The sequence below is a fragment of the Arctopsyche grandis genome, chromosome 6, assembly GCF_051622035.1.
Source record: "Arctopsyche grandis isolate Sample6627 chromosome 6, ASM5162203v2, whole genome shotgun sequence".
In the NCBI taxonomy this organism is placed as follows: Eukaryota; Metazoa; Arthropoda; class Insecta; order Trichoptera; family Hydropsychidae; genus Arctopsyche; species Arctopsyche grandis.
In genome coordinates this window covers 4,350,407-4,406,601 of record NC_135360.1, presented here as the reverse complement: position 1 = coordinate 4,406,601, position 56,195 = coordinate 4,350,407, and the positions used below count along the sequence as shown (strand labels likewise).

Genomic DNA, 56,195 nt, shown 5'->3' with positions numbered 1-56,195 from the left:
GTACAGTACAAATGCATGCTATTTTTGTCATCCACATGGGCTTCGGGGCTGCAGACCTCCCAGTACAGTACAAATGCATGCTATTTTTGCCATCCACGTGGGCTGCGGGGCTGCAGACCTCCCAGTATAGTACATATCCAAGCTATTTTTGTTTTCATTCGATCACCGGATTGGTTAACGAGCTACTACAGCCTGAATAATCTCTGCAGCCCCCCCCCACTACGAAATCTCACGAGCCACCACTGGTGGTATGGGACGTCATGTGTCCTTGGTTTGCAGTGGGGGGGGGGGCTGCAGAGATTAATTAGGTAGTAGTAGCTCGTTAACCAAACCGGTGATCGAATGAAAACAAAAAATAGCATACACGTGTACTATACTGGGAGGTCTGCAGCCTGCAGCCCATGTGGACGACAAAAATTGCATGAATTTGTACTGTACTGGGAGGCTGCAGCCCGCAGTCCATGTGGACGAGCTGCCACTGCATACCACTCAGTGTGTTTTCGCCCTAAGAGCTTCGAAGACCGATACGGAAGCGTCGGCCATAAATCTAAAGCTTTGTCCCATATAGAGTGTCGGCAATGCGCTCTAAAACATGCAATATTTTACATTATTGTCTCGGTCGATGAATTTTAAACGTGGGCAGGTTTCGAAAAATAAAAAAACAAACGAAATAAAACAATTTAAATTAAATTATAATTCATACATAAGTGTGAAACAAATAAAAATGAAACGAAAAAAAATCAAAACACACAATGGAATGAATCTCAAATGTAGATTTGTGATTCGGTGAAAATTATTTCACCGTCGCACGCACAAAAGGCGAAGGAAAATATAAATATATATATATAAACATATTTACAAATACAATATCTATTTTATACATAATACTTGAAAGTTTTCCTATATAGTGTTCGCAGTTCAAAAAACACCTTCGTTGTACGACAGAATCGAACGAAATGTATAATAATTCGCAACGGAGCAGCGTTTATGATGCGAACAATTTCACATTATATTATATAATCATTTTGTGCAAATCTCTAAATATGAACAAAAAAAGTATTCTAAACAACGGATACGAAATGCAAAACTCCGTGTGTTTAACAATAACCAACCAACCAACCATACATACATACATACATGCACGTCGAAGCTATAAATTTAAATAATAACTATGTTTTTTGATTTGTTCAAATGCACCCAACGACAGTATAAAAACAGAACAACAACCAGCCAGTATATAATAGCGTTTGAAAACAGAAACAAAATGGCGCAGCATTTGAATAAACAAAATGGCGCCTTCTTCTACCACCAACAAACGGCTCAAATTTTAAAATCAACGTAGACTGGCCGATCTCTACGCGCAGGCCATTGACGCAAAGTTACAGTTAGATATGTCAGTAGAGATTGTGTTAATAGATGACAGTTGAACACGCACTCGAGCTAAGTTGAAAGCATCATTAACGTTTGCTTAAGTCAACATGTGGTGTCGCTTGCACTGAGCAGACCGCGCGCGATTCTGTCAGCTTTGCCTGGCGAATATCGATGCCGCAGGTTATCTTAAGCATCTCTACTTACATCCTTCAATAACAAGTCGAAAATTAGCAGTCTCGGCATTTGAAAGTATAATACACACACACACTCACACAACATATATATGTATGTACACATACTGTACATCTATTATATTATTTTTTTAATGTTTTTTCTTCTTTTTTGAGAATACAGGTTTAATTAAGCACCATTTATTTCTACAATCTACGATGAACTGGGTGACCACCAAAGTCACAAACTTGTTTTCAATAATTCAGCCGATGTTAGTCAATGTATGTATATATAAAAAAATAGCGTATATTTTCATTTATCAATTAATAAAAAAATTTAATATTCAATAGACCTGCAATTATTGCGTGAACGCTCGGCGATTTATATCACAAAAATAATTAAACATTTTTTTTTCTATCTTCAAAACGTCGTAAAATATTATATATATATATATATAATAATAATAAACTTGAATTCGTTCTAACGGTGGTGTATTGTCTACGTCGACAAATCTTACTACTTTTTTTTTTTTTAATATATAATCACTATTTTGTTGAACAGGAAGGACGGATATCACACTTTTTTACTGCCGTTTGTTTGTAGCCAATCTGTTCTTACTAATAATTTCAACGATAAATAAATATATATATATATATTTATAATATTAATATGATACATATTGAAAATTTCATCTATTCGGCAGCGTTTATGGTGATAGTTTTCCCCTTGGGATCGTCGAACCGATCCATCGTCTTGATGTCCATCATCATTATAACGCCCCCGATGATTATGATGAGCAGCAGGAACACTATGAACAGCCCCGTCCAGATCGGCACGGTCATCGTTCCGACGCAGTCGTACGACGAAGCGAAGCGACCATTGGTAGTGGCGTTGAAGAACGGTTGAATCTGATCGAACAAACATCACATCGGTATATATTAGAAAACAATACACATTAGATCGATCACAATGATAAAACAGTCTCCTCGGTGTGATTACCTGAAGGGATGTGAATGAAACGGTGCCGTTTTCGCTACGGTAAACAGTATTCTGATGGCACGAGTATGAAAATCCGATCGGTGCGTACACATCTCTCGCAGACATCACCATCGAATCCCCATCTTTTGGCGTGTAGATTACACTCTCTGAAAAGTTTAAATAAATCGTCATGATCAATAATGAATAAATTTTAATTTCTCTAAATACACTACACAGTATATATCATTTATAATTTTGACCTGGGCGACGCCTGGTTTACGCTCAACATGTATGTATGTAGTCGGTGACTTTAAATGCCTTTGGTCACTAAATATAATAATAAATGGTCAGTAATTATAATAATCTAGTGTATATTTATCAACGGATGGTTTTAGAAGGGGTGCGATTTAACTGTACATTGAGAGGAATACTTTGGTATCTTAAAAAAAATGTTTGTGCATTCAAAATTTGCATTATTTTCGGTGCATTCAACAATCTTGTATTGTGCATCGCATACAATATGTTGGCATTATAAAGGGAACATTAAAAATAATATATGAAACGATCATTCTAAAAAATAGATTTTAGCATCAGAATACAAAATAGATGCAATGACCAAACCGAGCAAAATGGCAAACCCAAACTTCGTCACACGACAAAATCGATTCTGAAGTAAGAAGAGGTTTTGTAAAAAGTGGCAACGTTGCAGTCTTCCACTATTGACAACTGTAAAAATAATGAACGATGATGTCAGGTCTTAGAGTCGAAGCCAAGGTCGTAGGTGTCGAAGGTCGCAAGCCGAAGAGTAAAAAAGAAGGAATCCAGTAGAGACTTTGCCGATACAGTTCATCTATCATTTTAATGCACATTTCATCCGCTTTTTAAGTAGCAAATATTTTTTTCAATGATCAAAGCGAAGTTTGTAATGCAAATTTTATAAAACAAGTGCATATGTAAACATATTTCGAGATATACGATATTTATTATCTTTTCTTTATCTAAATATGAAGTATCAGTAGATAAAGTATTGTTTTGGCGACTAAATAGTTTGGTCAATTATTAAATACGGTTACGTGTATGTTGTCACTGACCAAGTCGTGTATATGGCTACTGACCAAGTCGTGTATATGGTTACCGATCGAGCATTGTATGTATGTAGTTACTAAGTATTGTATGTTGTTACTGACCAAATCGTGTATATGGCTACTGACCAAGTGGTGTATATGGCCACTGACCAAGTGGTGTATATGTTTACTGACCAATCATTGTATGTATATGGTTACTGAACAAGTATTGTATGTGGTTACTGAACAAGTCTTGTATGTGGTGACTGACCAAATCCTGTGTGTGTGATTACTGACCCAGTCATGTATGTGGTTACGGATCAAATCATGCGTGCGATTACTGACCAAGCCTTGTATATGGTTACTGACCATTTAGACAATGATCAGTTTGGTCAGTAAATAATCTTAAAATGCCCAATCTATACAATTATAAAATCGTTCCATCGTTTTCACCTATAATAAAAAAAACCCCAAATTTCGTCAGATGAAAAAGCGAAAGCAACCCGATATGAGGCATGTAAAAATTGTTTTATTGTGAATTGCACAATAGAACTAATTTAACATAAAAAACATACTAATCAATCGACATATACATAAATTGAATATTTACCGACCAATTTATACATTTATTAAAGTCAATTATCATACATACATAGGTATATATTTTTTTTAGTACTTTAATTGTATTAAATGTTATTTCATCGTAAAAAAAAAAAATCAGAAACAAATAGTATTCATCAACGAATTCATAAAAATTGTAAATAGGTTTTTGAGCTCTTTTCCTATTATGCCGTACATTAACATTAGAACAGTGGTTCTTAACCAGGGTTCGATCGAACCCCAGGGGTTCGGTGTGTCAATCTCAGGGGTTCGGCGGAAATTCAGCAGAGCCAGGTTCGACAGCAACTCTTCAGAACAACAACGCTCTCAACAAATGGTAATGTCTTAATTAAGCTCTTGAGATTTTCATACCGATTGTTACAACATATCTTTGCGAGCAATCCTTTTCGAGGATGCTGGACATGAAAACGAAGAAAAGGAACAGACTTTGTTGCGGAAATAACATGAGAGTGGCACTTGCCAATGTGAAGCCGCGCACTTCTAAACGGATCTCTGAAAGGCAACAGCAGAAGTCACACTGATTTGCAGTAAATATGCATTATGTTTTTGTGTGAAAATCATGTTTTAATGGTTTTGTTCTTTGAACACAGTGATGTTGATGCATGGTTCATTTTGTGCACCAGTAAAATATATACATATGTTTTGAATTTGAAGAAAATCATATTTTATTTTTCCAATTAAGAAGGGTTCGGTGAATGCGCATATGAAACTGGTGGGGTTCAGTACCTCCAACAAGGTTAAGAACCACTGCATTAGAATAATAAAATACTATGATTACTAACCAAATTAAATTAAATTATAAAATAGAGAATGATCAGTAGATCAGTAGCTATTAAAATATATATATATATATATATATAAGATGTATTGTGGACATACTTTCGTAATAATAAAAAGCATTTAAAAATCAAATCAACGAATTCTTTGAATTGTCAAAAGTTTTTCTTTGTTATGCTTTAGCCCTTTGCCCGTGGCAATAAATATAGCGAACAAGCCCTGTACGCGGCACCTTTTTCGCGAATTTGGCAATCGAGTTTCCGACCTTAAATACAGATTTTAATATTTTCTCAAGTAACCAGATATGTTAATTAACAAATAAAGTATTATTTTAAACAGTAAAATACATAATATATCTCGTAGTTTTGGCTTAATTGTCAAATAATCATTCTTCATACAATTGAGGCGTATCGTCGCCATTGTTCAACAGACGTGACGTCACATAAACGGGGTTTCAGTATGGTTCCACAAAAAACTAATTTTGACTGGTATATACTCATTTTAAGCAAATTGAATAGATGGCATTCAACTCTCAGTAATATATTCAACCAATTTTGAACCTTAAAACAATTGAAATAGGCGCATATAAGGCTCAAAATCCTGTGCAAAGTTCAGAAATTCTGTGAAAGACAGCCGCGCTACAGACTTGTCGCGCAAAGCTTCCATAGAAGACGGCTGCGGGTAAACGGTTAATTTGCCAAAATTTTTGTAGGTAACATAATTTTCGCCGAAGACTTTGTATCTTTATCCATCTAGATAAAAAATTCTATTACATAAATAAATGTACTGGTTTTATCTCACGACTTACCACCAGGACAGATACCAAAAAAAAACAGTACTCTCCTGGTTAAAATCAGTACGAATGGTCACCTTATTTTAATACTATGATTCTGTATGACGACAATCACATTGACAGATTTGGATCCACGACAGGCCGTGGACTTGATAAAATTCTCAAAAACTATTCAGTCCCAAAAACTTGAAGACTATTGTTTGTCTTACTTGGAAGCAGCACTGAACACTAAAAACTTCTTATTAATTGGAGAATTTGCTGAGCATTGTGGGTATTCGCAATTGCTTGAAAAAACGAAGACTTACACAATAGACAATTTTGTTGACGTAAATATTCAAGTTATATTATAAATTTTGAATATATATTTTTTTAATATTCATGAAATATTGTTTGCATTTTCGCGAATTTGGCAATCGAATTTTCGACCTTAAATACAGATTTTAATATTTACTCAAGTAACCAGATATGTTAATTAACACATAAAGTATTATTTTAAACAATAAAACACATAATATATCTCGTAGTTTTGGATTAATTGTCAAATAATCATTCTTCATAATTGTATGAAGACGTGACGTCACATAAACGAGGTTTCAGTATGGTTCCACAAAAAACTAGTTTTTGACTGGTATATATTCATTTTAAGCAAATTGAATAGATGGCATTCAACTCTCAGTAATATATTCAACCAATTTTGAACCTTAAGACAATTGAAATAGGCGCATATAAGACTCAAAATCCCGTGCAAAGTTCAGAAATTCTATGGAAGACAGCCGCGCTGCTACAGACTTGTCGCCCAAAGCTTCCATAGAAGACGGCCGCGGGCAAACCGTTGAAGATTTTAAATTGTACAAATTGATCAGTTAAGACGTTTAAGACGAAGCTTTTTGACCGACGGGAAGACAATACTGAAACAAAACACAGAAATTGCAATCGAAACCATCTCATGCAAAACACTCAACAATACTGACCCATCCACCAGTAGCCGTGTCTGCTCTCGACGACGAACGTAATACTGCCTTCTGTTTTGTCAAACGTCAAATTGTAATTCATGCCGCTCTCGGACAACGTCGGCAGTTCGTTCGTGATAGTGAAATTGACATCTTCCGTAGCCAAACTAATGGTGGGCGCGTAAAAGTACAATTTATCGCTGGAGTTGTAGAAACCGGAAATGGTGGCGGGTTCCTCGACGGCCTGCATGAGGTGACGCGACGAGTCGCGACGCACCCTCTCGGTGGGGATCTCCCACGAGGGATAGTGCGCCGTGTAAATGGCCAGCACGGAGGGGTGCTTCTCCAGCAGCTTGTCGAACATTTGGTTCATGAAGGCGTCGTGGCGGGCCAGCATGCGGAAGCGGTCCTCGCCCTCCTTGGCGTCCTCCAGCTCGATGAAGAGGAACTTGCCGGTGGCGGAGTGGATGTCGGCGGAGAGACCCTCGTCGGTGAGGCGCACGCGGTTCAGGTGGTCGGGGTGGGCGGTGGCGAGGTGGCGCAGCGCCGCGAGGGGCGAAGGCACGGCCGGCAGGTGCACGAGTCGGCCCGAGTCGATGCGCGTCCGCACCTGCGGGAAGGCCACGCGCCCCTCGGAGTCCCGGCCGCTCAGGTCCTCGGCGCTCAGCGTCTCCTCGACGAACACCACGGTGAGGTCGTGGCCGGCCGTCTCGGTGGCCGCCACTCGCTCCCACTGCTCGGGGGTGGTGTGTTGCAGGGGGCGCGCGCCCCCGCCCACCACGGCGGAGCCCCACATGAGCACGGGGACGCGCGAGGCCCCGGCCGCCGCCGCAGCCGCAGCCACCCCCAGAATGCACACACACAGCAAAGCGTTGGCCCCCATCCTAGTGACACTCGACACACACTGACTAGCGAGTCGTGCAATCACTTCACCTCGCAGATGTCATGTGAGACCGCCGTGCAGTCATATGACAACCAGGCTGGCCACCTTTCCTTTCCAACGAGCGATCACTTTCCAGCCAGGTCTCTTTTATTATTTATATTTATTCTTAGTTTCAAGTGATGGAGAGGTGATAGAAAGAGTAAAAAGATTCAAATACCTGGGTACCTGGCTGAATAAAGAGATGGATCTAAAGGGGGCTACAGACGCTCTGGAATATCGGGCGGTATGTCTTGCGGTAGACCGTGAGATATTTCTTTCGGTATATCTGAAATGGTTGGGGGCTACACACGCTCTAGTACGTCTCTCCGTTATGACGCGATGGAACGACTTTACGTAAATTCTCAGAAGTGATCGTGCGGTGCGAGCAGCGGCATTTATACTATATATAAAAACGGACTGTCGCTAAATATATTTGTATATATATGTATGTGACGGACGATCAACCATCAACCAGTATGGGGGAACCATTTTTTTTTTTTCATTTTTTTCATATTTTTCATTTTTTTTCAGTTTTTTCATATTTTTCATTTTCTTCATATTTTTCATTTTTTTCATTTTTGTGCTACGGGCGCCGGAGACGTCCGGTGCACTGGGGGTGAAGGCCCCGGGACGCCAGGGGCGCCGGGGTGAAGGCCCTGGGGTGCCGGAGGCATCGGGCACAGGGGCTCCGGAGGCGAAGCCCCCGGGGTGCCGAAGGCATCGGGGGTGCTGGGGGCGCCGGAGACGTTGGCGGCGCTGGGAGCGCCGGAGGCGTCAGCGCTGCTGGGGGCGAAGGCCCGATGCCTTCGCCACTGGAGGCGCTGGGGGCAAAGGCGTCGGGACGTCGGCGATGCACAAAACGTAATTCGTAATTCGTATTCACTTCGTAATTTGTCATTCGTAATTTCTAATTCGTGCATCAATTTCTTTCCGAAACCAGTCGATTCAATATCTTTAACTTTATTTTTAGTCGAGTTTCAATTTCTTTTCGAAACCACCCGTTGAAATTAACCGGCCCAACACTAGTTATAACAATAAAACTTATTATATTGCACCAAGGTCATTGGGCGCAATCCGACCCGGTCGCGGACATGAATGAAAATGATATAAAATGAAAGAGTATAAATTCACTTAATATTATATATGATTATTTTATTTAGAATCCATGGGAGAACAAAGTTTGAACCAAAAATATATTTATTTAAAATATCGAATACTACTATTAAATATAAGTTGTCGTTCTGTTAAATAGCTACTAAAGCAGCCATACTCAGATTTTTTTTCTTCCTGGTTTGTTTTGGTTTTTTCTCCACGGGTAGCTACCCTTCGACGCTTACAAAACTTTAGTAAGTAAAGGGTTGATGTACGTCCCGCGTGATGTTGATGTACGTACCCGGCAGGTATACGTTCGCTCCCTCTCTTTCACACGCAGGTATAGGGTCGCGTCTCGCTCGTTGCAATATTTTTTCGCTCGTTTTTCAATATTCCCACAACCCACAAGAAAGCGACATTTATCTATATATCCTCACAATTTCATTTTTTTCATCAAGGCATTAACAAGAAGAAGAAATTTTAAGTGAAATATCTTCGGATTGGATTTTTGATATACATATGCAAAGCCCGGTAAAATCCTAGTGTAGGAATACAATACAGCTTGTACGAGCTTTCAGCAAACTAAAGCAATCATCTATTCGCTCCAGATAAACAAACCTTGAGTTCAACGGAACAACCGAAATGGCATAAATCCTATTACCCCATAAAACACAAGGCACGCGACCACACAAAGGATACCCTTGAGTCTGGAAGAATCTTCGAGAACGAGATGACATCACCTCACCCATATCCAGACCACCGGTAAAGGCGATTCGACTCGCTCCAGATGAATACCCATCAAGCAACCTTGTGGCACACCCACACAAAGGAAACCCTTGAACCCGGTGGAATCCCCGAACAAGATGACATCACCGTGCCCATATATAAACCAGTACAGCAGTCACAGACAGCAGTTCAGTCAGGCTTTCCCCTAAAGCAGGCAACTAGCCCACTTCCCCGTGAATTTTCTGTACTGACAATAAACTTGTATATGCACTGAAGAAAATAAATTTCTGTTATCTACAAGAAGTTTCCATGGGCCGGGTTACGGTCACAACATAACCTCCTGTCCTATACTAGATTATCTAAATAATCATTATAAATGTTATATAATCACATCTGTAGTGCTGCTGGTCAGACTTGGATATTTGTCAGTCCAGGTCGATCGTTTCCTATCAGAGTTTGCCAAATTTTCATATTTGACAGGGCAGGAGATCGACACTAGCGATTTTCGTAGCGGCTGTTATCCTGGTAGTGATTCACATTTGAGAAGTAATGACTGAACCCAAAAATGTACGTACATACATATATAGTTAAAGAGGCTAGCTGAACTGTAAAACGAATCCGGAATTGGACCTGAAATCAGGATCCGGAACCGAAACTGAAAAAGAAATCCAGAACCAGAAATTGAAATTGGAATCGAAAACGCCAAACCTTACATATTTACATACAGGCAACCTTACTAAGTCTCTTTCGAATATATAAGATTTAAAAATATAATATAAGTAGGTACCATCTCAATATTCATTTCAAGGATCACATATCATAATACAATAAAACCTCGATTTAAAACTTCCCAAATGGGGGAGGCAAAAGTTGCCTACTTTGTTTGTATTTTATAAGACCTTTTGAAGTTTTTGATCGACAAGCTTAAGCATGTTGCAGTATCTGCTGACCTTAGCTTATAGTAATGAATAATCGATTTGATTACGAGTCATAGTATTTTATCAGATGACACATGTTCCTGGCCTGGTCACGTTTGGGGACGCGGAATTTCCCTTTCTCTCCCCCACCTCAAGCGAAATCCCTATTCAAATTAATACCACTACTTGGCTAAAATCTGATTTTTGAGTTATACGAGTACTGTTTGTTCCCCGAAACGCAAATGTTTCGCATGATTATAAGTATAAATGAAAAATATCATATACCAGCTTTTAGCAGTTATATCTTCAATAGTAGACGACTTATCAATGATTGTTATAGGAACGCTTTTACTCTTATTTTTAAAATGAAACAGATACGCGTGTATATTTCAGTAAACGGATCATTCCCCACAAAAAAATTGGTCAAAGGATTATTACCAGCGGATATTTATTAATTTTATTTTTGTTTTTTATCACTATTATTTCTATTTTTATTTATTATTGGTTAACTATCTCGCTTAAACAGTACCCGTGTGAGGAATAATCATAGGGCCCATATTTCAATACGCAGTAAGCAGCAAAATCTCAAGATGCTTCAAATTTAGAAAATGTATTAATGCATGTAGTTATTAAAGTAGCCGAGGCAGAGTTAGTATTGAAATGTGTATTTTTTGCGATATCATTTAATTCCAAATTTATAATAAAAAATTCAAATGTAAAAAAAAAGTTATTTTTTTGTTGTAAGCTAACATTAAAAGAAAATATTAAACATTAAAGTTTGACTTAAACGTAAAAACATTATATTATATTTAAAAACATGTTTCATTTATCACTCAGTAAATGCATCGGTACAAGATGCATATTAAAACCAGAACGTGACTTCGAAACGGATCCAATAATCGTCCATGCGTTTGTATCAGGGTCGTATTCTAGCACCGTTGAGCAAGTACCTCCTGAAATAGATGAAATATTATTACTTGCATAAAAAAAACACATTAATGATCCGACAAAAAAATCAAAAAACTCACCGACACAAACAATTTTTTCATTGTAGGCAACAGCCCTATGCCCATACCGTCCTTCGGGGAGACTAGCAACAACCGCCCAGGTTCGAGCCTTCAGGTCAAACCGTTCAACTGAGTTATGATGTGAATCATTAATACCACCAAAAGCATAGATATAACCTCCCAATGCAACAGCCTACAATGTGAGACAAACTAAATATTACGATATACATACCAGTAATAATTTTTAACGCAATATTCAAAACGCAATTTTGCCCAATGGTGACAAGAATGTAAAATGGCGATTATAAAGACATAATTTCAAAAAATAATTGGCAATACTTACAGAAAACTGGGATCTCTCATAAGCCATTGGTGGAGCAGCCGTCCATTTGTTATTTTTTATGTTGAATATCTCCATCGTATTTAGAAATCCGTTGCGTTTGCTTGACCCTCCAATTACATATATTTCATCATCTATTACAGCGATTTCGTGGCCACAACGTCCCTCCAACATAGGCGCCACAGATGTCCATGAGTTTGTATTGAAATCGTACCTTTGAAAAATCGTAAAAAATAGTTGTATGTACATAAAATAAAATATAAATATTGCGTAAAAACCAGACGATTAGAGGAATCATTCTTTTAATTGCTCTAGTATTTACTCCAGCTCTGCTCCATGCTCAGAGTGAAAAGTTTGCGTAGGAATTACACGCAAGCTTTAATGGTCGACAGCAAATCATCTTTTATCGTTTGCCTATCGCTTAAAATAATTTCAGTGCAGAAAATAATCGTTCAACACTCGCTTTAGTGGACATACTTGATGCAAATTTACAGACATACAACTTGAAATTGTTCCTAGTAAATATCCTGAAACATTGATTTTACTAGAGTCAACTTGTAGTCTCCACCCAGCAGTGTGCTGCTAAAATATTATTATCCGGCTCTCATTTTTTATTATTAGCTTTTATTCGTCGTGTATACTCGGGCCACCATTGACTCCACTGCTATCTACTCCGAGCTCTGCTACAACGCTCTATTAAAAAATCATCATAAATGTACACCAACCTCTCTACATTCTTTAGTGAGGATTCGCATTGTTGAGTGGATCCTCCTGTAATGAAAACTTGGTCATTCACAACAGCAGCTGCAGAACAGTGTCTTTCAACTACCATAAGTCGAAGTTCTGTCAATTCCTTTGTTGCAAAATCCAAACTGTACACCTATTTAATATAAATATTATACATATTATTATAACTATTGAAAACTAACACAGTAAAAATTACGACATATTTATAAACACATATAGTGGGTCAAATGCCAGAGAAGAGTTTGAGGAGACAATTTTTTTTATATTGTTAATATATTTTACCCAGCTTCCTTCAATATTTATAATATAAACAGCTTAAACATGGCGAATCTAATAGTAAATATTTATTTGTAACATAAACAGCTTAAACTTACAAAGTCTCTTTCGAAATTATATATAACCAGATTAACCAAAAGCCTTTTTTTAACCAGATTAACAAAAAAAATTTTGATAACTGTGAAGGTAAATTTTTGTGCGGCCACGACTCATTTTTATAGATGGCAATTATGTAAATACATACATGTGTATGAACATAGTCACAGAAAAATTAAATATGTGATCTATTGATCGTGAAAGCACAAATTTATACAAGTTTAATAATAAATTGAATAAACACCTTATTTGTAGGTTTATTATCATGAATACCGCCAAGAATTATCAGTTTTTCATCAAAAATAACTGTCGCAAAACTATTATAAACGTTATTCATATTCCAAAATGTCACCCATTTATCAAAAACTCCTCTACAAATTTCGATTTCATTGGCAATCTGAAATGCAAAGTTGAAAAATATACATTATTATATTTATGAAGGTATGAGAAAATTCAAAATTCCACCGCACGCCACTGCAATGCACATATAAGATAATTAAAAACATTAAAAAATATTTAAAAAAAAAAGCATAAACAAACTAAACTTACTTCTGATGAACCGTCTCCTCCCACAATTAGTATAGCTTGTGTACTCTTTCTATTTTTTGCATTTGGCAATGATAAACACGGTTTCTTTTTTGGAATCATATGCCATTCAAATAAATCCCACAATTGTTGCCAGCATACATAATTGTAACAAAGAGGTTTCACTTCATTTAAAATGAACTGAAATTTTATACAGTTTATCAATTAATTGCATGCCTTTTTTAAATTCATTGTGATGAGCACAAATTTAAAAATAATTATATCAAGATATATTTGAAAACATTAATAGTACACAAATAATTAAATACAAAACAAATTTCAAATATGTATCACTCGATGATATTAATACCTCTTTAGACAACAGAGGAAATCTAATAAATTTAAACAGAATATCTAGATGCTTCTTCCGATTGTCCCAGTTCTTTTGCACCCACAGCTTCAAACCCAGAAACACTTGCTCTTCGGTGGTGACATTCAAATCATGAGACTGCAGCAACTCCCCCAGTTGGTCAGCGTCTACGTTGAGAAACGCTTTACCTTGAATCAACTACAATGCAGACAGATTTCGTGAATATTACAAAATATTTATGATCTAAAATTATAAAACAACGTGATTATTTACGTCAACATAATTTTCAATCGTGTAAGTATTCGTTTTTTCAATCAATCGCAAATAGCTATAATGCTTTGCAAATTCTCCGATTAACAAGAAGTTTTCAGTATTTAATGCGTTTTCCAAGTAAGACAAACAATAGTCTTCAAGTTTTTGGGAGTGAATAATTTTGGAGAGTTTTATCAAGTCCATCGCCTCATGTGGATCCAGATCTGCAAATATTGTAAAAGTTTTATCATACAGAACCATCGTGTTAATACGAACGAACTTTCTGAAAAGTTTAAATTCTCACCGAGTTTGCCTTTGTAGAAGTATTCAACAACTTTTTTCACAGTGTCCGGAAGAAAATCATCACAATTCTCCAAGACAATTTCATTCGATGATTCGTCGAAACGATCAGTCAAATAGTCACTGTTGCTTGCTATAATTAACTTGTGTACAGGAAATCTGAGAACGGCGTATTTTGTGAACTTGATACATTTAGTAAACATATAACCTCGACTCGACTACAATACATAATACATATTTGAAACAAGACTCACCTTATCTTCCCGACAACCAAGTCAACATTACAAAATACATTATCTTTGTAAAAACTATAAATTCGCCCCAGCATAAGCAATGCATGCTGTACATCTATTTCGTCACCAATTTCGCTCATATTCGTCACGATTCCAATCTTTTCTAAAAATCAAATATTGCCAATTTATTATTATCAACAATTAGGGCATGGGTAACGGTGAGCGATTTTTAAACAATGAAAACATAAGTATATTATATTTAAATAATAATATATTATCCTAGTTAATATGTACATACCTAAATTTAACTTTTCAACAAATTACGCTCAAAAGATATTCCCGTTAAATATCAAGACACTACCAAGACCAAGGTCTAACAAACACTGCAGCTAAAATAACGCAATCCATGAGCCTGACGCGCAACTTCTGGAATGTTTCGAATCTGGGATTTCCCTAGTGAGCATTATTTCACCAGTACATAGTTTCAGTGTTGTCATCATCAAATACCTCATAAAAAATACATTTTTATGTAAAAATAAATATCTACCATGTAAACAAAACTAAAAATGACGATTCTCTTTTCCAATACCATATTTAAAACTATAAGTATTTATTTCGGCATTATGGTGAAATATTCACCGGTCCTTATTTACTTATTGTCTCGGGATCGGAAGAAGCATTTAGATATTCTGTTTAAATTTATTAGATTTCCTCTGTTATCTAACTGACTATTTTTGGAACTATAAACTAACCAAATAATTTGTTGACTATAGTTAATCGATAAACTTTATAAAATTTAAATTCATTTAGTTCATTTAAGGTCTATCCATTTTGACTGCACCAGAGAGTACCTTTCGTACTTGCTGGTTACGTGCGGTTGCCGGTTTGTACTGTGCCAATATGAATCGATTCCCACATTCAACATAGTGTCGTAGTGTCGAGCATTCTACATTTCAACCGCTTAACAATTGGCGGTACCAGATTGCCGTTTCATTAAATTGCTTTTAGTAATTAAGAGGGCTGGATACCCGAAACCTTAATTTTGTTGCCGTTCCTTTCTTCGATATATATATTGAGTGAATGCGACAGTTGCGCCTCGACCAGATAATATCTATTTTAAATCGACAAAATCGAGGTTTCGTATTCTCCAGTTTTCTCCTCCGAAACTGGACCAATTTAAAAAAAAATTTCCTAATCGGTATGACAAAGATATTTTCTATGTTTGTGTCTTCGTATTTTTTTAAAAATAAGCACGCTGGACTCTTTTTGTGGGTGTAAAAACCAGGCGTTTTTATAGATGTTTGGTGGATCCTAGCTCCTATAAAAAATAACTAATCAAAAAGATAAAAACATGTCTATTGTGGATATCCATAGCATATTAAGAAATAATTTCTCTAGTGCCATCATTGAGGAAGGGAGAAGTGTAATACGTTTGTATGGAGAAGACGCTGGTGTTCAGCCCTCTTAACAATAGCACAATTTAGCTAAAATCTAGAACCCCATATGAACAATACCATATGGGGGGTTTGGTGCAAACGATCGACAAGCGCCAGACAGACTGAACCACAGATTAACTGGATGGCTGCTTTAAACGCAATTGTCGACTTCACGAATGATAGATTGCACATCAGATGACGAGTAGCCTTTCGATGTGCACAGATGCAATTATTAAAATTGAGTTGGATGTCTACCTCACGGGCCCGAAAGTGAAACGCCCGAAAACGCAAATATCGGAAGGCAAAGATCGAAAATCGAAAGATCAAAAAAAAAAAGGGTGCATAGTAAACGGTACTATGTATATATAATATATATGAGTGGCATGCGGTGAAATTATATCTCTTTTTGTCATACAGCCTTGTTTAATGTGCGCGCGCAGAATACGGGAGGAAAAGCCTGTTTCTCTTGTTCCTGTTGTATCCTGCTCGCGCAAATTATGTGAGTATGTACCGTTTACCATGCACCCTTTTTTTATCTTTCGACTTAAGATCTTTCGATTTTCGGTCTTTGCCTTCCGATATTTGCGTTTTCGGGCAATCATATTGTGGGGAATAATCAAAGAACTTAAATTTCAATATGCAGTTGCAGCCAACTCTTAAAAGTGCTCTAAATTTGGGAACATTCTTAAATGTAGTTATGAAAAAATTTAAGTTGATATATTTTTGCAATATCACATAATAAAACATCACATATAATAAAAAATGCAAATGTATAAAAAAAATATGTTTATGTCATAAGCTAACATTATTAGCAGTAAAAGTAAAATATTAAACGATAAAGTTTGACTTAAACGTAAAAACATGATATTATATTAAAAAAAAAACCAGTTTCATTTGTCATTCAGTAAATGCATGGGTACAAGATGCATATTAAAATTGGAACGTGGTCTCGAAATAGTCTGTATCGGGGTTGTATTCTAGCACGGATGAGTGATTACCTCCTGAAATAAATATTAATCACTTGCATGAACAAACACAATAATGGTCGACAAAGAAATCAAAAAACTCACCGACGCAAACAATTTTTTCATTGTACGCAACAGCCCTATGCCCAAATCGTCCTTCGGGGAGACTAGCAAGGGACGCCCAGGTTTTAGTCTTCACGTCAAAACGTTCAACTGAGTTAAGATGTGAACTAATATTACCACCCATTGAAAAATCCTAAAAAGTGAAAAAAAAAACTAAATACATATGTATAACTAAAGAGCGGACCAACTTTGCGCCGTTCATAATTCATTGTTCGTCGTGCTTTGTTCATTTTTAAGATGAACCTTTTTTTATGCTCTCTAGCTTTATAGTTTGCCCTGTTTCCTGGAAAAAGCACGCTTCCGCTCCTACCTCTACATATAACGATATTCATACTTGTAATAATTTTTGGTTGTGGCTATTTGCAGGTACTATATCTGCGAATTATTGGCTATTTGCAGGTACTATATCTGCAACAGGCGCAAAGCCTTCTGCGCATGCGCGTGAACTTATAATCCGATTATAATATCTTACATTTATTGTATGTATGCTAGATTTGATTGAATTAATAATATTAACTAATTTGGATTGTATTTTTTACTCTACATCACTTTACAAGTTCGAACTAAATCTTAAGAGGTTCAAAACAAAATTTTAGCAGTAAACACGCCGACAGTGACATATAAGGCGCATGCGCAGAAAGCATTGCGCCTGTCGCAGATATAGTACCTGCAAATAGCCAATAATTTGCAGATATCGTACCTGCAAATAGCCACAACCATAATTTTTAGCGCAATATTCAAAATTCAATTTTGCCCAATCGTGACAAGAAGGTAAAATGGCGATTATAGAGACATTATATTATTTCAGAAAATAGTCGCCAATACTTACAGAAAACTGGGGTCTGTTAAATATTTCGGCAGCTGAGATACGTTGGTTATTATTAATACCACCAATAGCACAGATATAACCTCCCAATGCAACAGCCTACAAAGTGAAACAAACTGAATATTACGATATACATGTACATAATAATTTTTAGCGCAATATTCAAAAATCAATTTTGCCCCATAGGTGACAAGAATGTAAAATGGCGATTATAAAGACATAATTTCAGAAAAAATTGCAAATATTTACAGAAAACTGAGATCTATTCTCAGTCATTGATGGAGCAGCCGTCCATTTATTATTTTGTATGTTGAATATCTCCATTGTATATAGGAATTCGTTGTTTTTTTCCCCTCCAATTGCATATATTTCACCATCTATTACAGCGATTTCGTGGTGTTGACGTCCCTCCAACATAGACGCCACACAGGTCCAAGAGTTTGTATTGAAATCGTACCTTTGAAAAATCGTATAAAAAATTAGTTATATGTATGCAAATATACAATATACAATCTAATTCATGATCATAAGTATCAGACGTCAAAGAGGAAAATCAAATACAAATTTAGCGTAAAAACTAGTGGATTAGAGCAGATTTTTTTAATTGCTCTACTCGGGTATCAAATAACTTGCTCCAGCTCCACTCTATGCTCAGAGGAAAAAGTTTGGATAGGAATTCTACGGCTCGGTGATTATTGCCCACGAAGCGATCGCCCAAAAGTCACAAATCTCATAACGGAACATGTGACAGGCGAAAAGTCCATCACACTAACGAGAACTCGAGTGCCAAATATTTCGTATTCGCGATTTTCACGGCAAAAATTTGTCTTTTGGGCGATCGCAACGTGCGTAATAATCCAATTACCGAATTATACATATGCTTTAATGGTTTTCAATCAACCGCAAATAGCTATAATGCTTTGCAAATTCTCCGATTAACAAGAAGTTTTCAGTATTTAATGCGTTTTCCAAGTAAGACAAACAATAATCTTCTAGTCTTTGGGAGTGAATAATTTTGGAGAGTTTTATTAAGTCCATCGCCTCATGTGGATCCAAATCTGCAAATATTGTAAAAGTTTTATCATACAGAACCATTGAGTTAATACGAATGAACTTTCTGAAAAGATTAAAATTCTCACCAAGTTTGCCTTTGTAGAAGTAGTCAACAACTTTTTTCACAGTGTCCGGAAGAAAATCATCACAATTCTCCAAGACAATTTCATTCGATGATTCGTCAAAACGGTTCGTCAAATAGTCACTGTTGCTTGCTATAATTAACTTATGTACAGGAAATCTGAGAAAAGCATATTTTGTGAACTTCATATATTCAGTAAACATAAAACCTCGATTCAAATACAATACATAATATTTGAAACAAAACTCACCTATTTTTCCCGATAACCAAGTCAACATTACAAAATACATTATCTTTGTAAAAATGATATATTCGCCCCAGCATAAGCGATGCATGCAATCTTCATACGCGGTTGAGATTCGCGAAGAGCTACGTCTGGACAGTATTACTACACGGATGTGAGACGTGGACTCTGAAAACCAAGATGATCAGCCGCATTGAAGCTTTTGAGATGTGGGTCTATAGGCGTATGCTGAAGATTCCGTGGACCAAAAAGATATCAAACGAAGCTGTCCTCGGCATGATGGGGAGAGGCAGGGAACTTGTTTCTGTCATCAAGCGGAGAAAGATGGAGTACCTCGGACACATGATACGGGGTCCAAAATACGAATTTCTCCGTTTGATAACCATGGGGAAAATAGAAGGAAAAAAATGGATTGGCAGGAAAAAGTTATCTTGGCTTCGAAACATGCGCATGTGGACCGATATGAGCGCCGAAGAGCTGTTCCGAGCCGCTGAAGACCGATGCGGATATATTCAAGTAATCGACGAGGTGGTCGCCAACGTCCGGATGCGGACAAGGCATTAACAAGAAGAAGAAAGAGATAGTTGCATACGTAATGGCAGAGTAAACGAGATCATGTTGAACAAACGGGGTGAGAAAGAGATGGCCGTATACGTAATGCCTGGAGCGCATCATCGGTTTACGGAAAATCTGTGAACGAGTTGTCGTGTCACCGCGGTATCCAAGTGATCAATATTAAAGTGGTCGATTTGATCAGTATAACAACTAAAATATCAGTATAAAATACAGTATACTCTCGATTATCCGGGCGAATGCTGGGGAGGAAATGCACGGATAATTGAGAAACACGGATAATCCAAACCATCAAATATCTTATTTACAACACAAATTTTTGATTCATAATTTTAATACTCATTATTAATTACGAAAAACGCTCATAGTTAAGCAGATAAGTGGCCGTTAGTAGTTAGTACTCGTTTCGTATCGTTTTATGACTAATGTAACCACTGGTATCATCTTCACTTGTAGTGTCACTCTCATTTTCTTCCTCTTGAGAAACAAAAGAAACGATATCTGCATCATCCATGCATTACTTAAATCATGATTGAGCCACTCCTGGATGTTTTCTTTTTCCACGTTATCAAAACATTTTCCAATAATTCAAATATTTCAGATATATAATTTGCTTCATTCTCTTCAGAATCTACTAAATCTGTTACCATGGCAGGAAGAATCTTTCTAAATGATCGTGCAAGTGTGAATGACTTTACTTTTGATTGTGTTGTATAGCATCCAATATCGTCATTTTTTTCCAGAAATTCTTGATGGGAAACGGACAATTTCGCACATAGCGATCTCGTACACGAAAATCGCGAATACGGAATATCTGGCTCTCGAATTCTTGTTAGAGTTATATTTCACGGGAGTGACTCTTGGTGGGTGGAATTTCAAGTGCCGTGTGAGAGTTGTCCATGTGGGAAATCGTTACGTGACTATTTTTGATATACAAAAAAAAAACATAATACATAAAATATAATACTCGACATTATTCTAGTCTCATAAACATCGAGGAGTGGCTCAATCATGATTTAAGTGATCCAGGTTTTAAAAGCATGAATGATGTATCTCAAGAGGAAGAAAATGAAAGTGACACGACAAGTGAAGAAGATACCACTGGTTACATTAGTTATAAAACGGTACAACACTAGTACCACATAACTACTAACGACCACTTATCTGCTAATTATGAGCATTTTTCTTAATAAATAATGAGTATTAAAATTATGAAACAAAAATTTCTGTTGTAAATATGGGTAATTGGACTATTCGTCACATCGGGGTGGTCACAAAGACAATTTTTGCCATGAAAATCGCGAATACACAATATTTGGCACTCAAGTTCTCGTTACTATGATAGTTATCGTTAGTATGATGGACTTTTCGGCTGCCAGATGTTCCGTTATAGAGATTTTAGTGACTTTGTGACGAGTAATTTGTGACCAGTAATCACCGAACCGTAAATATGATATTATATTCGAAACCAAGTAAAAATTTTATGGTTCGGATTATTTCTTTATTTTTCAATTATCCGTGACTTCCCTCCCCAGCATTAGCCCGAATAATCGAGAGTGTACTGTATTTGTACTATTTCTTCCATAAAATATATGTGGGACATAGTTTTTAAACCCAGAAAAATGCGTGCGTGCCTAAAAAAGAACCAGCGTGTGCATAAATGATTAAGTTGACATCCTTAATTAATATTAATAATTTTAAGCGCCAAGCGATTGATTAGTTTAAAAATGCGTATTTTTTTCAAGATATCGTTTAATTAGACAGGTAAAAAAATACAATTATGTATGTAAATACAAAAATATTTTTCAATTTATTACAGGTTAATTTTGTTCTCTTTAGATTTAAATGTAAAACATTACATTATTATTTAAAAGCTGGTTTCAATCCTTGTTCAGCAGAAGCATTGGTACAACCATCATATTGAAATTGCGTAGCGGTTGTGATAGAGATCCATTCCGAATCCATGTGTCTGTATTGGGATCATATTCTAGCACAGAAGAGTTTAAATTACCCCCTGAAAAATAATGTAAAACCTAGTATTAGAATGAAATAAAACAAAAGATTCAGCACACGCCAAGTTTAAATTAAACATTATGTTATAAGGGATATTAAAGACTCACCGACGCAAATAATTTTTTCATCGCACACAACAGCTCTATGTCCAAATCGGGCTTCGGGAAGACTGGCAACGGACGACCAAGTATTTTCCTTGATGTCAAGCCGTTCAACGGAAACGAGTGGTATACCATTTATACCACCAATAGCATAGATGTAGCCACCTAATGCAACAGCCTACAAAGTGAAACAAATTACATGTAACGATCATTTTGTTTTGCCAAATGTACATATAACGATGGTTATAAATAGCTAGTGTTGTGCCCCATGTAATATCATCGTGTTTGATCCGCACGCGGTCGTATTTTTTATTCCAAATACCTTTTAAATATATTTAACCAGTTGTTTTACCCGGCTTCGCTCAGTATTTGTAATATAAACAGCATAAACCAGAGAAATGTTATAATAATAGAAGTGGCTTTAGGCGTTATATTGTTGTCAAGTGACGATTGTCCACGCCGAGCGATGGGTGACGTCAGGCCGAGCGATTGGTGACGTCAGGCCGAGCGATGGGTGACGTCAGCGACGAGAGCGTAAACATATACACACATCCACGAAGACACACGAACACACATTCATTCGAATCATTTCGAACGGGTTGGATCGGTGATCGTGTAATGCGCGCACTCAACTTTTTACGATTAATATAATATGTGCGCGCGCGCGCCTATAAGCTACCTTACAATATATTTATTATATATATATAACATATAACTTTATTTTAATTCGTGTATCAATTCCTTTCCAAAACCACCTATTGAAATCAACAGGCACAACACTAGTTATATACATACATATGTATATAATATCAGAAGAAAAAAAAAACGCTAATATTTACAGCAAATTCAGATCTTTGCACCGTCATTGGTGGAGCTAATTTCCATTCATTTCGTTTTGTAATGTATATTTCCATCGTATTCAAGACTGTGTTTCCGTCGGACCCTCCAATGACATATATGTTTCCATCTAATACTACTGCCTCATGGTGATAACGTTCTGCCAGCATAGATGCAACACTTGTCCAAGAATTCATAACGATATTGTACCTTTAATTAAGAGAATGCAAAAAAAAATTATGCATATTTTGATTATTGTATATAAGATAGTTATTAAAATAATATAGATATTGTGTAAAAGCCATTATACGTAAAAATCGACCTTTCTACACTTCTCAGTGGTTTATTAGCACCGTGTCCTTGTGGTGAAACAAAATTTTGAAATGAACCAAATTTATAGTTTTTGTAAATTTCACTCAATCCTCCTATTACGAAAACCTGGTCATTCATAACGGCAGTTGCAAACAAATACTTTTGTTGTTGCATTGGCTTAAGTTCTGTCAAATCTTTTGTGGCTAGATCCAAACTGCATACCTGTACAATATAAATATTATATGTAGATACATGTGATATTGTTCGTAGTGACGATTTGGCGATACTATGATTAGACTTAGGCTAAGGTTCAAAGCAAAAGTGGGCTTTTTTATGACGATTGCACCGATGACTATTCACCCACCCTTTAGCAATGCACCCAATATGAAATACATGACACCTGAAGAATTCTTAAAAAATGCAAATCAACATTTAGACGTTTTGTGTGAAATAGATTTTCATATAAAAAGTATAATCCTCTTCATTGACACATTAGAGTTTCTCATAAAGTCCAATTCTATAAAAAACCATGAGAAAGTCAACGATTTTATTTACGTAGGTGTTTTAAGCTCAAGGGAAGGAGGATATGTGCAGAAGAATAAGAATGGCGAAAGCAACGATGATCAGTCTGCCACAGATTTGAAGAAAACGTTTTGTAATGAATAAAATGAAAATCTGTTTGGCGCAATCTTTGGTTTAATTGTATTTAGTCAAGACATGGATGGTGAAAATGAGAGAAATGTGTAGGAATCTAGCACGACTTGTGCTATTACGAATCAAAACCAGTGATCTCATCATCGATCCTGTACAAACATGCATAACTCAAGGGCAACGTCCCCTTCCACCATTACAGAAGAAAGAGTTCATCGCTCGATCGTAAAACGAACGAAACCCAACAGTGATGTCATCAGGCAACCGCGACACATGTCCTGAAAAGTCGTTTACGCTTGGCACACTACCCCATTCTCAAACGAACGACGTCCTGGCGCTGACCCCATAGCTATAAACCACACGTGTACCAAAGACACGTGCCTCGAAAACAGGTCAACACGTGTCCTGGAAACGAAGACAAAGCATCTGCACGCGGCACGCTTCAAGCCAGAACGTATACAAAGCGACGCACCAGCTCCCAACACCAGAGTGAACCTCTGGAGTTCAACCAGCTCACTTCAACCGAAGCTCAACCTCTTCGTACATACAATAACCATTGTAACAATTGAACAAAAATAAACGATCCTCTTCCAAACTACACAACATGTGTTTCGTTAGGCTGGGATACGGTCAACATACCTTCCCTGCCTTACAAATGAATTCATGGATTCAACGATAGGACAGTTTTCGTTCCAGTGTTAAATGGGACAGTTTTCGTTCCGAAACAATGAATGGCAAATGTCCTCAATTGAAAAGGAATCACCAGAATATTAATACTAACACTATTACTCATTAACCTGGTGCAGCTGATTGCATGCATAGATCACCAAATATTAATTGTGAAACTATCAAATCGTCTCTCACAACTTCTGGTGATATCCATTGCATTATATGGAGTCAAGACATATCAAGACATTTAAAAAGAGGGATATGTTAGGTGCTTTCGAAATGTGGTGTCAAAGGTAGATGCTTTTGGTACCGAACGTCTCTATCCTCAAAAAACTGACAGTCTCAGAGAGACTCTCCACAACATGTAGAAAAAGGATTTTATCCTACTTTGGCCATATTGCAACGAAGAATGTGAAGAGCCTCGAGAAGCTGGTAGTCCCCGGAACACTAGAGTGAAGGCGAGCGAGAGGATGGTGAACCACAAGATGGTCAGATTAAATCAAATAAGTGATGGGACCTTCCCTAAATACCGCATTATCATAGCGTGGTACAAGACCGGGAGAAGTGGAAGCCGATTGTCTACCGAATTTCAGATAACAGGATTGACCACGACGCTCAGCATTGAGCAATACAATAGAAGGAATATATTATATGTATATGAAATGTAGATTGGTTTATTAAGTATGAATCTCTGAGTATATTTATAGCGGGGGGTAGCGTATTAAATTACAAAAAATTATAATATGAGGGGGACAATTTTTAGAAATGGGTATAATCGTCATTGTAATATGTATTTGCAGTAATTATTAATACTCGTAAATATTATAGTACCTCGTTTGTAAGTTGTGGTTCTACATTAGAAAGTTTTGAACCAAAGGTAAAGGAAGGTGTGGCGAAGGTATGGGTTGGCTGATTGTTTTGGGAAAAGGCAGTTTGTTTTGCGAAAAGACCAGAGTTTGAGAAAAGAACAGGGGTTGCTTGTGATGTTGATTGTTGAGGTTGATTGTGATCTTTCACACCGCCTAATATTATCAGTTTATTATTGTCCAATAGAGCAGCTGCAAAATTGTATAAGTTTTTTTTTATATTGTAAAGTGTGGACCACTTTTTACCTAGAAGTCCATTACAAATTTGAATTTCACTGGCAACCTGAAACATAAAATCAAAAAAAATGTATATATGTATGTATTGTATCCTATATACACCCTCGCCCTCGTAAATATATCCTATATGCAGTGGCGGCTCGTGCATAGGAACTGCAGCGCTGCAGCACCCCCACAAAAAATACAAAATTCACATTTGTATACATTTACAACTTGTGAATATAATTTAAATAAGAATGATTAGATATTTGACATAATCATTATTAATCAGTATGTCAAATATATCTAAATACAAGTTGTAAATGCGATTTTTTTGTAATTTTTCTGGGGATGCTGCAGCGCCGCAGTTTCTATACACGAGCTGCCACTGCCTATATGTACTCGTAAATACGTATATATTTTACATATATAATAGCACTATTATATGTATATAAACATATTAATCTCTATGTCTGAGGGGGGTCTACGTGATGAGACAGAATGTTAAATTACGCAAAGTTCGAAAATCGAAAGATCTTAAGTCGAAAGAACAAAAAAAAATGGTGCATGGTAAACGGTACATACTCACTTAATTTGCGCGAGCAGGATACAACAGGAACAAGAGGAACTTTTCCTCCCGTATTCTGCGCGCGCACATTAATACGGGAGGAAAAGCCTGTTCCTCTTGTTCCTGTTATATCCTGCTCGCGCAAATTAAGTGAGTATGTACCGTTTACCATGCACCATTTTTTTTTTGATCTTTCGACTTTCGATTTTCGATCTTTGCCTTCGGATATTTGCGTTTTCTGTAATTTAACATTCTGTCTCGTCACGGAGACCGGTCTGAGGGTTACAGAACATATTCAGATATAAATATTTACATATATATTTAATAAAATAAAAACATATGAACATATATGTACATACTTGCGGGGAATGACCGCCTATAATCAAAATAGTTTGTGAGCTCCTTCTGGGGTTTAAATTCAAAAATGGTATATGTGGTCTCTTTTCTGGATTATTGTGCCATTCAAATAAGTCCCACAATAATTGGTAGCAGCACACAGAGTCATAACAGAGAGGTTTCACTTCGTCAAAGATGAACTGAAAAAATATTAAATTAATCAATGAACTACCTTTTTAAATTTATTTTGTCGAAAAATACATGTTTAACAAAATTTGAATAATGAAACATTAAAATGAAAATAAAAAAAATCGAACCCATGACTTGAGAGAGCATTTTGATACAAATTGAGCGCAAATGTAGGGAAACTTACACAAGACAAAAGTTCTACTTTTGTCATTGTTGTTGGATTTTGTTAGAATTTTTTTTATTACTTAAAATCACTAATTATTATACACATTAAATATCAAGAAAATAAAAATAATTAATAAGGACAAAATAAAATAATAAAATATTGTTTTAAAAAAAATACTACCTCCGGTTTACAAATTCTGACCAAGACCAAAACAAAAAACAATCAGCTTCAATTTAGTACATAAAGAATACAAATTTTCAGCTTGATACGTTCAGGGGTGTGGAAAGAATAGTGGTCAAAACATTTTTGACTTTTCTAAGAGGAAAAAATCCCACTTCCTATACTTGAATTTTTTCGTGAAGAGCACACATGTTAAAGGGGTCGAAAAAAATAGTGAAAGAAAAATCTAACAAGGGTAAACTGCAACTTCCGGTTGACGGATGCTTACCAAAATATTATACATAACTTAGTATTATGCTTAAACTTATAGATATGAAATTTCAGTTCAATAAACCAAAAGGTTTCTGAGAAAAACATAAAAAATCTCGATTCTCTAGAGTAAAAGTAGTGCTTCCGATTCAGGTATAAATATTCAAAGTGTTAAGGTATAAAATTTATAATTTCTATTACATGTAAAAAATTCAGTCTGATTCGGTTAGTGGTTTGGGAGATACTTTGAATTTAAAAACCCAAAAAAACTTAGTCAACTTAAAAATTACGCCATTTCAGTAACCGATACTAAGTTTTAGTTCGATAGGACTAACGATGTTCAAAAAATTCCCAAAACACATATGTACGCTGACACACACACAGACACTTTTTCTAGATCAAGAAAACGTGATCAGTGATCGAGTCTCAGTTCGAATCAGTCAAAATCTAGAGTTCGAATTTTCGCATGATCACAAAACTTCATTTATTGTTACTACGTACATAGATAAAGTAAAAACGAAAGGAAGTTTAAGTAAAAATCACTTAAAAACAGTAATAATACAGACCTTAAGAGGCAGTAGAGGAAATCTAATAAATTTAAATAAGATATCTAAATGCTTCTTCCGATTGTCCCAGTCATTTTGAACCCACAGCTTCAAGCCTTGAAACACTTGCTCTTCTGTGGTGACATTTAGATCATGAGACTGCAGCAACTCCTCCAGTTGTTCATTGTTCATATTGAGAAAGGCTTTGCCTTGAATTAACTAAAATGCAAACAATATTTCATGAATATTAAAAAAATATATATTCAAAATTTATAATATAACTTGAATATTTACGTCAACAAAATTGTCTATTGTGTAAGTCTTCGTTTTTTCAAGCAATTGCGAATACCCACAATGCTCAGCAAATTCTCCAATTAATAAGAAGTTTTTAGTGTTCAGTGCTCCTTCCAAGTAAGACAAACAATAGTCTTCAAGTTTTTGGGACTGAATAGTTTTTGAGAATTTTATCAAGTCCACGGCCTGTCGTGGATCCAAATCTGTCAATGTGATTGTCGTCATACAGAATCATAGTATTAAAATAAGGTGACCATTCGTACTGATTTTAACCAGGAGAGTACTGTTTTTTTTTGGTATCTGTCCTGATGGTAAGTCGTGAGATAAAACCAGTACATTTATTTATGTAATAGAATTTTTTATCTAGATGGATAAAGATACAAAGTCTTCGGCGAAAATTATGTTACCTACAAAAATTTTGGCAAATTAACCGTTTACCCGCAGCCGTCTTCTATGGAAGCTTTGCGCGACAAGTCTGTAGCGCGGCTGTCTTCCATAGAATTTCTGAACTTTGCACTGGATTTTGAGCCTTATATGCGCCTATTTCAACTGTTTTAAGGTACAAAATTGGTTGAATATATTACTGAGAGTTGAATGCCATCTATTCAATTTGCTTAAAATGAATATATACCAGTCAAAATTATTTTTTTGTGGAACCATACTGAAACCCCGTTTATGTGACGTCACGTCTGTTGAACAATGGCGACGATACGTCTCAATTGTATGAAGAATGATTATTTGACAATTAAGCCAAAACTACGAGATATATTATGTATTTTACTGTTTAAAATAATACTTTATTTATTAATTAACATATCTGGTTACTTGAGAAAATATTAAAATCTGTATTTAAGGTCGGAAACTCAATTGCCAAATACGCGAAAAAGGTGCCGCATACAGGGCTTGTTCGCTATATTTATCAGGAACAATTGCACCAGCCGAAGGATTTTTTACTTTCACGAATAATATATACATATGTAGTCCAATGATAAAACTAAATTGAATGTTGAAACCATTAAATGTTTGCTAATCACTTAGTATAATTGTAACCAGTCTTGTGTAGAATTTTATAAGAGCATTCAAGAAAATAAATTCATTTTATCATAAATGTGAGTCCATGATACTTTAATCTTCGTTTTAAACAATCGAAGTATTTTTGGAGCAAATGTCCTGGTTTTGAATTTGGATAAAAACGGTCACCTTATATTAAAATAATATAAAACGAACGAACTTTATTAACAGTTCAAAGTTCTCACCGAGTCTGCCTGTGTAGAAATATTGAAGTGCTCTCTTCACAGTGTTCGGAAGAAAATCATCACTATTCTCCAAGACAATTTCGTTTGAAGTATCTACTAAACGTTCTTTCAAATAATCACTGTTGCTTATCATGATCAGCCTGTGGACGGGAAATCTAGAAAGTGGCCAATTTTGTGAAGCTACTAGGCATACATTTCAATTAATTATATACACGAGACATATTCTAAAATGACTACCTGTTCTTCCCAACAACCAAGTCAACATTACAAAGTACATTTTCTTTGTAAAAATTATACATTTGGCCCAACACGTGCAACGCATGTTGTATATCTATTTCATCATTGACCACGTTCATTTTATTCGCTATTATATTTAATCTATAATTCAATGACAACCATTAAAATGTACATATGCATATATATATATATATATATATATATATATATATATATATATATATATATATATATATATATATATATATATATATATATATATATATATATATATATATATATATATATATATATATATATATATATATATATATATATATATATATTCGCTGTATTCTGTTTACTCACATTAGAATGGAGCCATAAAATGTTGAAGACAACGAGACGTAGAATGTTGATAACTAATACTGATAAAATTTTCGAGTTGACATTCTGACAGATACGAACTCTGCTTGTCTTTCCAGCCAGATAGGTGAAAATATGTATTAACTGACAAAATATAAATTAATTTTTATTTGATAACCAGGTAGTGGCTTTTTTTCAGTGAAGTCGAAGTCGTTAATAAAAATTGTATCTGACCGACAAAAACCGACACCAATCTCGCATTTATTTATGTTTATTTTTTTTATTCAATAACTAGTGGCCTGTGTGCACATACTTGTGCACTCGGTAAAATATCGCAATTCGGATCGCAATAAATTAAAAATATGAATATTTAAAAAAAAAGTTATTAAATTGTGATGAAATGGCTCCCACGTTGGGACGTGCAAGCAGTGGCGTAGCCAGGATTTTGTCAAGGGGGGGGTTTTGACAGGAAAAAAGGCAAGATAATTTATATTTAATTAATATAAAATCACAACATATAAAAATAAAGTAAATACGTAATAAACATATGGTATGAACAAAATTCAAATAAAATAAAAATAATGAATACTTTAAAAAAGTACGAAATTCACAGATCCAATCTTCGCGTATTTATCTAATATTTTTTCTGCACTAAAATTTATATCCCTATGAATATCTAATAAAGCAAGTCCATTTATTCTTACATATGTTTTTAGTCATCGTAGTGTGGCTGTTGTCACCGGAAGTGTTGCTAGAATTTTTAGAAGTATGTAAATATTGAAGGATTGCAAATTGCAATTGCAGCTAGTGCGTTTTTTGGTCGATTTTCACTAGTACCACCACATTTCCAACTCTCCAGTTAGAACGCAAGGCCCACAAAATATATCTTGGTTGTAAATTTCCCTCGAAGTCTTTATCTTATTTTTTAAAACACTTGATGTTTGAGAGCTTTTTCCATCAGGAAGCAAACATTGGAAATTTTCAAGTATATGTTTACGTCCTAAAAATCTGTCATGGATTTGGGATAGAAAACTATCCAAAAATGGTACAAACGATCAATTGCGACAGGAGTGGGATATTTTGCTGCCGACTGCACTCCGCCAAGGGGGGGGGTCCAGACCCCCTGGACCGGTATCCTCCAGGAACACGTTCTAAAGGGAAACCGTGGGCTGACCTGGAATGTGTTGTAGGAATATAGCACGATTTGTGCTATTACGAATCAAAACCAGTGATCTCATCATCGATCCTGCAGAAACATGCATAACTCAAGGGCAACGTCCCCTTCGACCATTCCAGAAGAAAGAGTTCATCGCTCGATCGTAAAACGAACGAAACCCAACAGTGATGTCATCAGGCAACCGCAACACATGCCTGAAAGGGTAATTGGACTATTCGTCACATTGGGGTGGTCACAAAGACAATTTTTGCCATGAAAATCGCGAATACACAATATTTAGCACTCAAGTTCTCGTTACTATGATAGTTATCGTTAGTATGATGGACTTTTCGGCTGCCAGATGTTCCGTTATAGAGATTTTAGTGACTTTGTGACCAGTAATCACCAAACCGCCTGAAAGACATAACACGTGGCACACGTAAACACGTGACAGTCGTTTACGCGTGGCACGACTACATTCTTAAACGAACGACATCATGGCGCTGACCCCACAGCTATAAAGCACGCGCCTCGAAAATAGGCCAACACGTATCCTGGAAACGAAGACAAAGCATCTGCACGCGGCACGCTTCAAGCCAGAACGTATATAAAGCGACGCAATAGCTCCCAACACCAGAGTGAACCTCTGGAGTTCAACCAGCTCATTTATCCGACGCTCAACCTCTTCGTACATACAATAACCATTGTAACAATTGAACAAAAAAAAAAAACGATGCTCTTTCAAACTCAACTGAGTTTCCATAGGCCGGGAAACGGTCGAAACCTTTAACCCGTCCTATAGTGTCGTTATATGTCGTAGGAGTTCTCATGGTTCTATGCAAGTCGTCGTCGAATCGCAGCCAGCTGTACGTGCTAGCGACAGAAAAGCTGGAGACCCGGTCACATGGTGTTTCCTCTATGTAGGCGACTTCTGGCTGTTTCGTAAACAGTGGCGTATGGAGAGGGTGGGAGATCCAAGAACTGTAGAGTCACTACTCGCCTTAACCGCACGTGGACCGTTCGGCTCTTGGGATGTATGGAGACACACGACTGTGTCTCTTGAAGGTCTGGTGACCAGAGAGGCGTCTGGGACGGGAGATCTGAGCTCGACCGTCTCCGAAGAAATTCCGATGGCACGAGACCGTTTCTTCTCGCGTGTGTCTGGGCGCTACTTTCGGGGAGTGGGGGTAGCAGGATGTCAACCTAGCCATTGACATTGCTGCCAACTGAAGGAACGATGAGGAGGACGTAGTGTTACAATTTTAAATATGTTGGAACTACACGCATACCTCCGACTTGTATTAACATACTATTATGACCAAAACCAGTCTGCTCAATAAACTTAGTCACGAAAAAACTGGTCACACCCAAAAATTCGACCAATTTTTAATTTTTGGTGTGACTAGTTTTCTCGTGATCAGTTTTAGGGTGAGACCAGTTTTATCGGGACCAGTTTTAGGGTGTGACCAGTTTTAGTGTGACGGGTGATCACGTGTAACCGATCTAGAGCGACCGGTTGTCCTGTGACCGGTTCTGTGACTAGTAATCACCGAACCGGTGAATACATACATAGCCTCGAATCTGTTTCTACGGTTTCTGATTGCTTTGATCAATATCAATTTTCTCGATTTGAAACAATTTCACTGTACGCCACTGTTATACACTTGCGTATAAGCTAAGTAGGCGTGTCAATAACAAATCAGGCGTGGAGCCGCTCGACTGCGAAAACATTTCAGAAACGAAATCTTACTTTAAAGTTTAAACGAAACCACTTTGGTGTTGAATCGTATATATGAGAATGTTAGTAAATTACGAAATTCATACGAAGAAATAAAATCAGGAGCGAAAAACTGGCCAGGAAGTGGGGAGAAATTTTTGCATCAGGGCCCAAAATTTCTATCTACGTCACTGGCACTAAGGGGTTAGTAAAAAGTAGTAAAAAGATGTCACCACACTCATTGACTCGCGGCGCGATTTTCACGGGCGAGTGAAGAGCCTGCATAAAAATTGTACATTTAAAAATAAATTATAATTCCTTGATAATATTATTGATTATTCAAGGGAAAAATTTTTAGACGTGCAACACTTCTTTTATATGGGGGGGGGACATTTTGGGTCCTGGGAAATGTGGTCAGCCTAGACATATATACTGCCAAAAAAATGTACGAATATAATAACGAATCAAGAAAAACTTGTATACATATATACTGTTTGCTACTAATGTTTACTCTAGGAAAATAGTCTCACGAGCATTTAGCGCCATCAATTGAAAATTAATTAATTAATTATTTTTTCTATTGGTGTTTCATATTGTTTATGTGTTGGTAGGTAGGTAGTTTTTACTTATAATACAACCTATTTTCAAAAAAAAAACCAAACCACCCATTCAAATTACAACGAGCACAACACTAGTTCTCGTATAATCATAAAACTTATTTGAATGTTTTCCCAGTTCAGAGTAAAGATTCTCCATATGTACATATTTATTATTTCTGCATTTAATTCTTGTCGAAATAATAAGATCAACAATGTTATGAAGACACGCTATCACAGCTGGAGTCACCTAAGCGTGCCGTACTTGTATTCTGTATATTATATTGCCCATCCATAGTCTCGTAAGCAGCCTTAGCCTAACGTCTCTTCATTCTGACCTCAGCCAAAGATATGAAGACATGCTTCACTTGGCTATCCCAGATTGGGTGTTGGACCCACAAACTCACATGAATTCTTACTAATGCAGGAGCAATTTTTTGAATTACCCACAAATGAAGAGCTGGAACCAATGTTTGAACAAAGATAGCACAAATTCAGGTTACAAAAAAAATACACCAATTTTATATTCTGCATTATGGGTCACTGTACAGAAGCTGTTGATTGCTTACCCGTCTTCCTATTTAGAACGTAGATTTAGTGTTGTTACGAACCTCGTCACGAAAAAGAGAAACCGACTGGATATTAGTGCTCGTGGAGTCTTACGAATGTTACTCACAAACATAAATAATCTCATACCATCCCATCAAGTTCACACATCTCATTGAAAAAAAAATGATGTTTATTTTAAAACAAAAGTTATAATTTCAATAAATACTACATACTTTAAATATCAAAATGTTTTATTTACATTTTATTTTTACATCACCATCAACCATTCGAGACATCATTGATTGACAACTATCATTAGTTGAAAAAAATAGATTAACTTTGGGAATTGTAAAAGCCTCCACATTAGAAAATGCATTGTTGGTTTTTTGCATACTATTTAACTGTTTGCCCGCGGCCGTCTTCTATGGAAGCTTTGCGCGACAAGTCTGTAGCAGTGCGGCTGTCTTCCATAGAATTTCTGAACTTTGCACGGGATTTTGAGCCTTATATGCGCCTATTTCAACTGTTTTAAGGTTCAAAATTGTTTGATTATATTTCCGAGAGTTGAATGCCATCTATTCAATTTGCTTAAAATGAATATATACCAGTCAAAATTAGTTTTTTAGGAACCATACTGAAACCTCGTTTATGTGACGTCACGTCTTCATACAATTATGAAGAATGATTATTTGACAATTAATCCAAAACTACGAGATATATTATGTATTTTATTGTATAAAATAATACTTTATGTATTAATTAACATATCTGGTTACCTGAGTAAATATTAAAATCCGTATTTAAGGTCGAAAACTCAATTGCTAAATTCGTGAAAAAGGTGCCGCGCTAAAGGGTTAAAGCCGCTTCATATGAGTTCCAATCAGTGACTGAAAATCAAGGCTATCTTCTGAATAACCTATCTATCCAGCCAATCCAAGTATTTTCGAAATAGTTAATAATGACCTGTACTTCGGGAGGAAATACTGCACAGTAGCAGACTTCTTCGAAGATACTAATGACGTTGTCTAGTGGAATGAATTATAATGATACCAACATTTTAATTTTCATCATAAACTCCTCATCATTGTCACATCTCTCCCTGAGACATTTGCTTGAATATGTTTCGAAATTTCGAAAATAAGAAATTCGTGAATTTCTCAGCTTTATTCAGCGCAGATATAGCAGGTAACACTATAGTAGACCCCGTTGAGGGTAACTGTCGGATATTAGCGTCTTGCCCGTTTACAATGTCTACGGCTCACTGGGTCTCTTTCCTCGCCTAATCCTGCCTATCTTGCTATATAAGGCCTTCACAGATGGCAGGTGTGTTCGATCGGTGTCCGATGTGGAAGTCATTGCGCTCCGTATGATGTGACATGCCAAATCGTTGGTGTTTCGGGCGCTATTCTTCACAGCATTCACAAATTTCATTCTTTGAAGTTCGTGGGGCGACGCAGGATGATTATGCTCGACAAACTTCTGGACCAGGTGTTTCCCCTCAACGAGTAGTGTTGCTGCTCGTCCCGGGCAAGAGTAGTTTTTATGTTGATTACAGCCCCAGTAATGCCTGTCTCCACTTTTTCTCCCCAGCAGCAGAATGTAACCACGTGCATTCAACTTAGGCCTACCCGAATACGAGGGTATAATTTGAAAAACTTCCATTTTCTGCAATACAATTAAGAAATATGAAAAAAAAAATTGTCATTTTGTAACTTGTCTACAATCTAAAATGTCTATTATAAATATATTGCACATATGAAACTGAAACGGTGTCTGTAATTCGTTTCTGATTGGCTGGATTGGTGTAGGACGTTTGTGATTGGTCTATCGTTAAATAATATTAATTTTTGGTTGTGGCTATTTGCAGGTACTACATCTGCGAATTATTGGCTATTTGCACGTACTATATCTGCGACAGAACTATATATGCGCGTGAACTGTCACTGTCAGCGTGTTTACTGTTAAAATTTTGTTTTAAACCTCTTAAAATTTAGTTCGAACTCGTAAAGTGACGTAGAGTAAAAAATATAATCAAAATTAGTTAATATTATTAATTGTTAGAAAATTATTATCATATACAACGTATAATACCTATATATACAAGAACAAGCCGCGAACTAGCTAAATGATTTTATAATAACGTGCGAAATTTATTTGGCTCATGTAAAATGAACGATTGATTAAACAAGTCTAGCATACATTAAATGCAAGAAATTATAATCGGATTATAAGTTCACGGCTTTGCGCCTGTCGCAGATATAGTACCTGCAAATAGCCAATAATTCGCAGCTATAGTGCCTGCAAATAGCCACAACCTTATGAATATGTAAACATAGAATGAATTCAAGACGATAAACGATATATAATAATAATAATTATTATTTTTAGTTGTTTGTGTATATATATGTTTTGTTTTTGTTATGTCTAATTTATTATTTTGTTTCTTGTCTTTTCTGTTATATTTTTGACCATTGTGGCGCATTAGGAATTCCTGTAATGCTACAACGGTCCAAACTTTAAATAAATAAATAAATAAATAAATAAATATGCATGATTGAATGATGAAGTATGAATATGAATGTTGGAATGATTTTTCTCCTGAATAGCGTCTCACGTCTTAAAAGGGTAAACCTTTCAGGAGATGATTTTAAACTAACGAGGCAAACTGCCTTTATTCCGGTATGAATATGCATGTTCGAACTGAAGGAAAATCTTATAGTGAATATGCATCAAACCAATATCACATATATACCTTGAAAGTAACAATTTATTAACGAATGACTTTCGAAAGTCGTTCGTTAATAAATTGTTATAAAAGATTTTAAATGAATGTCACGTTGGAACGGTTTTTCTCCAGAGTGGGATCACATATGCCTCTTCAGGTTACATTTTTGGACGAACATGATTTTAAGCATGATGTCACATTTAGAATGATATTTTATGTGTTCAATGAGGTTAGATCGGCCTGAAAATGATTTTGAACAAATGTCGTAATTGTACGATTTAAACCCAGTATGAACTGAGAGATTTTTTACTATTAAATGCCTCTGGACAAATATCACATTCATGCGGCTTTCTTCGGGTACGAGATGTTTTCTGTGTCACAAGAGTGTGTTTACGAGCAAACGATTTGTATTGAAAATTATTTTTATGGTCCAATTCAGAATGTGTAGAGCACATCTGATCTAAAGATTTTCGTACATGGTAATTCTTCCGCTAGAATGTCAATGGTATTTTTAATTTCTACCATGTTATCGTCCGAAATACTTTTTCCTCTACATGTCTACAAAATAAATCAAACGTTATAAAATTTAATACATGCAACATTTGTATAGTGTGATTAGATGTCATTTTACAGGTGCATTTATAGTTTCGATTGTTTGCTTGGAATCGGTCTAATACACTCAAATTTCATTCACTTGCCTCGCCATCGTCTGGCCATTTCGAAATATTAGGTGAAAAATTAGCACCAGACTCTTGTTCCCATATTAAATCATCCAGGAAAACTTCCTCTTCCTTGATATCCGAATACTTGTCTAATCTCATCCTCGATGTTTCGTCGCTCCGAAGGCAGACGTTTCGAAAGCTGTTGAGCAATTCCAGACTGTTGACACACGAAAGGCATATCATATCTGGCAGAAGGTCATCTTTCCTAACCTGCAGACGGAAAATGCATTGAAGATTACGAGAACTAACGAATTAGCAATAGCAATGAGTTAGGTGTAACTGACTCGCAGCTGACAGCAGGTCCAAATGCGTTGCGACAAACGCCGTGGATGAGGGTCGTCATGGATGGAGACGAAAGCCTCCGGTGGAGCAGAGCAGAGACAAAGCCTGCACTCCATCGCTGCTTCGACAGCAGAAGCACTGTAGAAGTCAAAAATGCTTTCTTAAGTCGGGATTTGACAAACAACAGCATCCGCTCGACTTTCAAGAGTGTGATGTGTATGCGTATTTACTAATTCAACCAAAAGTTTAGAGTTGCCAACATAACCTTGACGGTAATTGGACTATTCGTCACATTGGGGTGGTCACAAAGATAATTTTTGCCATGAAAATCGCGAATACACAATATTTGGCACTCAAGTTCTCGTTACTATGATAGTTATCGTTAGTATGATGGACTTTTCGGCTGCCAGATGTTCCGTTATAGAGATTTTAGTGACTTTGTGACGAGTAATTTGTGACCAGTAATCACCGAACCAATATTGACAATGTCATTTCTAAATCTCAGTAATTTATTTAAAAGTTTATTGCTGGCTATGGCAATCTTTTTTGGCTGCGGGTCAAAATTAACCAGATTCAAGAAGATGTTTCGGGTCAGTGGGTATTTTTTTTTCATCAGTCTTTTCGTGAATAATAAAAATAATGGTTCAGTGATTACATCTGTAGGAATATAGCACAACTTGTGCTATTCCGAATCAAAACCAGTGGTCTCATACATTTCACAACAATACACAAGTCTTACGATGGCATCATCATCGCTCCTGTACAAACATGCAGAACTCGAAGGCAACGTCCCCTTTGACTATTCCAGAAGAAAGAGTTCATCGCTCGATTGTAAAACGAACGAAACCCAACAGTGATGTCATCATGCAACTGCAACACGTGTCCTGAAGACAAAGTCGTCTGCACACGGCACACGTGTAAGGATACATTGTATCTGTTCCGACTAATTGCCGTATGGTCGGCTTTCGTGGCCTTACGACCCACGAGCTGTCCTATGTTTTTTGTACTGGCCACACAGTTGTGGCCAACACCACTCCCGTTTTAAGGTCTGTTCATACCTATCCAGCACGACCCGTATCCTGCAGGTGTCATGCAAGTGCGGATAGTATTCTTTGGTACATTCTATATGGACGCGCATGAATGCGTAAATGCGCATGCGCGAATGGAGTATGAATACGTCCATATAATGTACCAAAAAATACTATCCGCACTTGCATGACACTTTCAGGATACGGGTCGTGCTGAATAGGTATGAACAGACCTTTAACCGTCTCCGCTCGAACACTGATTCGCGGCTCGCTTCCTCGCTCTCGAATCACCAGTTCGAGACTGGTGATGTTTGACGATACTTGGAGACCAGCTCCAGTATTCGTCCGGGGTGAAGTGAGGAAGCCTGGTCTGTCTTCATCCCGAAGGCAGACAACTCAGACACGCGTGTTTGGTACATAATCTCAAACCATCACGCCACAAGTTTGTTGATACACAAACTCCCCCCCCCCCCCCCTCCCCCTTCTGTCACCCCTTTTGTATACTTAATCTAAAATACAGTTGCTTATAAACAGAGTTACAACCTGTTTCATTGTATACACTCTCCCGCCATTTTCCTTCCCCCTACAACACACTCACACATACGCACACTGTACGAGAGGGAGGGAGACAGCGAGAGCCATCATCAGCAGAGACCAGACCACAGACGACGATCACCAGGCACCATTGGGGGAAAACCACGCCGAAGGTTTAACGCCGAGCTCTACAAACATCACGTCCAGGTGGCATCTCGATTGAGAAGGCCTGGCGTACGATCAGTATCTGCAGTGACCGCATTCTTAAATGAACGACGTCCTAGCTATAAAACAAACGATGCCTAGATCTGAGGTTAACATACGGATAAAACACGTATCCTGAAAACAGGTCAACATACGGATAAAATACGTGTCCTGAAGACAAAGAAATCTGCACACGGCACGCCTAGAACTTCCTAGGAGTTCAGCCAGCTCACTTCTTCGTACATATGTACAATTACCATTGTAACAACTGAACATAAATAAACGATCCTCTTACAAACACAGTGTTTCCATAGGCCGGGAATCGGTCGAAACCTATCACATCCCATCCCAAATGTGAATCGCTACCAGAATAACCACCGCTACGAAAATCGCTCTTGCGGATCTCCTGTCGCAGGAAAATTGCCGTACAGAAAACTGCCCAAGTATTGCTCAAACCTGCCCAAATTTCGTAAAAAAAAAAGCTTTTGCTGAGCAATATTTGGGCAGTTCTCTATACGGCAATTTTCCCGTGCGACGAATTTTCGTAGTGGCGGTTATCCTAGTAGTGATATGGGATGTAACCCGTTTACCAAAAATAATATAGGGCGGGTTTGAGAGGTTTTGACCGATTTCCGGCCTATGGAAACCCAGTCGAATTTTGAAGAGGATCTTTATTTGTTCAATTAATACCATTAAGAGGGCTGTAGACCTGAAACCTTAATGTTGTTACCGTTCCTTTCTTCGATATATATATTGAGTGTACGTATATATTGAGTGAATGCGACAGTTGCGCTTCGACCAGATAAAACGTATTTTAAATTGACAAAATCGAGGTTTCGTATTTTACTATTTTCTCCTCCAAAACTGGACCAATTTTTAAAAAAATTTCTTCATCGGTATAAGAAAGATACTTTCTGTGCATCTATCGGCGTATTTTTTTTTAAATCGACCGTTAAATAAGCACGCTGGACTCGTTTCGTGGGTGTAAAAAAGAGGCGATTTTATAGATGTTAGGCGGCTCCTAGCTCATATAAAAAATAATTAATCAAAAAAATAAAACGATAGATGCACCTCAATGGTGGATATCCATAGCATATTAAAAAATAATTTCTCTAGTGCCATAATTGAAGAAGGGAGAAGTATAGTACGTTTGTATGGACAAGGCGCTGCTGTCCAGCCCTCTCAATGCTCGATTAATGCAGGTCTATTTGTATGTACGGCGAAGTAGGTAGTTGCTTCACCGGAATAAGCCAGGTCGGGCTCCTGAAGCTCACTAGCATCTGAGGACGATGTGCTGGTTTATATAGGTGTTGCTTGTACAACGTGTAGCTCGGCTGGGGAGATCAAACTCTTCAAATTCTTCAAACCGCCATTTACATTGGCGGTTTGAAGATTGTTTAAATTATAAAATAATTATTTTATAACTTTGTAAAAAGTTGGAAGCCCAATTAGACTCATTAACAAGAAAAGGTTTGCAAAAACCTTTTCTTGTTAATGTTGCGCCCACATGACTCCAATGTCTTATCATGAGTATGTTTTAATTTAAATTGGATAAGTAGGCAGGGAAGCGATGCGGTGTAAACGATCGACAAGCGCCAGACAGACTGAAGCACAGATTAACGATACGTGTACCTTATGCGTGCGCACTGCTCGCACGTACACTAAGCGAAATCTACCCGAAGTCCCGACATACCTACCCTGTATACGTTCTATGCTTCTGATACTTTAGTTCCGAATTTTGCCTTATTAAACTCGCCAGAAAGATCCAACTCAATTTTAATAATTGCATCTGTGCACATGGAAAGGTTACTCGTCATCTGATGTGCAATTTATCATTCGTCAAGTCTAGAATTGCGTTTAAAGCAGCCATCCAGTAAATCTGTGGTTCAGTCTGTCTGGCGCTTGTCGATCATTTGCACCAAACCCGCAGGGAAGGTATGTTGACCAGTGTCCCGGCCTATGAAAACACGTTTGTGTTTGAAAGAAGTTTCTTTATCGGTTCATAATACAGGTTTGTATTTTTTTATGTACGAAGGCGCTGGTTGCTCGATTTGGGAGACTTTACAGTAGTCTCAAATGTTACATAAGGTTAAATATCTCGATAAATGATTTTAAACAAACGTCCCATTTTTCTGGCTCACTCCAGTATGACTATTCATGTGTACAGGGAGTTCTTGTTTCTTGATAAATGACATTTGCGAGGTCTTACCCCACTATGAATACTCGTGTGTATAATGAGGTAAGATTTTAAATTGAAATATATTAAACAAATATTACATTTGACCGAGTGGATTTTCATAAGGTTGGATTTAAACGCGAATAGTTCTAAACCAATATCACATTTGGACAGTTTTATCTCTAGAGTGGATTTTCAAATGTTTCGTTAAGTAATATTTAAAAGTGAATGATTTTAGACAAATATTACATTCGAAAGGTTTCTCTCCAGAGTGGCTTTTCATATGTCGCATAAGGCTGTCTTTTCTAGTGAATGAAATTAAACAAACATTACATTTTTCCACCGTCCCAGTGTGAATACGCATATGTACACTGAGGGCATGTTTTCTGATGAATGATTTTGAACAAATTTCACAATTGTGTGGATATACCTGAGTATGGAAATACGTGTGTGCAGTGAGTTTATTTTTTACATTAAATGATTTTAAACAAATGTCACATTTATATGGCTTTACATCACTATGAATACTCATATGTTTACCGAGTTGAGATTTCATCATAAAAGATTTTGAACAAATATCACATTTGAACGGTTTTTCTCCGGAGTGGATTTTCACATGCCTTTTCAAGTTACATTTTTGGACAAATGATTTCAAGCAAATGTCACACTCGTGTGACTTTATGCCTGAATGACATTTTATGTGATCAATGAATTGAGATCTGCCTAAAAAGGATTTTGAACAAATATCACAATTGTACGGTTTTACCCCAGTATGAACACTCGTGTGTGAAATGAGTCCTTGTTTTGTGATAAATATCTTTGAACAAATGTCACATTTGTGTGGACTTATGTCAGAATGACTTTTTATATGATCAATGAGGTAAGATCTGCCTGTAAAGGATTTTGAACAAATATCACAATTGTACGGTTTTACACCAGTATGAACATTCATGTGCAAACCGAGTCCTTGTTTTGAGATAAATGTCTTTGGACAAATATTACATTCATGTGGCTTTCTTCGAGTATGAGTTGATTTCTGTGTCACAAGAGTGTATTTACGAGCAAATGATTTGTCTTGAAAATTCATTTTATGGTCCAATTCAGAATGTGCAGGGGTCATCTTATCCAAAGCTTTTTCTAATGGTAATTCTTCCGCTGGAATGTCAATCGCATTTTTTATATCTACCACATTATCGTCGGAAATAATGTTTCCTCCACACGTCTACAAAATAAATCAAACGTTGCAAAATTTAATTGTGCATTCATATTTTCGATCACATGAATGCTTGTAATCGGTCTAATGCACTCAAATTCCATTCACTTACCTCGACATCGTCTGGCCATTTCGAAATTTTTGGTGAAAAATTAGCACCAGACTCTTGTTCCCATATTAAATCATCCAGTAAAACTTCCTCTTCCTTGATATCCGAATACTTGTCTAATCTCATCCTCGATGTTTCGTCACTGCGAAGGCAGACGTTTCGAAAGCTGTTGAGCAATTCCAGACTGTTGACACACGAAAGGCATATCATATCTGGCAGACGGTCATCTTTCCTAACCTGCAGATGGAAAATGCATTGAAGATTACGAGAACTATCGAATCAACAATAGCAATGAGTTAGGTGTCACTGACCCGCAGCTGACAGCAGGTCCAAATGCGTTTCGACAAACGCTGTGGATGAGGATCGTCATGAATGAAGACGAAAGCCTCTGGTGGATCAGAGCAGAGGCAAAGCCTGCACTCCATCGCTACTTCGACAGCAGAAGCACCGTAGAAATAAAAAATGATCTCTCAAGTCTGGATTTGACAAACAACAGCAGCCGCTCGGCTTTTAGGGAGTGTGTGATGTGTTGCATATTTTCTAATATATACAACCAAAAGTTTAGGGTTGCCATCATAATATTGGCAATGTCATTTCTAAATCTTAGGTATTTATTGCAAGTTTATTGCAGGTGTCGGCCAGATAAATATAACAAGTCGGCAATCTTTTTTGGCTAAAATTAACCAGAATGTGACTTATAGGGCGGGATAAAGGTTTGGACCGATTCCCGACCTATGGAAATTCAGTTGTATTTTGAAGAGGATCTTTATTACTCGATTAATACAGGTGTATTTGTATGTACAGCGAAGTAGGTAGGGGATTCGCTGGAACGAGCCAGGTCGAGTTCCTGAAGCTCACTGGCATCTGGGGACGATGCGCTGATTTATAAAGGTGTTGCTTGAGCAACGTGTAGCTGGGCTGGTGAGATCACGTTCTGGAAGATTCCAACGGGGCGGAGGTCTTCATTTGTGTTGTATGTTTGATGCGTAGTTGCGTAGCTCCTTGGGATTTCCCGTGTACTCGTGATTGCGTATCTGGAGCGAGTCGAATCGTCTTTATGGGTAAGCTGGACGAAGTATTTCGGCCAAGGTTGACTTTCGTGTACGAGAACAGGACGCGATGATGTCATTTGTACATATTAAGTTCGATGAGGGAAATAGGTGATATCATCGACCTAGTTTCGTATGGTACAAGTCATGCTATATCCCTACAGACTATTAAGAAAGGTTCGGTGATTATTGCTCACAAAGCGCTCACCCAAAAATCACTAAAATCTCTATAACGGAACATCTGGCATCGAAAAGTCCATCATATTAACGATAACTATAATACTAACGAGAACACGAGTGCCAAATATTCAGCCAAATACATGAGTGCAAAAATTGTCTTTTGGGCGATCGCAATGTGCGAAGTAATCCAATTACCATTAAAAAGATGTTTCGGATCAGGGGGTATTTTTTTTTTTCATTTTAAACCAGTTGTCCGAGCCAAAAACCCTCATGGCCGTTGGTTGTCCTCTTACGGCTTCGGCTTTTGTTTTCTCTCTTTTTTTACACTGACCATCTGTCAGTCGTTCTAGATTCTCCCGTGGGTCCGGCGCCCGGTGATCCCGGCGCGGACCGCCAGATGCAGCGTCTCTCGTAAAAGCCGGCCTCGAACTAAGCCCCGAACTCTGGCCCCGTGATCCGCCCAAGCGATCACGGCGAGCGCTCATCGGCATAATAGAAGCCCTCCGAGGAGTATGACTTCTTCCATAGTCGTGCCTCACCGACTATGTCTACCGACTATGCTCGACCACGTGTTCGACCCAAGCCTCGAACACGGCGAGCTCTCAGACGCCCGCCATCCGCCGGCCGAGACGGTCTTGGCGTGGCTGGTCTACCTTGCCTGACCAGCCAGCGTACTCATCCACAGCCCCCGCCATAAAGGGGCACAGGCGAGAGGCGAGAGGCGCCGAGAAACTCCCCGGCTCGCCATCTACTCCTTAATAAACGAGGATAAAACCGACTTGACGTGTCTAATTCCCCACCCCGCCCTGTTCCAGCACGTGCTCCAGAGCGAGCTGAACGAGACGACGACGACACACACACACAGCCACTGGTCACCCATACATATACACACATTACAGCTCCTGCAGCTATCGTTCAAGCACTGTGACTATCCTACCTCTAATGATGAGATTACTGATTTTGATTCGTAATAGCACAAGTTGTACTATATTCCTACAAGGGCAAATTCACAAAATGACTTTTGGGCGAGCGCTTGGTGACCAATAATCACCGAACCAATTTATCGATATAACGCTCTTTTAGATTTTACCGATTTGAGTTGGCAGCATGTACTCCCATTTATAATTTGACATTTGGCGTTCAACGTTTCTACGTTTGCTTCTTTCATCAACTAGGCCAGCCACGGAAACTTTTTCTATATGCTGTTCATATTCTTTATTCATTTTACTAGATGTGATCAGCACCTGGTTAATCATCGAATTTCGAACGAGTATATCGCGTGAGTAATACAGATATGCAAATATATGCAGGTCAACTCATAAAGAATGCTAAAAAGAATTACAATTTTCAATTTTTATTCATGTACGTTTTTAAAAATCTAAATTATAGAATAAACCTGTGATTGAGAACTAACATTGCCAATATTATTTTGGCTACCCTAAACTTTTGATTCGAAAATACGCATACACACACACTTCCCAAAGGCCGAGTGACCGCTGTCGTCTGTCAAATGAAGACTTTAGAAAGCATTTTTGATAGATGCATCGAACATCATCAAGGAGGGACTATATCCATATCTAGGAATCCATTCTCCACTCTCCAGACTTCTACGGTGATTCTCCCATCCAAGTAGCGATGGAGTGCAGACTTTGCCTCTGCTCTGGTTCATCAGAAGATTTCATGTCCATCCACGACGATCCTCATCCACAACGTTTGGTGCAACGCATTTGGACCTGCTGTCAGCTGCGGGTTATTTACACTTAAACCATTGCTATTGCTAATTCGTTAGTTCTCGTAATCTTCAATTCATTTTTCATCTGCAGGTTTGGAAAGATGACCGTCTGCCGGATATGATCTGCCTTTCGTGTGTAAACAATCTGGAGTTGCTCGACAGCTTTCGAAACGCTTGTCTTCAGAGTGACAAAACATCGAGGATGAGATCAGACGAGTGCTTGGATATAAAGGTAGAGGAAGTTTTGCTGGAAGATTTAATATGGAAAAAAGAGTCTGGAGCTGATTTTCCACCAAACATTTCCAATTGGCCAGACGATAGCGAGGTAAGTGAATGGAATTTGAGTACATTAGAACAATTCCAAGCAAAAAATTCATCTAATCGAAAATATAAATGCACCTGTAAAATGATATCGAATCGCACTATAAAAATGTGACATGTATCAAATTTTACAACGTTTGCTTTGTTTCGTAGACACATGGAGGAAACATTATTCCGGACGATAACGTGGTAGAAATAAATGATACTATTTGTATTCCAGCGGAAGAAGTACCATTACGAAATGATTTATATGAGATGACCCCTACACATTCTGAATTGGACCATAAAATGAATTTTCAAGACAAAATGTCTGCTCGTAAACACAATCTTATGACACATAAAACATCTGACACTCGAAAAAAGGTGCTTGTGTGTGACTTTTGTTCAAAGACATTTATCAAAAAACAAGGACTCTCTACACACATGAGTGTTCATACTGGGGTAAAACCGTACAAATGTGATATATGTTCAAGATCATTTGTACGCAGTTATGCCCTCTCGACGCACATGAAACATCATCTTGGGATAAGGGCACACAAGTGTGACATTTGCTTAAAATCATTTGTCCTAAAATCAGGCTTTAAGAAGCATATGCAAAGCCACTCTGGAGAAAAACCGTTCAAATGTGATATTTGTTTAAAATGTTTTTTGATAAAATCTCAACTTAGTACACACATGAGTATTCATATTGGCTTAAAGCCACACAAATGTGACATTTGTTTAAAATCATTTAATGTAAAACGTCATCTCACAACGCACATGTATGTTCATACTGAGATATATCCGCACAAATGTGATATTTGTTCAAAATCATACATCAGAAAATGGGAACTCAGTGAACATATGTCTACTCATACTGGGACAATGGCAAAATGTAGTGTTTGTTTAATTTCATTTACTAGAAAAGATAACCTTAGGCGACATATTAAAAGCCACTCTGGAGATAAACATTTCACATGTGATATTTGTTCAAAATCATTCACTGTCAAATATAGCCTAACGAAACACAAGAAAATCCACTCTAGAGATAAAACTATTCAAATGTGATATTTGTTTAGAACTACTCGCGTTTAAATCCAACCTTATATATGATAAAACTTGTGTAACTTGGTGATTTAAAATAATATTGTGGTCGTAAATATAGAAAAACCAATGTCTCGTCCCTGCTTAAGTAGAAAAAATTGCTTTTGTTACATTTGTGGGAGAGTAAATTTTAAGTCGCAGAGGCGTAATATTTCGGCTATGACTTCGAAAGCCTACAATCTTTATTTTGGTTCTTCTATTGGAGATCAGGACAAAAGTTGGGCTCTACACGTATAATCGCGTCTTTCCTAATGGTTCGACCGCAAGATGCCTACAATGCCGTTTGCTGTACCCACGGTGTGGAGAGAACCAACAAATCATACAACTGATTACTATTTTTGCATGGTGTCTCCAAAAGTAACAGGTGCTTCTCGAAAGACAAAGTAATTTTACTTATCCGAATATACCATCTGCCATTCGTCCAGTACCTCACGGCGAAGGACTTCCGATTCCAAAACCACCGATTACGTCACCGTCTCCGGAATTTGAAAGCAACGATTGGTCGAGCCTCGATTTCAGAGCAGACGTAATTCAACACGAAGGAAATAAAACCGACTGAACGATTTAATAAGGGACTTAGGTCTGTCAAAATATAAGGCTGATCTGTTGGCATTGAGATTGAAAGAGTTCAACATGCTCTTGTGTGATAATGTTAAAGTGACAATCTATCATACTCACCATGAAGACTATTAGTACCTCACGGCGAAGGATTTCCGATTCCAAAACCACCAATTACGTCACCGTCTCCGGAATTTGAAAGCAACGATTGGTCTAGCCTCGATTTCAGAGCAGACGTAATTCAACACGAAGGAAATAAAACCGACTGAACGATTTAATAAGGGACTTAGGTCTGTCAAAATATAAGGCTGATCTGTTGGCATTGAGATTGAAAGAGTTCAACATGCTCTTGTGTGATAATGTTAAAGTGACAATCTATCATACTCACCATGAAGACTATTAGTACCTCACGGCGAAGGATTTCCGATTCCAAAACCACCAATTACGTCACCGTCTCCGGAATTTGAAAGCAACGATTGGTCTAGCCTCGATTTCAGAGAAGACGTAATTCAACACGAAGGAAATAAAACCGACTGAACGATTTAATAAGGGACTTAGGTCTGTCAAAATATAAGGCTGATCTGTTGGCATTGAGATTGAAAGAGTTCAACATGCTCTTGTGTGATAATGTTAAAGTGACAATCTATCATACTCACCATGATGACTATTAGTACCTCACGGCGAAGGATTTCCGATTCCAAAACCACCAATTACGTCACCGTCTCCGGAATTTGAAAGCAACGATTGGTCTAGCCTCGATTTCAGAGCAGACGTAATTCAACACGAAGGAAATAAAACCGACTGAACGATTTAATAAGGGACTTAGGTCTGTCAAAATATAAGGCTGATCTGTTGGCATTGAGATTGAAAGAGTTCAACATGCTCTTGTGTGATAATGTTAAAGTGACAATCTATCATACTCACCATGAAGACTATTAGTACCTCACGGCGAAGGATTTCCGATTCCAAAACCACCAATTACGTCACCGTCTCCGGAATTTGAAAGCAACGATTGGTCTAGCCTCGATTTCAGAGCAGACGTAATTCAACACGAAGGAAATAAAACCGACTGAACGATTTAATAAGGGACTTAGGTCTGTCAAAATATAAGGCTGATCTGTTGGCATTGAGATTGAAAGAGTTCAACATGCTCTTGTGTGATAATGTTAAAGTGACAATCTATCATACTCACCATGAAGACTATTAGTACCTCACGGCGAAGGATTTCCGATTCCAAAACCACCAATTACGTCACCGTCTCCGGAATTTGAAAGCAACGATTGGTCGAGCCTCGATTTCAGAGCAGACGTAATTCAACACGAAGGAAATAAAACCGACTGAACGATTTAATAAGGGACTTAGGTCTGTCAAAATATAAGGCTGATCTGTTGGCATTGAGATTGAAAGAGTTCAACATGCTCTTGTGTGATAATGTTAAAGTGACAATCTATCATACTCACCATGAAGACTATTAGTACCTCACGGCGAAGGATTTCCGATTCCAAAACCACCAATTACGTCACCGTCTCCGGAATTTGAAAGCAACGATTGGTCTAGCCTCGATTTCAGAGCAGACGTAATTCAACACGAAGGAAATAAAACCGACTGAACGATTTAATAAGGGACTTAGGTCTGTCAAAATATAAGGCTGATCTGTTGGCATTGAGATTGAAAGAGTTCAACATGCTCTTGTGTGATAATGTTAAAGTGACAATCTATCATACTCACCATGAAGACTATTAGTACCTCACGGCGAAGGATTTCCGATTCCAAAACCACCAATTACGTCACCGTCTCCGGAATTTGAAAGCAACGATTGGTCTAGCCTCGATTTCAGAGAAGACGTAATTCAACACGAAGGAAATAAAACCGACTGAACGATTTAATAAGGGACTTAGGTCTGTCAAAATATAAGGCTGATCTGTTGGCATTGAGATTGAAAGAGTTCAACATGCTCTTGTGTGATAATGTTAAAGTGACAATCTATCATACTCACCATGATGACTATTAGTACCTCACGGCGAAGGATTTCCGATTCCAAAACCACCAATTACGTCACCGTCTCCGGAATTTGAAAGCAACGATTGGTCTAGCCTCGATTTCAGAGCAGACGTAATTCAACACGAAGGAAATAAAACCGACTGAACGATTTAATAAGGGACTTAGGTCTGTCAAAATATAAGGCTGATCTGTTGGCATTGAGATTGAAAGAGTTCAACATGCTCTTGTGTGATAATGTTAAAGTGACAATCTATCATACTCACCATGAAGACTATTAGTACCTCACGGCGAAGGGAAATTGTTTATAGATGCGTCAAAACTCAGTCTAAAAGCGGTCCTTCTACACAATACCAACGTACTGCTATCATTTCCAATTGCTCATGGTTTTAACCGCTTAGCTGCCCAAAGCGCCTTAAGGCGCAAACAGCCGTATCTATTATACGCTTAGCGCGTCGGCTGGGCGTCTAAGCGGTTAATGTGAAGGAAACGTATGAAAATATGGAGAATCTTTTAAAAAAAATCAACTATGAAAAATATCAGTGGCAGATTTGAAGATTGTTGGTATATTGCTCAGGTTACAGCAGGGCTACACAAAATATTCTTGTTTTTTTGTGTGAGTGGGATAGCCGTGCTAGAAATTTGCACTACAAACTAAAGATTGGCCAATCCGAAAATCACTAGAACCGGGAATTAATTAAAAATTTACCTTTTGTCAAATCCAGTCATATTACAATGCCACCAATTCATATTAAGCTTGGAACAGTTAAAAATTTCGTAAAGGCAATGCTCCTGTTTCATGCTAATGTATTTTTATTTTCTGTTTTGTATGTTTATACCTTTGTTCAATAAATGTGTTGATGATTTTATCTAAAATTCATGTTTCTATTTTGTGCTGATGTTTATTTCATTTCGTCATGTTATTGTTTCAATAAAAAAAAAAGCCAACACTGTTTTTTAATCATTTCCATCTCACTACTTTAAAAACCATTAATTTATTTTATTTATGCACTATGGTATCTTGAATACCCTTAATACAATATATTATACTTGAAACCTAATATTTTATTATTAACTAACCCGATATGGGGATATATATGTATATGCAATTCAGAACACTTAACATGAGTGTATCCGTGAGTCGTCCTACGTATGGTTCGGCAACTGTCAACACACCTTCCCTGTCTATAATATTATAAACTTTATCGCTGAATATCATGCCAGGAGTCTTCAGTTGGTTTTTTAAAGTAATTGATATATTTATTATATACCAGCCCCGGCCCGAAGGGTGTATGACGCCTCTGGGACAGTTTGACATGCAGTGCTCCTCATTAAGGGTACATATTAACAAATTAACAAAATTTAATTTTAATTCACCTTTTCGAAATTTCAAACAATAAAGCTTATTAATGTTTTTTAAAGATTTCATTCAAAAAAGACTACTTGAAATTCTTCAATTATTTTCGTATGTCCTTCCCTCCTTTCCACGAGTTGAAACGACAAATTGAAGGATCCTCTACAACGCCAAGACACTGTTATGAGTAGACACCGGATAGTCACAGTGCTTTTTCTAGGAATCGGGGCGGTTTAGTTCTATTTACAAAGCTAGAGTCCGAAAAAAAAACGTTCGGCGAACCTTTAACAATGCAATGAACAATACACAGCACCCTCTGGGTCCGTTTTTTTCAAGACGGCACCTTGGTTATCCGGCCCTTAGATATAATATATTGTATTCAACTTATGCAGATGTTCGCAATAGCAATATGGTAATTGAAAAAAGATTTTATTTTAATAATTAATAACTTTTATTTTATATCTATTTGTTATATAAAAAAAAATAATAATAAGTATTAAACTAGTAAAGAGCATGGAAATCATAGTGAAAGAACATAGAAAATATTAGCAATCGTTGCCAAAATCAATCGACGATGTATCAGAGACATTATCAAGAGACGAGTATTGTTGCCCATACGATGCATATTATAGACTTGCAGAATTCAATTGCAACTGTTGAACTGTTGCAACTAGCTGTCCCTGTGATGCATAAGATTGTCCAGTTGCGGTGCCTTTTTAGTCCCTGGCTGGCCAACATTTATAAATGCCTTTGATTTTCTTTCGACTTGTTATTATATAAGTCGCTGAATTACGAGACACTGAAAACTCTAAATAAACGAGACGTCTATGAATATAATTATTTGCATATAAATTTTATTGTACATAAATCATACTCAAATTCAAATAGTGGTGACATATAGTAGGTAGGGTGGTTTTTAGCCATTTTTTTAATGGAGGAACCGTTTCAATAATGAATCATCAGATAAATTGGCAAACTCTGATAGGAAACGATCGACCTGGAGTCACAAATATCCAAGTCTGACCAGCAGCATTACAGATAATATACTCGGAATAAGTTCCTTTCAATCGAGGTCAACTCACGGGATCGAACCCGGCAACCTCTTGATGCTAGGCAAAAGTCCAACCACCGAGCCATGCTGCTGGCTAACGATATTAGAAACGTATTCGCTGATTATTTCTTAACGGAAACTGGATCAGTTAGTTGGCAAATGTCAGAAATTTAACATGTATGTAATTTATAAACAACTAATAAAATCCTTCGGAGCCACTTAATTATGCGGTCTACCTTAGCATAAGATCTAACCTTTGAATCGCAGTCGATTATTTTTTTTTATTTATATCGTAGCAACGACCTGCTTATTATAATTTTTGTTTTTTATAGGGCCAACCCTAACTTAACCTAACCTAACCTGACTCTTTAATAAATAGGTGTTGGCTGCTGAGCTATCTTTTTTTTTAGTTTTATTTCATCAGTATTTTCACAAAAAAAACCATATCTTAGCAGCCAACACCTATTTATTTAAGAATCAGGTTAGGTTCGGATAAGTTAGGGTTGGCCCTATTCATTTAAGATTAGGCTGTTAGGGTCGGTATTATTCAGTCTCACTGTCACACGCGAGAACTGATACAGTGAGACCGCATATTAAAGTAAAAACGTGAAGGTAGATCGCATACTAAATTAGATTTCTTAACGCATGCGCGCTTTATGTGTTCATGCGTTGTTGTTTATTTTGTACTTGGTTATGTACAGTGTGGTTTTTTTTATTAGAACAGTGATGTGCGGTTGTTCTTTTGTGATATTCATGAACAACTGTCTCGCTCTCCGACGAAAGGGTCTCTTAGACTGTATTCGTTGGGGGGGTGGTGGCCTCATGTTGAGGGCTTTAAGGGTCAAATTCCTTGATCTTTAAAGCGGGCTTAGTACTAAAGTAGATATGTGAAGGTATACTAAAGTGGCACCAAATCTTCTTACTTTACATAATCCTTTTTCATTTTTTGTTTAGCCCATAGTAACGACTCTATAATGTCACTATTGCAAAATTGTAATAAATAAATAAAAATAATAAATAATAACTACGCACCAAACTAGATTTTTTCTTCATCGTTCCTTCGCACACGGCTTTCCACGCATTTCTTGTCTGTATTTTATTCTTGTATGATTCACTAGTCTTGTCCCACAAGATGGGACGAGATTCCACCAACCAAATTAATATGTCCATGTTGAAAATTGCGTCTGCCATTGTTTCTAGAATAGACGACAAATATGACGTACCTACGCCAGTTGTACCGGATTACTGCCGGCCCGGTTCAACTGGTCGGTTTTACTCCACTACAAATACTTACATGTACATATTTTGTCTTGAATGATTTAAAAATAAACGTTACATTGGAACAGTTTTTCCTCCTGAGTGGATTTTCATATGTTTCAAAAAGCTAAATTCGTAAGTGAATGATCTTAAACAAATATCACATTCGTGCGGTTTTACTCCGGAGTGGATTTTCATATGTTTGGAAAAGCTAGATTTGTAAATGAATGATTTTAAGCAAATATCACATTGGAACGGTTTTCCTCCAGAATGGATTTTCATATGTTTCGAAAAGCTAAATTCGTAAGTGAACGATTGTAAGCAAGTATCACATTGGAACGGTTTTCCTCCAGAGTGGATTTTCATGTGTTTGTTAAAGCTAAATTCATAAGTGAACGATTTTAAGCAAATATCACATTTGAACGGTTTTTTTCCAGAGTGGTTTTGCATATGACTTCTAAAGTGTGGCTTTATCTCAGTGTGAACATTCATGTGCAAACTGAGTCCTTGTTTAGTGGTAAATTTATTCGTACAATTGTCACATTTATACGGCTTAATACGAGTTTGAGATGTTTTAGGTGTTACAAGAGTAAGCAATTTGTCTTGAAAATTCATTTTATGGTCCAATTCGGAATATGTAGGGTCATCATCTCGCAATGGTACTTCTTCTGCTGGAATGCCAATAGTATATTTTATTTCTATCACTTTATCGTCCGAAATAATGTTTCCTCCACGTGTCTACAAAATAAACCAAATGTTGTAAAATTTAATACATGTAACATTTTTATAGTGTGATTCGATGTCATTTTACGGGTGCATTTTCTATTTTCGATTTGATTCATGTTTTGCTTGGAATCGTTCTGATGCACTCAAATTCCATTCACTTACCTCGCCATCGTCTTGCCAATTCGAAATGTTTGGTGGAAAATCAGCTCCAGACTCTTTTTCCCATATTAAATCTTCCAGCAAAACTTCCTCTACCTTGATATCCAAGCACTCATCTGATCTGATCCTCGATGTTTTGTCACTCTGAAGACAAGCGTTCCGAAAGCTGTCGAGCAACTCTAGATTGTTGACACACGAAAGGCATATCATATCCGGCAGACGATCATCTTTCCTAACCTGCAGATGAAAAATGAATTGAAGATTACGAGAACTAAAGAATTAGCAATAGCAATGGTTTAAGTGTAACTAACCCGCAGCTGACAGCAGGTCCAAATGCGTTGAACCAAATGCTGTGGATGAGGATCGTCGTGGATGGAGACGAAAGCCTCTGGTCGAGCAGAGCAAAGTCGACAAAGTCTGCACTCCATCGCTACTTGGACGGGAAAAACACCATAGAAGTCTGGAGAGTGGAGAATGATGGATCCTTAGATATGGTAATGAGCAAATTGCTAGTGCTATTTTACAAATGACACTTTCTTCGGAAACCAGTTTACCGAAAGACGTATTTTTCGAATCTCTATTCGTCAAATAACACGTTAACCTAATTTTCAATGTTAACTAGCAGTAATATGGTAATTGGACTATTCGTCACATTGGGGTGGTCACAAAGACAATTTTAGTCATGAAAATCGCGAATACACAATATTTGGCACTCAAGTTCTCGTTACTATGATAGTTATCGTTAGTATGATGTACTTTTCGGCTGCCAGATGTTCCGTTATAGAGATTTTAGTGACTTTGTGACGAGTAATTTGTGACCAGTAATCACCGAACCCAGTAATATATTTAATAATATGCACTCTTATTATAGTATTTTTAATAATACGCAAAGTTATTATTTGACTTGATGTTAACTGATGGCATAGTAACATATAATTTTATTTAAATTCTTATTACACATTGCGCTCAAACTCGGCGTACACTAGAGGTTGTGATTTCTCGACTTTTTTTGATTCTCGAGATTCGAGAATCTCCTTTTATCGGAATATTTGAATCTCGAGATTTGAGAATCTTATTTTCTCGAAATATTTGAATCTCGAGAATTCGAGATTTTCTTTTTTGGTTTCTCGAGATTCTCGAGATTCTCGAAAATTCTCGAGATTCTCGAGATTCTCGAAAATTCTCGAGAAAGTATAATTTTTTTTTTAATATAGTGAATTGATTTTTTTGACAACATACAAAAATCAAATACTTTAAAAGAAGGCATGAAAAGAAAATAAATATATACAAAAGTAATTTAAAATAGTAAAAATAACAATATGTAAAAAATAATTTTATAAAAATTCCCAGTGTTACTACCCGGCTTTGCCCGTGTTATTGTGACCGGATAAATAATAAAAATACTGACAATCTATGCATATTAAAATATTGACTATAAATTGATTAATATCTAAGGAATAAATAAATAATAAATCAAAAATCTTTGTTTTATGTGTGTTAAGTGGGGTCATATTGTCAGTGAAAACATATTTTCACTAGCGTTTTAGTGATATCATAACCGAATACTTTCGCACTAGTGACTAGTACCTACATGCACATACATATGTATATGTAACTTAAAAATGGTGTGATTTCGTTGTAACATGTGTATATGTACTTATATGATGACCGAATAATAACTTACCGGACAAATAATAAAAATACTGACCATCTATACATATTACAATACTTCACAAAATTATTTACGAGTTAACAAGTATACAAATCAGTCAGTTTATTGAACAAAAACATGTAGTGATAAATTAAGAATATTCTCGATATTTTCGAGATTCTAATAAACAATTTCTCGAGATACG

General features: G+C 37.0%; 8 protein-coding genes across 10 annotated transcripts; 1 reads left to right on the top strand and 7 right to left on the bottom strand.

The window, feature by feature from the left end:
* Positions 1–1,699: 1,699 nt before the first annotated feature.
* LOC143912526 (uncharacterized) lies at positions 1,700–7,622 on the bottom strand. The gene is made up of 7 exons (XM_077431811.1): positions 6,747–7,622; positions 6,606–6,683; positions 5,866–5,943; positions 4,557–4,697; positions 4,424–4,492; positions 2,542–2,687; positions 1,700–2,450 (listed from the first exon to the last, which is right to left on the bottom strand). Exons 1-7 carry the CDS (start codon positions 7,606–7,608, stop codon positions 2,235–2,237), a joined length of 1,590 nt encoding a protein of 529 aa, XP_077287937.1. The 5' UTR covers positions 7,609–7,622; the 3' UTR covers positions 1,700–2,234.
* Positions 7,623–11,032: 3,410 nt separating this feature from the next.
* LOC143913852 (kelch-like protein 25) lies at positions 11,033–15,017 on the bottom strand. The gene is made up of 11 exons (XM_077433872.1): positions 14,827–15,017; positions 14,550–14,691; positions 14,300–14,454; positions 14,017–14,219; positions 13,744–13,941; positions 13,398–13,574; positions 13,093–13,245; positions 12,455–12,609; positions 11,733–11,943; positions 11,411–11,582; positions 11,033–11,335 (listed from the first exon to the last, which is right to left on the bottom strand). The coding sequence occupies exons 2-11, from the start codon at positions 14,666–14,668 to the stop codon at positions 11,205–11,207; spliced, it is 1,674 nt and encodes a 557-aa protein (XP_077289998.1). The 5' UTR covers positions 14,669–14,691; positions 14,827–15,017; the 3' UTR covers positions 11,033–11,204.
* Positions 15,018–16,679: 1,662 nt separating this feature from the next.
* Positions 16,680–18,329, bottom strand: LOC143913853 (uncharacterized). Its single transcript, XM_077433874.1, has 4 exons — positions 18,128–18,329; positions 17,882–17,977; positions 17,035–17,185; positions 16,680–16,965 (listed from the first exon to the last, which is right to left on the bottom strand). The coding sequence occupies exons 1-4, from the start codon at positions 18,293–18,295 to the stop codon at positions 16,895–16,897; spliced, it is 486 nt and encodes a 161-aa protein (XP_077290000.1). The 5' UTR covers positions 18,296–18,329; the 3' UTR covers positions 16,680–16,894.
* A 3,215-nt stretch (positions 18,330–21,544) lies between these two features.
* On the bottom strand, positions 21,545–30,203 carry LOC143913851 (kelch-like protein 28). The gene is made up of 11 exons (XM_077433871.1): positions 29,864–30,203; positions 29,516–29,656; positions 29,279–29,433; positions 28,023–28,225; positions 27,750–27,947; positions 26,423–26,599; positions 25,245–25,562; positions 23,104–23,315; positions 22,784–22,991; positions 21,951–22,122; positions 21,545–21,844 (listed from the first exon to the last, which is right to left on the bottom strand). Exons 2-11 carry the CDS (start codon positions 29,632–29,634, stop codon positions 21,711–21,713), a joined length of 1,896 nt encoding a protein of 631 aa, XP_077289997.1. The 5' UTR covers positions 29,635–29,656; positions 29,864–30,203; the 3' UTR covers positions 21,545–21,710.
* A 3,850-nt stretch (positions 30,204–34,053) lies between these two features.
* On the bottom strand, positions 34,054–38,029 carry LOC143913620 (uncharacterized). 2 transcript variants are annotated; one of them, XR_013260755.1, is made up of 4 exons: positions 37,610–38,029; positions 37,302–37,535; positions 34,655–35,543; positions 34,076–34,465 (listed from the first exon to the last, which is right to left on the bottom strand). XR_013260755.1 is itself a non-coding variant. In XM_077433515.1 (3 exons), the coding sequence occupies exons 1-3, from the start codon at positions 37,721–37,723 to the stop codon at positions 35,130–35,132; spliced, it is 762 nt and encodes a 253-aa protein (XP_077289641.1). In that variant the 5' UTR covers positions 37,724–38,029; the 3' UTR covers positions 34,054–35,129. The 2 variants fall into 2 exon arrangements, 1 of the variants encoding a protein (XP_077289641.1); XM_077433515.1 differs by having other exon boundaries at positions 34,054–35,543.
* Positions 38,030–41,348: 3,319 nt separating this feature from the next.
* Positions 41,349–43,730, bottom strand: LOC143913616 (uncharacterized). 2 transcript variants are annotated; one of them, XM_077433511.1, is made up of 3 exons: positions 43,183–43,730; positions 42,875–43,108; positions 41,349–42,771 (listed from the first exon to the last, which is right to left on the bottom strand). In XM_077433511.1, exons 1-3 carry the CDS (start codon positions 43,294–43,296, stop codon positions 41,710–41,712), a joined length of 1,410 nt encoding a protein of 469 aa, XP_077289637.1. In that variant the 5' UTR covers positions 43,297–43,730; the 3' UTR covers positions 41,349–41,709. The 2 variants fall into 2 exon arrangements, with proteins under 2 accessions (XP_077289637.1, XP_077289638.1); XM_077433512.1 differs by having other exon boundaries at positions 41,353–42,771; positions 43,179–43,399.
* Positions 43,731–44,439: 709 nt separating this feature from the next.
* LOC143913617 (uncharacterized) lies at positions 44,440–50,722 on the top strand. Its single transcript, XM_077433513.1, has 4 exons — positions 44,440–45,849; positions 45,924–46,157; positions 46,307–49,692; positions 49,961–50,722. The coding sequence occupies exons 1-3, from the start codon at positions 45,736–45,738 to the stop codon at positions 47,198–47,200; spliced, it is 1,242 nt and encodes a 413-aa protein (XP_077289639.1). The 5' UTR covers positions 44,440–45,735; the 3' UTR covers positions 47,201–49,692; positions 49,961–50,722.
* A 2,427-nt stretch (positions 50,723–53,149) lies between these two features.
* On the bottom strand, positions 53,150–54,853 carry LOC143913618 (uncharacterized). The gene is made up of 3 exons (XM_077433514.1): positions 54,651–54,853; positions 54,343–54,576; positions 53,150–54,192 (listed from the first exon to the last, which is right to left on the bottom strand). Exons 1-3 carry the CDS (start codon positions 54,765–54,767, stop codon positions 53,530–53,532), a joined length of 1,014 nt encoding a protein of 337 aa, XP_077289640.1. The 5' UTR covers positions 54,768–54,853; the 3' UTR covers positions 53,150–53,529.
* Between the last annotated feature and the right edge of the window lie 1,342 nt (positions 54,854–56,195).

Excerpts from the sequence above, each read along its gene's own strand:
- LOC143913853 (XM_077433874.1), bottom strand. The coding sequence starts at position 18,295 with ATGTTGGAGGGACGTCAACACCACGAAATCGCTGTAATAGATGGTGAA. Across the intron at positions 17,978-18,127 it reads AGAATAGATCTCAGTTTTCT|GCTGTTGCATTGGGAGGTTA; the intron begins GTAAATATTTGC and ends TTCACTTTGTAG. Across the intron at positions 17,186-17,881 it reads TTAACAGACCCCAGTTTTCT|GATTTTTCAATGGGTGGTAA; the intron begins GTAAGTATTGGC and ends TTCACTTTTTAG.
- LOC143913852 (XM_077433872.1), bottom strand. The coding sequence starts at position 14,668 with ATGAGCGAAATTGGTGACGAAATAGATGTACAGCATGCATTGCTTATG. Across the intron at positions 13,575-13,743 it reads TTCCTCTGTTGTCTAAAGAG|TTCATTTTAAATGAAGTGAA; the intron begins GTATTAATATCA and ends ATAAAATTTCAG. Across the intron at positions 11,336-11,410 it reads TGAAAAAATTGTTTGTGTCG|GAGGTACTTGCTCAACGGTG; the intron begins GTGAGTTTTTTG and ends CATCTATTTCAG.
- LOC143913616 (XM_077433511.1), bottom strand. The coding sequence starts at position 43,296 with ATGGAGTGCAGGCTTTGCCTCTGCTCTGATCCACCAGAGGCTTTCGTC. Across the intron at positions 43,109-43,182 it reads GGACCTGCTGTCAGCTGCGG|GTTAGGAAAGATGACCGTCT; the intron begins GTCAGTGACACC and ends TTCCATCTGCAG. Across the intron at positions 42,772-42,874 it reads AATGGCCAGACGATGTCGAG|ACGTGTGGAGGAAACATTAT; the intron begins GTAAGTGAATGG and ends TTTATTTTGTAG.
- LOC143913620 (XM_077433515.1), bottom strand. The coding sequence starts at position 37,723 with ATGGAGTGCAGGCTTTGTCTCTGCTCTGCTCCACCGGAGGCTTTCGTC. Across the intron at positions 37,536-37,609 it reads GGACCTGCTGTCAGCTGCGA|GTTAGGAAAGATGACCTTCT; the intron begins GTCAGTTACACC and ends TTCCGTCTGCAG. Across the intron at positions 35,544-37,301 it reads AATGGCCAGACGATGGCGAG|AAAATGGAAGTTTTTCAAAT; the intron begins GCAAGTGAATGA and ends ATTGTATTGCAG.
- LOC143913617 (XM_077433513.1), top strand. The coding sequence starts at position 45,736 with ATGGAGTGCAGACTTTGCCTCTGCTCTGGTTCATCAGAAGATTTCATG. Across the intron at positions 45,850-45,923 it reads GGACCTGCTGTCAGCTGCGG|GTTTGGAAAGATGACCGTCT; the intron begins GTTATTTACACT and ends TTTCATCTGCAG. Across the intron at positions 46,158-46,306 it reads ATTGGCCAGACGATAGCGAG|ACACATGGAGGAAACATTAT; the intron begins GTAAGTGAATGG and ends TTTGTTTCGTAG.
- LOC143913851 (XM_077433871.1), bottom strand. The coding sequence starts at position 29,634 with ATGAACGTGGTCAATGATGAAATAGATATACAACATGCGTTGCACGTG. Across the intron at positions 27,948-28,022 it reads CAATAGACAATTTTGTTGAC|TTAATTCAAGGCAAAGCCTT; the intron begins GTAAATATTCAA and ends TTTGCATTTTAG. Across the intron at positions 26,600-27,749 it reads TTCCTCTACTGCCTCTTAAG|TTCATCTTTGACGAAGTGAA; the intron begins GTCTGTATTATT and ends ATATTTTTTCAG.
- LOC143912526 (XM_077431811.1), bottom strand. The coding sequence starts at position 7,608 with ATGGGGGCCAACGCTTTGCTGTGTGTGTGCATTCTGGGGGTGGCTGCG. Across the intron at positions 4,493-4,556 it reads AAGATATGTTGTAACAATCG|AGTTGCTGTCGAACCTGGCT; the intron begins GTATGAAAATCT and ends GTTGTTCTGAAG. Across the intron at positions 2,451-2,541 it reads TTTCATTCACATCCCTTCAG|ATTCAACCGTTCTTCAACGC; the intron begins GTAATCACACCG and ends TTGTTCGATCAG.
- LOC143913618 (XM_077433514.1), bottom strand. The coding sequence starts at position 54,767 with ATGGAGTGCAGACTTTGTCGACTTTGCTCTGCTCGACCAGAGGCTTTC. Across the intron at positions 54,577-54,650 it reads GGACCTGCTGTCAGCTGCGG|GTTAGGAAAGATGATCGTCT; the intron begins GTTAGTTACACT and ends TTTCATCTGCAG. Across the intron at positions 54,193-54,342 it reads ATTGGCAAGACGATGGCGAG|ACACGTGGAGGAAACATTAT; the intron begins GTAAGTGAATGG and ends TTTATTTTGTAG.